Genomic DNA, 72,045 nt, shown 5'->3' on the forward strand with positions numbered 1-72,045 from the left:
ACAAAAGTTATATTTTACTAATAGGGTTTGTGTTTAAACAACACATCACTGAAATATTATATTAGTATTTGTCAGTGCATTGAGCTGCACTGCGTATCAGCTTAAGGAGGTAGGTTACCTTCATATTTGTATGTGCGCATGTCCAACCGGAAGCTAACATGACGATTTACGACGATGTTTACGACAAACTAAATGTGTTTGTATATTCATTCTTCTGAAAACAAATAATGAACCTGTCTTCGATCTGATGCTTTATGGTTTAATAATGCAGAAATAATGAATAAATTGCCGCAGAAACGCTTCAAAACAATGTTGCCTTAAAATGACGTCATTGACGTCATGACGTTACGTGTCAGTTACCGCGCAAAATTAATAGCTTTTATCTTGAAAGTATGTAATTCTGTGCATTTTCTTTATTTTAACTATTTCCGAATAACCATTATTTGCTGAAATATTTTTTATGAGTCTTTTGCTCTGAATAATAATCAATATTTTGCTTCTTTTATGTAGTTATATTGAAATGTTATGCGGAATATAAGAAAATGGATGATGATAAACAATGTTATTTGGAATATACTTAGGTGAAAGGTTACTTGTTACGGCCATTTTCAAATAAAAAATCTAGCAGTTTGATTTGTAATACCTATTTTTCAGGTTCCGTTGATAATTTGCTACTTATGTACTAAAACTAAGATCTAAAATTGTTCAAATTTCAGTAGAAAATTGTGGTTTCTTGAATTGAATTGATGTTACCATGGAAACGAAGCCCGTGACCTATGTATCTAAATGTAAAATTTAAAAGCGTTGACACTGGTCTATTTAAGAAACACAGCTTCGGCTTTTTATTTTCATTTGAACAATATCCATGAGAATAATAGCAGCATGCTGAACGATTTTTCCATGAAAAATTCCAAACGAGGGGTACTGCTGTAAGTATTCTAAGCTGTGAAATTTGTTTGAATAAATGCAAATAACACGAAAATATGACTTACGTTAGAAATAATATGTTTTAATGCTACATCAACTAGAAAGATAATCTTATTCAATACTTTTTATAAGAAATTACGACAAAAAGCAAGATATAAGCTATTTTAAACATCTCTGTTGCCATGGTTACTTTAAACATTAAGAAAAATAGGGTACCATGTAAAGTGCTTGGTATTTTGCTAATAATATTACCCAAATATTCCATGTTGGTCATTAACAGAATGGCACTGAAGCCGTCGAAAAACCCTATTTTTATACATAGTTGTTTAAAAATGAGACAAAATGCGTTACCATGGAAACACGAGCCCCGCGACATATACATTTTAAGCTTATATTAGAAAGCTTACGTGCATATTAGTAACATTATCAATTATGCAGACTTCTACGGATATCAATGAAACTAAAATACACTGAAAAGTGTTACATATCCGTATTTTCCTTCTTCTTTCAATATGAAATACCTTTGGAGGATCATGTTCTTTAAACCTGGATAAAAATTGAACTTTAAGGGACAGAGACAAACGAAATTGAGATTGTAACAGTTAAAACTTCATATTACACGAAATACAAAAGAATGCTGCGGTTCAACTAATTTGAATTTACCCTTGTAACAAGGTAACCTACCTCCTTAATGTATTGCAGTCATAATAATGCTATAAAATAAAGTTATAACTTATGCCTGGTTACGGGTTTGCGTTCTGAAAATCTACAATTATTAATAGCGTTTTATATCTATCAATACCAACCATCTTACTTTAAACATAATTTTATAGTTAAATTAGTCGGAAACTTGAAGAAAAAGAACACATGTATTATACTTAAGAAATCATCAAGGACTTCGAGTGGTTTGTCGTCTCACGGCTCAGAGTTCAGATGCGCAGGGATTGAACCACGAGGGCGTTAGCCGGAGTGGTTTAATATCTAAGCTTCTAAACGATGACCCGTGGTAAATTAGACGACAAACCACAAGAAGGCCTTGATTGTTTTCATTCTTACATGGTCATTGAAATGATTTTTTAAAACACTATGCTGAATTCATTTATTCGAGTAGCAATGTATCGGACGTCATGCGGCAGTTTGACGTCATAATTGACGTCATATTACTCTCTTACCGGTTCGTGCGTCAACCGATGTTTATCGCAGATTCTAACACGATCCGCAGCAATTGCTATATAAACATATAGCGAAATCGCCTATACATGAATCTAATATGGTTGGCTGTTACATTTCACCCCCCTATGATTGTAACATAAGAGATTCTACTTCAGTTCCATTACATACGAATTATTTCAGGGCCAAACGGTTGAAAACAGCATTTCAAAAACATAGATATAATAAAAAGTCATACTGACTTATGTGTAGGTCCGTAAAACACGTTCTGATCTCTACAAGCGAATTCAATTAGCTTAATTATGATTCAGCGGTGACGTCATAAATGTATGACATAAAGTATGACGTCATAATGATGTGACGTCATATAAAAGTTAAGTTCGTCACCCGTAACACAGGGTCAACTCGCCTTATTTGATGATTCTGTTCATAATTAGTTTGCGAGCTGTTAGATTACTAATTTATGACTGATGATACTTCTCAAAATTCTGATAAAAAAGAAACAAATATCTATACGTTCCATTGGCTATGCAACACTTTCTAACCATAGGGGGTAAATTGTAACAGCATATGACCCGAATGACGTATTACGCTGAAAATGTAGTACTGTAAAATGCGAATTATTTGCATTGTTAGAATCGAAATAATAAATATGTTTCAATAATTTTATCAGTTAATAAAACATGGGCAGTCGTTTGGATGCGAATAATTAAATCACTCGTGCTACGCACTCGTGATTTAACTATTACGCATCCAAACTCCTGCCCATATTTTATTAACTGATAAAATATAGGAACAGATTTATTATTTCTTAAATATAGAGAGCTTGACCTTCTTCTTTGTTTAACTGGCAATCAAATCGAGTCATGTTAGAATGTATCATATAAAGTGGTAAGGGCAACAATAAATTAAGGACATACTGTACATTTAAATCTGAATTTATTGTTGAAAATTATTGTAAAATTATTCTGCTAAGAAAACATATGTCTGCCTTATGTAAATTTCGATGCGGTGTCGCACCAATACGTATAGAGAGCGGTAGATATGAAAATCTACAAGTTGAAAATAGAGTTTGCCCGTTCTGTCCAAATATTGTGGAAGATGAAAAACATGATATTTTGAAATGTTCCTTGTATAATGATTTAAGAGTCTCTTTTCAGTTATGTAGTTAAAAACAATGAAAATTTCAAGAATTTGTCAGAACAAGAACAACTGAAATACCTATTTACAAACCCATTGTTAGTAAGATCTGTTGCCAAAACCTGTTGCAAAATTTTAGACCGTCGTAAATTGTATTTATGTAAATAATTTTACATAGAATTTTAGACTTTATTTCTACTAAATTTGATTAGTTTTAATCACTTTCTGAAATGCTATGACGGTAAATTGTTTTTTAGGAAGTTGGTATTGCTCTAGATCTAATCTGAAGTATTATCCACTGTCTTAAATACTTTTTTAGTACCAACTATGTCTATTAGTATGGTTTTTAGTACCAACTGTTATAATAAATACGTATCATTGGTAAAGTACGGTTTATATAAATGGTGTTTTAATATTTTATGGAATGTGACTGTCACGTGTTCATTAAATATGGATTTGACTTCCACACTTAGTATATTAGTACACTTTGAGGTAACTTTATCTCACCAGATTCAATTACACACATACACACGCGCACACGCACGCACGCACACACACACACACACACGCGCACACAACTGCAAGTACACATGCACACACACACACACACACACACTTACACTTGTCTGTATACTTTTTTAAACAATGGACAGACACTCACCAACACACGCAAGCACACACAAACAATCACACACAAAAAAGCACACACAAGCACACATGCATTTACACACACGAGCACACACATGCTTATACGTATAAATACATTTTATGTACTGTTTTAAGTCATCTGGTGGATTTTGATGTTTGTAATATTATTTTTTACCGTTTTATATGTCTGTTATAATTCTAAAATTGAATGGCCATTTACATAATGTTTTAATGCTATGTTGTATATTTGTATATACTTGTAGTTTGTAAATGGAAGAGACTGGAATAAATAAATAAATATATATATACATATAAAACAGAAGTAATTTCATGTACCAACAGGTAAAGAAAGTTATTTAGGGTATGGTCTTAATCTTTCAGTGGTGGGGTGGGGGGAGGGTATTTGCACATGACATATTGTCTTGTAAATAGAGGATATTACATAAGTGTCTTTTCATATCGAATTTATTAAACGAGTTGAATAAAATTATAAAATGTGAGGCTCTTCCGAGCATTTTATCAATTTCAAGTATTCGACGGGTATAAAATATCCAATATGGAAAGTCACAAATACAATATTCTTTTTATCACATGTTAGCCTTTCATGTCGAATCATCAAAATTTCTACTTTCTTTTACTACTAGTATATAAACAAGTCAATTTGACCAAGGTCTCCTATACTATAAACGACGTCGACGTCAAAGCTTTATTACACTAGTGTATTATCATTTTTATTTAATGGCTTTATTACACTCCCGCGACGTCAAACATGTGATAATGGTGAATATTTATGGCTTGGGAAGAGTTTTGAATACACACAAATACATAAAACTGTTGCAGACTAGACATAAAAATACCAAAAAAATTATTTTAACTCCATGTATGACATTGACGAGGCCGGGTCTTATACGCGACAAATCAATTTGTAATGTTGTCTGTTTGTGCCAAGTAGCTTGGGTATCCATCAATGCAAAGTAACAACATTTACCAGACAAAACCATTGACATAGAACTGATGATGTTATAAAAAAGGATTTGACAAAAATCCATGTTGTTTGGGCGTAGTGTACGCCATTTAGAGTGTCGTGATTTTGACCAACTAACGGAGGACTATTTTGTAAATGTTCAAATTTGTAAATGAATGTGGAAATTGTGACATGGTTTATTCCATGCATAGGCAAAGAAACGAATAAAGCAAGCTATCATTTCCATTTTTTTTCTAAGTTCCTCTGTACAACATAATATAAACATGGATTAATCCATCTGCAAATACAGCATTCATTACTGATAATACATGGATAAATATATTCAATATAATTTAGAATATGTGTAACCTTGAACTTTGAGACAGGGGCTTTGATTGCACGCGACATGTCGTCTCTTTATGGGGAAGTTGTGCCAAGTGATTTTGAAATCTCTTGATGAATTGTTTTGACCATGAAACAGACACTCTTGACCTTTGACCTCCAGGTGTAACCTTGATTTCTGAGCTAGGAGTCTTGGTTTGTGCACGACACAAATTGTTTCATTATGGGAATTATTTATGCCAAGCAGTTTCAAATTCCCTTGATGAATGGCAGACCTGTGGACCGGACATATAACAGACTATATTAACATTTGACCTCCAAGTGTGGCCTTGACCTTAGAGCTAGGGATCTGGATCTTACACGCAAACACTCGCCTTCTTTTGGGAAATATGTGTGCCATGTTATTTCAAAATCCTTATATGGATGACAAAGTTATTGACCGGACACGAAATGTGGCGGACAGACAGACGGACGGACGGAAGGACGGAGCCCATTTCTATGTTCCTATGTGGGGCACAATTAAAGTAAACTGCAGATAGAAAACATTTGAAAATACATTTTATGTCCTTTCAGTAAACTGAATCCTTCGAAAATCTCCAGACAGCAACGGAAACAGTAACGATGGACAATGCCACTTCAGGCGACATGGATTCAAATACGACGTCGGATAACTTCGGACCTTTGCTCTTTGTATTGAATTACTCTACTTTGTTTGTAAGCATTGTTATTATTTTCTGTGAAATTGCTGCCGTGTTCATACTTCAAAGATGCAAACGGATGCTACCCTCTAGTCGTATTTTATCTACGAGTTTTATTCTCAGTGATGCAGCAGGTGCTTTTTTATTTGCGATTCACCAGATCTTAATATTAGTTTGCGGGATAAACAATGACGTCACTCACAACTCTAGAATCCTAGCGGTAGGCACAATGTTGACAGTTTCATGGGCGTCTGTGGCTTCTATGTCACTAGAGAGAGTCATTGCACTAAAAGTAAATATAAAATATAATATAAATGCTTCAAAACTGAAAATCTACTTACTAGTATCGTTCATATGGATGGCTAATGTTCTTATCGTGACAGTAGCTTTTCTGTTGGGTTTTCAGCATCATTGCAGTTCGGCACTTGGCATTTGCGACCTGTGGAAAGCAAGCAAAGCTGGCCGCTTTGCTATGATGAGTCTCCTGATTTTCTATGAGATCATCCTTGTCGTTTCGTATGTGATTATACACAATATTGCATCGCGACATGAGAAGAACATTCTTGCCCCAAAAAGAACGTTTGGACAAAGTAAGAGCAACCCAGAAACACTGACTCAACGTCAATATGCGGCTACAGTAACTATCCTAAAAATTGTTTTGGCTTTCATGCTCCTACATGCACCAATTGTCATTCACCTATTTGTATTTGAAAGTCAAGTTAGCTTGCGAAACGAAACACTACGACGTATATTTCATGCCCTCAGTTATTTATGTATCCAGATTAACTCTTTTGTAAGTGTTCATTTATATGTAGCAAAATTTGATGAATGTAAACTGTATTTTTATCTCACGTTGTCACGCATTTTTAAGAACTATGGAGATCAAGCTGAAGAATTGCGCGTTAAGGTTTATGACATTGTTTTGTCAACAAAGACCGAACAGGTGAGAATGCAATCACAATTACCTGAAGTATCTGTGTGCACTTCTGTAAATGATGTGTCTACTACCGTTTCCTAGAACTATCACAATCATGTAATTGGGAGGACGGATAGTTCAGTGGTTTGCACACTGGCTTTCCAATCCTGAGGTCGGGGGTTCGATCCCCGGCAGCTACTCGGGAATTTTCAGAAACGCTCAGTGTTTCCCACCCAACTAGAGGTGTACTGGTCAGGAACCCAGGCAATCCTTGCGTGTATCAGTGCTATGCACTGGGTACGTTAAAGAACCAGGCTGTCTATTCGAAATGAGCTAGGCTAAGTTAGCCGGACAAGCCTGTATCTGATTTCTGATCTCTCTGTCGTGGGGGCTTTGTCTCACTCTGTCCCTCTGGTCAGATCGCTCTGTGTCTGTACTAGTAGAGGATGAATTATGCGCCCTGTATGGCTGCATTTGAACTATATAAAGCGCCTTTGAACGTGAAATTGATCATGAAAAGGGCGCTATATAAATCTGGTATAAGAAAAAGAAGAAGATGTAATACCTACAGCGATGCTTGATCACTCAGTTTTAACTAGAATATTAATAGTAGCATATGATGTCACGGAAAGTGACTGTGATGTCTACAGTCAAAATGAAAATGTTCCACCTCAATATGATACAGGAAATACACCAGAGGATCTTTTGCAAGGTGCAGATATTGTTAATACTCTAGTATACAACTGTTTTTAATTTGGAGTCTAGTTTACAAGATCAAGCCAATATTGATGAAGCATATATAAATCGTTCTAATATAATCAGAGAATGGTTTCAGAATTACTTTTAAAACAGAATTCGTATATAAATTGTACACAGTCCTCATTATTCAATAAGAAAAGAAAAATTGTTAAACCTTGGCGGAACGAAAGACAGTCCATAAAATGGGAAAATGTTTGTAATTGTTAAGTAAAGTACATGGCATATACAAATGTTGTAACGAAGAAAAAAAATTTTTTTTCTTGTCGGAAAGATTTTAATGGGTTTGTCCAGAAGTCAAAATACTATACTGGTCTAATGTGCATAAAAGATCTATTACATAATGATAAAACAGACCCAGATGAATTATGGAAATCTGTTGGTGAGGTTGGTGTTGGAAGAAAGATAAAAAATAATATACCTATGGAAATCCTGTCTGACAATTGAAATATTGTTACAGATACTAGTGCAGTTTTAGATAAGTGGAAATCAAGTTGTGGAGCTTTGTATAATAGGCAGTCTTTTGCTGATACATCTATTGATATGAACCATGAAATCGCATACATATTTATATTTCAAAGTTTGATATGCACTCTTGAAATTATTTATGACTTGTAATAAGTACTTCTCTAAATAGGAGGAAAGAAGGTATCATTCATGTTTAAATAAAACAGATGTAATACTATAATACTATTGCGGCAAAACATAGGACAGTTAGTGTGCTACCATATTAATTTTGTGTTTACAATATCAACATGTTTCATGTATACTGAATATAAATTTGAGATATCATTATTTCTAAACGCTGTGCGCGAGATGGCAAATTATCGTTAGGCCTAGGTTTAACCTACTGTCTTAAACCTGAAAAATTTACTTATTTAAACGATTCTTTTAATGAATTTAAAAGTACACCGACACATTTAAGCCATATTGTGATTTTACGACTTTTAGGCGGTGGATGAAGGCAAAAGGTGCCCCTTTGGACATTATTTCAGACACTGTAAGGCACCTAGGTAGAACAGATGACCTTCCTCAAGCTAGCCAGACAGCTTCCTCGGATAAAAGGGTTGGGATTTCGAATACCAAACAGTGAGGGGCAAATGATTCGATGTCAGCAACCTTAACCACTCGAAAACAGCAATCCCTAGATTTCAAAATTAATTTTATTGAATATTCTGGACCTGTGTTTAAGCTGAATTTAACAGCGGCTGTAGTATTTTGCATAATCATTTGCAACCAAGTGAAATCCGCAATTGCTAGGAAGAGAATTTGTGTACCAGAATTGTGATTACTACGTTACCAGTAACCTCGATAGTTGGATATTCCGACCTGCACCTACAAACAACATTGATAGAATATTCTTCAACAAATATAAGTTAAAATAAAAGTAAACAAATGACTTTCTTCCGGCACTTTTTTCTTACAGTAAGGTATAAAACAAAGGATGACTGTACGATATATATATCAAAATGTATGGTATTAAACACTAGAGTCAAAATAAAACGTACTAATACCCTCTAGTTTATTTTAGATGGTTCGGTCATAGAAAATGTTAAGTGTCAGAAAGTTCTAGGTGTATACATCGATGGAACTCTGTCTTGGCAAGTCCATGTTAGTACCGTGGCCAAAAAACTAAACTCAAACATTGCTCTACTTAGAAGAATTGCTTTTTTCTTAACAGACGAGATGAAACTGTTGTATTACAATATATATATTTTGTCAACCATGGAATATTGTTGCAATGTCTGGGGACTTTGTCATAAATCGGACACTGATAAAAATAAATTACATTTTTGCAAAGACGCGCTATAAAGATATTTACAAAACCAAAGTCTATCGACAATGATGATGTATTAAGACATTCAAAACTTCTATCTCTTGAGAACAGATGCAAATATCATATTTCATTACTAGTGCACAAATGTAAAAAAGGAGATTGTCCTATATACATTTCAGATTTACTACATTTTGCTCATAATGATCATTATAGTCTGAACATCCGAACACAAGGATCTTTCTGTTGTTAAACCTAAAACGAACTACTTGAATTAAACGTCTGCGTTCAAGCGTGCATTAAAGAATTTTCTCTTGCTTAATAGTTTTTTGCAGTTTATTACTTGTAATAACAAGAATTTTGTTGCATTAACGTTTTTTTATGTTTTCAAATGAGCGTGAATGTGAATAATTCGGTTAAGAATAATAATAATAATAATTGTATTATCTTATAATCCAAATCTGAAACGTGTATATTATTTCATGGGAGAGACTTTCCTTTTTGCACGTCTTAATTGTTGTGAATTAATCTTTGTGACGCGTGGTAAATTTTTACGCCAGGTTTGCAATACGTAGATTTTCATGAAATATATCGCAAGGGTTTGAATTTTTAAAGCCCGAATGTTTGTTATCGTCTGATGTTACACTGTGATGAAACAAGAAGGATAAGGCAACATTTCTGTTATATACATGCAGATATTGTTACATATGTGTTTTTAATGTAAAATCTGGTGAGCATCAAATACTCGTATGCGGGGATTGTGACAATCGGATTCTAGACTTCTTTTAAAACATGGTTACTACTGTTATACTTAAACTTTTTGTATATGATGCTTTTAAGACCTCTATAATTTGAGACGTGCTTGTCCAAGAAACATTTAAGTTTTTCTGGTCTGTGTATTTTGTATGGATATTATAAATTGACTGTATGATTGTGTAAATGTATGAATGTATATGAAATTTAATTGAAGGCCATACTGGAAATAAGATGTATGATATTTGTATTTGTACGCTTAGTATGTAACCTTCAGAAAATAAATTGTTATCTAAAGCGTAGGAGCTTTACGTCCGTAAAAAGGAAATACGTCAAGACGTTACAAAGACCAAATCACGTAATAATTCCGATTTTGTATCATCATCTGATGTTAATTTTTTTTTCATACAATAACATTCCATGAAGCGAAAAATATATTATAAGTGACAAAGAGGAACAATAAAGGAATTTGATTTTATCTGTTTTTACGTTAAAATAAATGATTATTAATACACGAATCTACTATATAGATGCAGTTCGTTACACGGGATTATAACAGCACGAGAATAATCTTACACTTCATAGTGTAAGATGGAGTTTTCCGGCTTCGGTTACAATCCCAGTCCGGTATGCGAGAACGAAGTACCTTTCAACGAGTCAGATGTAATATTTTCACTAGTGACGAATGCGAATCATGATGCTCGCGAGTGTATGATTTGACCTTACGAGAAAACTATTTTGGCAACTATTGGTTTCCGCTCGATAACTTATTTAGGAGTGATCGAATGCAATAAAATTTGGTATGTATGTATCTTATATGGAGATGGAGTTTGGGATCGCATACATGGTCAAAGTCACTTTTACTAAAAATAGAGAGAACGGCTTTCCTCTCAGTAACTCTAGGTTGCATCGATTAACTACTATAACATTAAAATCGGTCTATAGGTACCTTATAGTACCTTATAGAAAGGACCGAGGTTGGTATTGTACATGGTGTCACTAGGGTCAAGTTCGAGGTCATCATATCTTAATTAAACTACACTTAACATAGATTATTTTCATTACATTTATCACAAAAGATGGTTTCCGCTTTATAAGATACTCTGTGTATAGCAGGCTTACACGAAGAATTGGCTTTGAGTTGTATTTTGGGTCTCTGTTACTAAAAATAGAAAAATGGGTTCCTGTCAATATCTTTATTTAGGATACACCTATTGTCAGCAAATTTGGTGTGTAGATAGTTTTTATCAAAGACAAAGGTTTAGAATGTATTTAGGGGCAACTCAGGTCAAGATCAAGGTCACTGTAACTAAAATAGAAATATGGCTTCTAAATTTAGCTAGGGATGAGATAACTTAATTAATCTGTATTCTTTGAACGTTCAACTGTGGCGTAGAGGGTAGGGGTTGGTCTATTGTATCGGTTCAAATTCTTGTCCTGGTCTAAGTTTTTTCTTCTTTTTGTACTAAAACAAGAATCATCATGCCACAGGGTCGTGGTTAGGGTCCCCGTTACTAAAAATAGAAGAAATAGTTACTGAGTTAATAAAAGCGACCGGTTGCAATGAAACTTGGTTTGTAGGTAGCTTGCACGGAAACAAAGCTTTTGTTGCATATGGCGTTAGTAGGGTCAAGGTCAAAGTCACGATTACTTAAAATAGAAAACACAATTAATAGCATATGACTCATGTCAGGAATGATGAATAGCAATGAAACATGTATGCTTGTATCTTTACTTCTGAATAGCATTGTTGAATGCAGTAAATATATATAATAAAACATGACCATTTTTTCCAAACGGAACATGATCACGTCATGCAAAGTTTGAAAACCTAGTTTTCGTTTAATTTCTTGTTGTTTTTAATTTGATAGAACATGTTATCATTATGTTCGTGTAGGTATGTATATGCATATATGACTTTTATTGACGTATATTTTACAAATTTGTCAGAATATATGATAAAATTAATGGAAGTTAATTAATGTTTTTCTGATAATAATTATGTCTGATTAAGGAGCCGACCCTTTGAACTTCCAGGTTGTATGTGATATGAGAGAGGGAGGGGAGCGAGTGCTGGGATTTTTCTTGGAGCCAGAACATTGTTTTTGCTGTATGTGAAAGTAAGCTTTTTTTAGAACTTGAAGACCAGAAATTTTTCAGAGTAAACCAAAGACATTTTTTTCATTCAAAATATTTAAGCAATTTAGTTCGCTTACTTGACGAACGCAACCATTTCAAATAAGAAGCTCCAATTTTTTACCACTGCTATATATTATAAGCAAAATGGTTCATATCTGCAATCAATATAAATTCAGATTATAACGATGGAAGTTGCCCATAAAATTCTAAAAAAAGTTCCTTTTTCATCCTTTGTAGACCTGTAGACTGATAAAATACGCGTATTAACTTTTCTTCTTTTTGACAACTTCTATTTCTAAAATTGTGTCAGTATTTAGGTCTACCGCAATATTGAAACATCTCAAAGTTGCCCCCCCCCCCCCCCCCACCCCCCGGATGTTTTCGTGACGTGAATTACACACTCGAACTCCTGCATATACATACACAAAGAATTTAACATATTTGCATTTACGAAACGCATGAGAAAGGTATAGACATACTAGACGTGTAAAAAATAAATGAAAGAAAGCATTTGCAAATATGAACTTCGGCATTTGCAAATTGCACGCTTAAAAACATCACGTGACCTGCGAGTATGTTTCATTTACGTGATTATTTAGCAGGAGTCTATTTTGAGATAATGCATATCTATTGTATTATTCAAATATTCAATGCAAGGGTTAATATTCTATACGAATTACTGTTCATTGCCGGTCTGCTGTTAATAACTTGCATTTGACGAGACGCATAAACACACATTGACATAGAATATGCATGAGTCCAAGATAGCGGCACCCTACTGTTAATCGGATATCTTTGGAAGCACCTTTGTATCCATTACCTGCTCAGTCAAGTGTAAAATGTCAACCATAAGTGTTACTAAACGTGCCGCTGACTAACTTTTACACAAAACTAACCCTGTATTTTAAATATGTTAATTTCCACTAAAGGCATACAGACACTAAAAAGAAAAATGGCGCAAAAAAAATGGTATCGCATAATGGCGGATACAAATAGTCCTCAGTTTTTTGCTCTGTAGAGCTATTTTTCTTATTTTCTTTGCAATTTTTTTGCTAAAATCACATGACAGATCTATGCTTGACATGTAGGTAGCATTTTCATAATGAAATAACAACATTACAAAAAATTTCATGGAAACGTAGATCATACACCACCAGTATAATTTGGGGTCTCATTTTTTAGCTGATTTTGCAGTTTGTGTGTTTGACTGAAATTATTTTTCTTGCATCAAACATGACCCCCACTTTTCTTTTGATTTTTAGTTAGTACTGACAATATTCTTCAAGAAAATGTAGCTTACAGAAATTTAAAATGGGTCCTGATGTGTGCTGCGGTCATTGGAAATAGGTCAGTTTTATGTAGAATAAAGAACAACAACTATTTAGTGTGTTATAACCTTTATAAAGCCGTCTATTTAAACGTCGCTGCAATACCTTAAGACAACTGTTTTTGCAGTTCACATATGACCTGACATTAAATGACATCATCTACATTTATCCAATGCTCAATATGTTGTATGATATTTATCAGTGTAACATGTGTTCCTTGCCTATGACCTTTGGTATGACCCACCTAATGGTGAATATTTCAAATGTTCAAAACAATGTTACAGCAATATACTGTATCCAGTGAGAGACTTGTATGCACTATTTTAACAACTTTTAAAGTGCCTGGGGATTTTTTTTTATAAATTTTGTATAATTATAGGTTATTAGATTTGTATCGAGACATATGCATGAGTTCTGCAGCGGAAATATTGCGCGACTTCAGAAGCGCAATATCATTCCGCGAAAGAACGAGTGCATATTTCCTGATACAAATCTAATAATCTTTTTCTTACATAAGCATCTATACTTATAATTATTAAATAAATTATTCAAATTTGTGTTTAAGCCTGTGTGCAATTGAAAATATAGTGGTTATAGAAGGCAAACATGAAACTGACGTCACAAATGACGTCACACACCTGAACACATATGAAATTTGAACGTCAATATGGAAAAAATATTAACGTTTCATGTTCCAATGAAACTAATAATTATAGGTTATTAGATTTGTATCGAGAAATATGCATGAGTTCTGCAGCGGAAATATTGCGCGACTTTCAGAGCGCAGTACTACTCCGCGAAAGAACGAGTGCATATTTCTTGATGCAAATCTAATAATCTTTTTATTTCACTTGAAATTATTATATAAATGATACAGATTTGCTTTTAAGCCTGAGGGAAATTGAAAATATCGTCGTAAAAGAATATTAATACGCGACGACATACACGACACTGACGTCACAAATGACGTCACACACCCGATATGAAATTTGAACGTCAATATGAAAAAATATTGACGTTTCAGGTTCCATTGAAACTGAACGGTGTTATCAAATGAGTATGTAATAATTCATGATATTTCCTCAAGCTCAAGCAGAGACAATTTCAAAGTGACGGCCACTGTCCAAATCGTTTGCAGAGAATTTATTTTACCATTAATTTTGATAAAAGAAACGTCAAACTATTTGTAAACAATTATAAAACACAAAATAAAACTGTGAATATCATTTTTTCTAGGGTGCCTCAAGTAAAGGGAATTTGTGAGACAGATTGAAAAATTAAGGTCGAGTCCTATGGGACTGTTTTAGATTTTGCCCACTTCATTCAAAAATAACTTTGGGGTAGAAGTAAAACCTACCTACATTCTTCCACAATAAGTAATCTAAAGAGTAAAGGCAATATAGAGAACTTTTACTGCATGTAATTCAGTATTTTTAAAGATGTCTAACTCTGCCCCCTTCTGTTTCAGAGGTAATTTTACTTTGAACAGCAAGAAATCACTTATCAAATGGAAAATATTCACTTTTATACAATAAATCAATAGTAAAAACTTACTAGAAAAATGGAATATAAGGGAAAACAATTTGGTCCTAGTGGGGCTTGAACCTATGCCCGCTGAAAAATTTAAGCCAAAGTAGGTTTATTGTAGGAATTGAATACTCTTCAAAAGGAGGTACACTATTACATGGGTCATATTACCTTAAAGCAAAATCAGAGATTATTGTTGTTTTTTAAGTTACACAAATATAACATAGGTCATATGACGACTTGATATCGGACATAAAAGGCTATTTGAAATTTGTTTACATTTACGCAAGTAAATAGAGGATATTTGTTTGTTTTGAGTGAATATACAATACAATACAATACAATACAATATCATTTTATTGCATTAAACATATTACAATGCTTATAGCACAATACATTTTAAACATATATGGAATATATCTCATTGAGAAGTGAGAAAATTTCAAATATTTTCACGAGCGCGCAGCGCGAGTGAAAATGTGAAAATTTTCTCACTTTGAGGTGAGATATATTCCATATTCACGAAAAACAAACAAATTTTCTTTTTATTTTATGCTGAATTACGTTGAGATGTGCATTTTGCAACAATTTTCATCTCAGCGCAGGGAACAGACGCGCGTAAACAGACATGACGTCAGACCTGTTGTGACCTTAGAAAGACGCACATCACATAAAGTTCCATTTTATTTTATTTTTTGCTGCATAACGTAATAAAATTCTCATTAAGTAAAATAATTTGAATCGAGAAATATACTATAAAGAACAAAGTGCGACTACAATTTTCATCCTGTTTTAAGCAAATAATTTAAAATTCATACACCAATGTATGAGGGGGCGGAGCTATATCTCTCACAGTGTGAAAATATATAGATTTCATATTTTCACAGTGTGAGTGATGAGATATAAAAATATTTAACTGATAGAATACAGTATTTCATTAGTTAGCATAAAATAAATTCATATCTTATATTTACATTATATTTCCTTTCCATTTGTAAGTAAGCTTCTATTATAAAATGCACATACCTTTTTGTATTTTATAATCCGCTTTCTGTTCACTATACAGAACAACTATGACGTCATCAAATGAACGTTATCCCTGACTACACATGGACGTCGCCAAAACATCGACACATTATCACTAAGTAGCGTTGTCGTAACTCTGGCGCCCTCCTTTTGCGGTTCATAAAATATAAACGTCATAATTTTCAATAGAAAAAAAAAAACATCTTTAAAAAAGACACACGGCCGCATTAGCCAATGCCCACTTAACACATTGGCCATAGCTTTATCAGATCAAGTGGTTCCAACGTTGTTTGAGCTGTGATCAGATGGCGAAATATGGCCGATACTATAAATTTCCGGTCTTGTAAGTATGATTTAAAGGAATTTCTACCCGTTAAATAACGAATCAAATGAAAACGATGGATGCACCTGAAGCGCAAATGTATCCATTTTTAGCACATGTGTCCATTTAGCTGAGATTTGTACCGTTTATTCAAACACTTCGCGATCTGTACAGTCCGGCGGGGGAAGGAAATTTTTTACTGTTTTTGACAATATCGAATCAAAATAGTTTTTGTAGGGAACAAGTAGTTCTTAAAAAACTTTTTATGTAAAGGGTTACCTCTTAAAACAAAGCGTGTGTATTTTCACAGAATTATTCGGGTTTGTTTCTGAAAAATCGGCCGAAACCCTTATGCAACGCAGTTTCGAGTGGGTCGCTACGCAACGCAATCAAATGGATACCGTTCTGTGTCTTACTTACGAAGTCTTATCCGTCTTTAAAAGTCATTAGAGCCTGAACATAAAATGCTAATGCCTGTATTACGTTATTTGCATATAAAACGCACCAGGTATTTATCCGTAACGTTGCTTTAACTCTGTACTCAAACTACTGATGTAAAGCACGTTAAATAACAGTAAAGTTATAGATTGTCATGTGCACTGTAGCTTATCTTCGTAACAATGATTATAGAATTAGTATCTAGTTTTAATATCATTCAGAATGAACAGGATTGGAAACGTAGAAACCTTCCTAATGGGGATGACTGGCTCAAGAACAGTTTTTCTTGTGATAATGAAGTGATGCTCTGTGGTTATATTTATTTCCACATTTTTTGCACTCCTAATGTTCAAGTTGTGCACGCACCGCATGTATTCATTTGAATATCGTTTCTGTTTGAATTTTTCCCACAAACTTCACATTCACAATGCATTCAGTCCGCATGGTGATGTGTTCGTTTCTAAAAATGTATACAGTGAATACCCTTTGTACATGTATATTCATCCTTGTTCTACTTTGCCCCCCCCCCCCCCACCCCCACTCCACCCCCTGTGTTAACATGTGTTCAATACATACATCGTTTCAGTAAATATTAATCGAACAATCTTCATCATGGCCTAGGCTAAAATTTCTCACTTTAGGGAAAGACAGTGGATTAATATCAGAAATAAGGAACACCCAGACACATGGAAATGTTCCAGATAATGCGATACTCAATGCTAGTTGAATGGAAAACTTGGCTTTAGAAGGAAAAAACAATTATTATTACATTTACAGGAAATCAAGCGTGCATTAATGGTAAAGATGGTTATAACGTACATCATGGACGACTTTTTGTATGAGAAATAGAGTCCGAAAAGTAAGACACAGAACTGCATCCTCGCTTTATGTTTTCATGTTGTTGTCCGCAAATATATGTTAAGTGTTAGCGACCAGTGTAAAAGTACAATATATTAGAAATGGTGGGATCACTATAATGATATGGAACGCTCTAAATTTATTATTATGAGGCTCTATTGACATTTTAAAGACGGATAAGACTTCGCAAGTAAGACACAGAACGGTATCCACTTGATTGCGTTGCATGGCGACCCGCTCGAAACTGCGTTTCATTAGGTTTTCGGTCGATTTTTCAGAAACAAACCCAAATAATTCTGTGAAAATACACACGCTTTGTTTTAAGAGGTAACCCTTTACATAAAAAGTGTTTTGATAACTATTTGTTCCCAATAAACACTATATTTGATGCGATATTGTCAAAAACTGTAAAAAATTTCCTTCCCCTCTGGACTGTACATAAGTGTTTGAATATACGGTACAAATCTCAGCTAAATGGACACATGTGCTAAAAAATGGACACATTTGCGCTTCAGGTGGACGCATCGTTTTCATTTGATTCGTTATTTAACGGTAGAATTTCCTTTAAATCATACTTACAAGACCGGAAATTTATAGTATCGGCCATATTTCGCCATCTGATCTGCGTAAAATTAACCGCTCAAACAACGTTGGAACCACTTGATCTGATAAAGCTATGGCCAGTGTGACTTAAGCTACGAAACGTTTGTGCACACTGCACTTTTACATACGATTGGGTATTTATAAAGCAAAACAAAATGTAGTTTTCAAAGTAAAATGTTCATGTTTTTTTTTATGTAGAACATATTTTATCACATGTTTGACCACAGGCGCTTGAAGCTCTATCTATAGATATATGCATTACCATATCCCAACCACCTTATATACTATGAAATAGTATAGGATCTCTTCCAAGAGACCTAACCTACACATATATTTCATTGACACAGCTTAAACACCTGTGGTTTGACCTCGCGGGAGTGAAATAAAGCCATTACATAAATTTGATAATACACTAGTGTATATAATAAAGCTTTGACATCGACATCGTTTAAAGTATCGGAGACGTTGGTCAAATTAACTTGTTATCCCCCGACGAAAGTCGGAGGGATATAGTTTGGCGTCGTCCGTCCGTCCTTCCGTCCGTCTTTCCGTCCGTCCGTCCGTCCTTCCGTCTTTCCGTCCGTCCGTCCGTCCGTCCGGAGCCATATCTAGGAAATGGTTGGGAATATTTATTTAAAACTTCATATACATTTTCACCACAATGAGTTCTTGCGGCCCGTCAAGTTTCAGTCAGATTGTCCAAGTAACACCAGAGTTATGGCCCTTAGAAGTTTCTAGTGTTAACTATATAGGGTACTATAAATATGGCAATTTCTGCATCATAACTTTTGATATATTTGACCTAGAACTATGAAACTTAAACAGAATTTAGATCACCATAATGTGGTTGTGTACACACAATTTCATTTGGTTTTATTTGTAAATTAAGAGTTATTGCCCTTTAATTGTATAAAAATCCACACATTTGTACATAACAAACTTACCATTTGGTACAGTTTCATTAAATTTCTTTCATTCTTTTCCATGAACATTTATTGTAAACATGTGAAGTTGTGTACCCACACCTGGTCATCCCCTTACCTTGATCACACACCTCCCCCCTTATCCCCCCCCCCCCCCCCCCCACACACACACACCCAAAAAAAAAAAAAAAAATTCATTCCTTATTTTAGATTTTTTTCAAACAAACTTCATATACATGTTCACCACTATGAGGTTATGGGGCCCATCAAGTTTCAGACAGATTGCCCAAGTAACACCAGAGTTATGGCCCTTAGAAGTTTCTAGTGTTAACTATATAGGGTACTATAGATCTATAGATATGCCAATTTCTGCTTCATAACTTTTGACATATTTGACCTAGAACTATGAAACTTTAACAGAATTTAGAGCACTATAATGTGGTTGTGCACAGACAATTTTGTAAGGATTTCTTTTTGTAACTTCAGAGTTATTGCCCTTTAATTGTCTAAAAGTCCACATATTTGTACATTACAAACTTACCATTTGGCAGAATTTTATTAAATTTCTTTCATTCTTTTCTGTGAACATTTATTATAAACATGTGAAGTTGCGCACCCTCACCTGGTCACCCACTTGCCTTGGTCACACCCCCCTCACCCCCCCCCCCCCCCCCCCCCCCCCCAAAAAAAAAAAATGTTTTTTTTTTCATTTCTTATTTTAGATTTTTTTCAAACCTTCCAAGTTGTACCATTCCCCCACCTCACTTCCCCATCCAGTCATGCCCACCACTGATCATGCATCCTCTGCCTCCCCCCCCCCCCCCCCCCCCCCCACTCCAACTTCACCCTTTTACCTTTTTTTTTATAATTTTTAATTTTCAATCAATATTTATAATCAACATGTGAAATTTTGTTTCCTCTCCCATTCCCCTGCACCCCCACCCCCTAAAAAAATAAATATATACATATATCTATATATAGATATATATATTTCCATTCCTTGTTTTTTTTTTTCAAATGTTCAAACCTTTAACATGTTAAGTTGTGACTGCACAAACCTTGCCCTCAGCCGTTTCAAGATGTCTTACCTGTGTTCTCTTAAGGACATCTGATCTTTTAAGTTCAAATGTACATGTAAAACAGCAACACCTGGTGCCAAACCACTCAAAGACAATATTTCATTCCAGTTAAACTTCAAGCTCACATTTCAATTAACTGCATTTAATTTTAAAAGCTAAGCTTATTACAGTAAGCAATGAGCATATCCCATTCAAAATAAATTCTTAAGTCAGGATCAAAGTATCATACATTTATTATGTACTCTTTAATTAAACATTTGTTTTCTGTTAAATTGATTTTGACTAATGAAATTATTTGCTTCTTATTAACATCCTTAACTTTTTGCCGGATATATCTTTTTGCCATTCTTCACCACAAACCCTTCCGGCGGGGGATACCAATTCATCGAATTCGCTTGTTTATATTTACATTCGCCCTATTCTTTTCCATTGAAAGTTATGACGTTCATTTTGTATGAACAGCAAAAAACAATGCGCGAAAATTACATCAACGTTGCTTAGTAATAACGAGCGGCTGTTTTGACGACATCCGCGTATAGTCATGGAGAACGTTCCTTAGATGACATCGCGGTTGTTCCGTCTGGTGAACAGGATGGCCGGGAAGCTGATTTTAATGTTAAATGTAACAAGATGTGTGCAATTTATATTATAATCTTGTTTGCAAATAGAAAGTAAATATAATGTAAATATAATAAATGAAACTTTTTTTCGGTGTTCATGTGAATGAACGACAGAATAGGATCGGCAAATTAAACATGAATCGCTTTCCACAGTCTTGCAATGGATAATATTGTCTAACAATACATCTCAGAGCACCTGCACACCCCTTATGAAAATATCATCAATTCCATTCGAAAACCTGTGGAATTTTTCATCCGCCAATCAAAATGAACAGTTTTAATCAGCTGTTAAATGACCTTCACTCCAGATATTTACAGGAAGTAAAAGTGAATTCAATACTGGCCTGCGACCGGAAAAAAATGTGAGAATATCAATATTGAACTTTACTTCATCCTTTTTGATAATTGCACAGAAACACGTAGCAGAAATATTGAGGAACACATGTCAATATATAAACATGAAGCAAGTAAAACAATTAATGATTATCCCTTGAGTACCAAGGTAACACCAACACATTCGCAAAATCGCAAAAATGAAACGGGATTTTCTCTGCATTAATCATTATGTTCTGTTCATGACGCAAAATTTTCATATGCGGAAATACATAAAAATAAAAGTATCAGGTGCCTGGCTCATGAAATGCATTAGTTATACTTAACCATTACTTAAATAATAGCCAAGATAACCAGCAGTTACATGTGAAACTAGACTTCAAAACCTGTTATCTTTTTTTCAATAAATAAATCCAAAACAGTTTTGTTATAGAATTTTCAATTTGCACGTTTTCCATTTACTTACTTCTTTCTTGCGCGTCTGATTTTTTTTTAATCTACGAGTTATTGTCGGCGTCGGTGTTGTTTAAGATTTGTTTATGTTTATAAGACCTATGGCTTTGAGACTTTTTAAACTTTTGTAAGAAGGCCAAGAACCATAACTCTTTTCTTGCTTATTGTCTTACGACGAGCGTTGGCACCCGCAAGCGGTGTAGTGCTTTTGTTTATTTAATCGCATGCATTAAGAAAACAGTCCCGGTTTCGTTTTTGAAGAATTAACACAGCAAAAACTAAACAGAATGATAATCAGGTAGATTGGGAAAGCAACATAATTAACATTTAGTTTGCTACATTTCTAAAATGGATTGGTCCATCGTTCAATTTGGGCAGTACCATTTATTATTCAAAGGGGTGTTCACTGAAAATTTACTGACTGAATAGTGATATGCAGGCTAATCTTGGTCTGCACTGGTCGCAAAGGCAGAATCACTTGCCGCCAGCTAAAGGTTAAATACCCGAAGAAGACTGGATCAAGATTTCATAATTGAAATTATCCTTATTTACGAGACATAGGCCTAGTGCATATCTTTGCCGTTGTGTGAAGACCTTGATGACGAAATTTATACCATTTAGTACCTTTATCTTATTGTAAATCATAACCTTTTAGTGATTTGTCGCTGAATAAATCATTGTTTGGAGTTCAGATGCGAAGGATATAGTAATAGACCTACGCATGAACGACAAACAATGATTTTATTCTTGAAAGAGCAAATTTATTGGATATATTATTTCGATTCTTACACGTTACCAAGGACTTTTAAGTAGATCTACATCTTTGACGGCATTCATTAAATATTTGCCCGTTTTCAATCGGTTTCTTTTCCAGCGCGCCGCTATCCCGTTTGACGCTATGACGTAATAATTGTGACGTCAGAACAGTGAATTGTTGTATAATAATTCACTGTTTTAGGCCGTCTTTGTTTAATAGGAAATTTACAGTATACACTTATTGTGTATTCTAACACGATCCGATTCATTTTCCTATTAAACAAAGAAGACTGAAAACAGTGAATTATTATACAACAAATCACTGTTCTGGCGTCACAGTTATTACGTCATGGCGTCAAACGGCATAGCGGCGCGCTTAAAAAGAAACCAATTGAAAACGGGCAAATATTTAATGAATGTCGTCAAGGATGTACTTAAAAGTCTTTGGTAACGTGTTAGAATCGAAATAATATATCTCATTTAGTGATTTGCTCTTGAATGAAATCATTGTTGTTCAGATGCATATTATTATATCACTCGAGCTGCGCCCTCGTGATATAATTCCTTCGCATCTGAACTCCAAACAATGATTTATTCAACGACAAATCACTGGATGAGATATATTATTTCTTAAATTGTATATCTGTTATGGAAACACTGATGCTCTTCAATCGTGATTCTTTGCTTATCATCGACTATTTGTAGGATTTCCCCTTCCTTCCATCAGTCAAAACTTACTTGCGATATAAATCAATGTAACGACAGAGGTTTCTAAGGCAACTCAAAGATACCATAGGAAAGTGTCGATTTATATTGTCTTTATAAATTCACTTCATTGTCAGGAATCTATTAACACAGCTGGTGAAATTTGCCCCTGAAAAGCATTATGAACGGTATTTTGCATTGAAATGTAATTTGCTTGTACGTGTCAGTACGCTAATAATGACAAAATAATTATAACATAACATTAAAATCATGAACTGAATATAATTGCGACTGAAAAAAGATCCGTCAGAATATTGAAACCCAGCCGGCTGTGTATCAGGCCATCACTCAACCACTACGCCTTCTGAGTAGTTATATATAAAATGTAACTTGGTTCCAATCTAAGTATAATAAGGCTAACCATGCTCGTTAACCCTTACCATGCTAAATTTCTATAATGAACTTGTCCATCTTTCAATTTGGACAGTACCATTAACTGTTAAAAAGGGTGCTTACCAAAAAGATACCGACTGAATGGCGAACAGACGATGATCTTGGTCTGCACTGGTCTCAAAGGCAGAATCACTTGCCGCCAGCAGGCTAAGGGTTAATCGACAAACAAGTCTAAAAATTGAACATCAAACTATATACGTCTTGTTACATAAATCAGTGTACAGTGTTGAGTATAAGGTATTTTTCTGGTGTTCATGTTAGTGTAAACCCTGCCTTTTTAACGTTAATACTTAAAAGCTCATAATACCTCTGTTGATAATGCGGATGCCGCATTGTTTGTTATGGACATGAAATATATTAATTTCTTGTTAAACTTATTTTTGATAATTGTTTTCTACGACATGTGTCAAAGGTTTGAATATTGACTAACATAGCAGAGCTTTTTATTTTATTCATTACTTTTAATAACTCTCTTAATGGTTATGACAGTGTAAATTCATGTGCAACAAGGATAATGGGGTTTGGCATTTGGATGCATTCTCGTCCGTCGGAAGTTCATCCAATTTCCGAGACAGTTCAACCAGGGTATAACTTGTACATTTTCTTTCTGAGAGTTTTCTTCATCATATTTTCGATGTTTTGAAGTAATGTTAATTTTTATATCGTTTTGTAATTACCACATTATCATAAAAATATTTTAAAAGCTGTGCATTTTTGCTGATTTAAATGAAATTTCTAGTTTTACTGTTATGTTTGATAGATAATGGGGTATTCCAACAACTTGAACCAAAAGGCAAGTTTTTAAACTGCTTGTCAGAGCTGTTCTCAATTCATTGCAGCATGATATTTTTCACTGTACTTTAGTAGATGAACATACGATCTTCGCAAGATTTCAGTATCATCGACCACCTTGTCAGTTTTATATTAGATAAAGAAATGTATCCCCCTTTGCACCCCTCCCCCCCTCCCTTGCATCAGAAATGGTGGCGGTATATGTTTTGGCGCTCCATTTATGACTGTAAATGGTGTCAAATTTACAGCACATTCAGGCCTGCAATCGCGATCATTTGTTCAAAGAAATGTTTCCTGCTAGTTAATTATGAAGAATCGTGCACACACTGAATAACTAAGAAATGTGTAGGCTATACGTAGATGCCCTAATTTTGCGTGATTTTTTTTCTTGATACTTTTTTAGCCAGTTTGTTTTTGTTCTGAAACTTTTCAAAATCTGAGTGAAACAGATGTGAAGTCTTATTTCCAAAGCAGAAAAAAAGGAATTTATGGATCATACGTAGAGTCTAGATTAATTCTACTCATGATTAATTTTTTATCAGGAAACAAATATTTTTGAAGTTTCAACTGATTTATGCACTCAAGACCCTCAAGTAGATCTAGTAAGTGATATAAAATACTAAAATTGCATTCAGGCAATCTCTTCTTTTGTTGCTAAGATAAATTTCCATGAGCCTTTAAAACATTCTGCTGTGATTTATAATTCTATAGTGACATCTTCGGTGATTCACACCAAAGAGCTATAAAATATGTATTTTATACTTCTTTGTTCACACACACATAACTTCACGCTGAGATCTACAATTACAAAAGTTACATTACTTCCTTTGAAATAACTAGGAAAGTTGCTCTATATTTCGCTGTATTTAGGTTTAATTTATGGTGCGCCATTTCATATACTCCTAGGTCTACATATGTATACAGTATAGCCCATGTTATACTCCAAACAGGGGCAAGAAGAAGTTTCCACAAAATTAAGTTCTCCTTTTTTACATGAAACAGAAGCACATGACTCAATTGTTTGTTTGGAGTAGACGTTTTCAAAATCTTGATTGATAATCATTTATCAGTTTACATCCAATGTGCGCCAAAACTCATACTACGAGGGTGCCAGCTTCTCCCGCCAAATTCTTGACCGGAAGTACTTATCACGTGATAATAACAGACTTTGCTTTAGGAAGGAACGACGATGTCAGCTCAACAAATAGCAATGCTGCAAGAACGGGCCAAGACGAAGCAATTTTCATCAACACCACCGAAAACACCTATCTCACATGTAAACTTTTTATAAGATATTTCTCTCTATTTAAAAACTAGGGCTGTACTGTTATTTGTTTGTTTGAATGTTTTCATTTTGGCGAGTTGTCCCCCTTGATTGTGAGGGCCACATTTCCAACTAGTTTGGAAGTAACGTAGAGCGTAGACGACAAAGGGATGGGTGCAGGAGGGGTATTCCCTCCTGCTGGGGGGGTATGGGGGGTCACACCCAGAAAATTTTGTATTACAGTGCTTTAGGGTATAGCGGATTTTAGGGTATAGAGGATAGATTGATAAATTTTATACATTCTATTCGCCAATAGAGAATCACTGCCAATAGCGGGTCACTTGAAAATAAAATGTGAATCTCTCTTAAAAATATTAGAGTATACAATGTTTAAGTATCCAGTAATATAAACTTATCACTTAGCAGTAATTACTCAAAAGAAGATGTATCTAATCTAATGAGTTTGAGTTCCATGAGTAGATAACTCTTGCAACCATGTTTCCTGACTTGGATTTTAGCGCTCTTGAATTCTTCGAAGTAGAATATTTTTGAGCATACCTCACAGTTTCTTCGATAAAACCACACAAATTTGGTACCATTTTGAAGAGTGAAACACACACTTTCATAGGAATAATATGATTATGAATTTTAGATTGACTGCGACAAAAAAAAGTGCCATCAAGCAGAGGCGGCCATTCAGCCAATAGAGAATCACCCATATCGGGGATAATCAAAAGATTTTTTATACTGCTTAAAGATACAAATCAGTGGTTGATTTGATGTAATAATGATTTGAACTGGCAAATTTAGATAAATGAATAAGGTTCTGTGCATCAAAATTTTGATTTTAGTTTTAGATATAGCTGGTGCTAATTATGCTTAGAAATACAACTGTGAAAACTAGCGCTATATTCCTTTTACCTAGTACCTCCCGTTTGAAATGTAAACGTACCAATTCTCATTATATTCTGCCTTGAAATGTTTATTTCCAGTACCACAGTCAGGTTTTGACAGAAAAAAGACTATTCTAAATGGATAGAAAATATGATAAACTAGGTGACCCTCTATTGGCAAAAGTGACCCTCTATTGGTGAATTGAACAGGTTTAAATATTTCATCATAACTTTAGACATTAAAGATCAATTCAATTAAATCAAACATTTAAATGAATGTGAGTAACAGTTTTAAGTGTTAGTAAGTTTTGGTATCATGAAAGTCTAAACATTCTTCACCACATGCTAAAAGTGTTGATAGTGACCCGCTATTGGCGAGTTATCTGTATTTAGACTTGAATTATTGTATAAATTTCCATATCATTCTTTTACTAGCATGCAAATAGACATTATGACATACATTTAAGATATTTGCTTGTGTTATTTTTCATATGTCATCAGATGTAAAATAAAGCTATCCCCTATAGACTAAATCGGTGTATACTCCTTTCTCATGGTACCGGGGCTTCCATGGTACCGGTGTAAACAGTTTTCTCGCGAGATTTTTATGTTAGCCCCGCCTACTGGATGTTGACATAATTAGCAGAGTAAACCGGAAGCCGCTCTTCCGTATCGCACATTTTTGTGTGAAAATGTCAGGATTACTGGTGATTTATTTACCTTTTAATAAAAAACATCTAAAACATGATTTTTTCACCTTTGGTCCCCACCCCATGTGTCAAAAAAACATCTATATCTCCTGTAAACAATGTTTATCATCTGGAATTTTTAGAGAAATTATCGTCTGACAGAATGCTGATGAGGTCACCAAACCAGAAGCCATGTTGTTTATATATTTAGAACATTTCTTAGAAATGAAAGTATGGCAAGCTGTTAAGGCAAAATTAATGGAATTACAGCAATATGCAAAATAGTATGATACCCAATTAAGCCCCAGTTGATATATATATGGGTCTGTCATTTAAAAAAGATTTGAATGTATATTCTCACAAGATAACTTTGCTACTCTTTAATATGGTAGCTGGTGAAATTCTTGCCAAAATTTTTGACCTAGATAGATCTAGGTCTAAACAAAGAAGTATAAAATACACAGAATGGCAACTGGCTGTAATCTCGCGTGAGCTCGTGTCAGAGCTTGATTCGGCGTTATCTTACTAAAAACAAACATCGGCGAGCATGGAGTTACAATTTTTACCTTTAAAACTACATTTAAAATACATGTTAGCTTCTAAAACAAAATTAGTTTAATTTGAAATGGTCTTAAGACACGAAGTACACGTTTTTTTTTGCCATCGAAAGAAGCGTGGTCATACGGTGATAATTATTTTACCGATGAATAATTGCTTTCGCATACAAAGTGGCGCATGGAGAAAGCGCCACTTCCAGTAAACGAGATCTCGTTTTTTTGTCACGGGAGGTTGGCGAGATTTGCTCTATATGCCTTTCAAGTTGACAATCTATTTATTTTTATAGCTCTTTGGTCTAAAAGAAAAGATCTAGATATCACTTGGAAAAAGTATATCTTTGGTAATATGCACTCTAAATGTAGGATTGTTCAGTGTTCTTTTTGTGTTGAAAAAAAAACTTGAAATTTGTCTGAAATCATATACTGTAAACTTACCTCAAGTATTGAGAAATAGTAATGGCTTTCCATAGTTGACACATTTTTAGCTTGACTATTCAAAGAATAGTCTAGCTATTCTACTCACCCTGACGTCGCCGTCACACCTTTGTTAAGTTTTTGCATGCAAGTACATACAGCCATCAATTAAAGGCATATAGCTTTGAAACTTATTTTTTCTTTTTCTAGGTCAATAACCAACTTCTCTGGGACAAGTCCCATAACTGACATGTATTTTGAGCAAATTATGCCCCCTTTTGGACTTAGAAAATTTTGGTTAAAGTTTTACATGCAAGTTGCTATCTCCAAAACTAATGCAGATATTGATTTGAAACTTCACATGTGTCTTCAGGGTTATTAAACAAGTTGATAGGAGCAAGTCCCATAACTCTGACTTTCATTTTGGCCAAATTATGCCCCCTTTTGGTCTTAGAAAATTCTGGTTCAAGTTTTGCATGCAAGTACATACAGCTATTTCTAAAAGGCATATAGCTTTGAAACTTATTTTTTCTTTTTCTAGATCAATTACCAACCTCACTGGGTCAAGACCCATAACTCTGACATGTATTTTTAGCAAATTATGCCCCCTTTTAGACTTAGAAAATTTTGGTTAAAGTTTTACATTCAAGTTATTATCTCCAAAACTAATGCAGATATTGATTTGAAACTTCGCATGTGTCTTCGGGGTTATAAAACTAGTTGATAGCAGCAAGTCCCATAACTCTGACCTTCATTTTGGCCAAATTATGCTCTCTTTGGGACTTAGAAAATTCTGGTTAAAGTTTTGCGTGCAAGTACATACAGCTATTTCTAAAAGGCATATAGATTTGAAACTTATTTTTTCTTTTTCTAGATCAATTACCAATCTCAATGGGTCAAGTTCCATAACTCTGACATGTTTTTTTGAGCAAATTATGCCCCCTTTTAGACTTAGAAAATTTTGGTTTAAGTTTTACATGCAAGTTATTATCTCCAAAACTAATGCAGATATTGATTTGAAACTTCACATGTGTCTTCGGGGTTATAAAACTAGTTGATAGCAGCAAGTCCCATAACTCTAACCTTCATTTTGGCCAAATTATGCTCCCTTTTCAGGGGTGTAAAATTCTTTTTCACACCACTCGCCCTGCAGGACTAGTAGCTAGTAAAATCTACTCGCCCTTAGTGGACAGCCACTCGCCCTAATAATTGACATTTTTAATACTGTCACGTTTTATGGAAGGAGTATTATGTACAACAAGCAAATTTCAAACATAACACATAGCTCGTACACTACGTTTCCTTTTTGATTATTCATTTTTGTTACTCTTAAATTTCCTTTTCACACCAGACATTTTTCTTTCACTAATTTTGTCATCTCCACCATCAAGTTGCTCTCCATAATAACTGCATCGATAGTAAAAGTAATCACAGTCTAACCCCTACCGTAGTTTCCCAAAGTGTCAGGAAAGTATTAAACATCAGTTATTTTCATTTTCTCAAGACTTATTTCCCGAAAAATAATTATTTTGAAAAGTGTCCTAAAAATATGGACACAATAATCATCATCCACCTACCCGTCTTGAAAACGAAAAAAAAAGTTGACGATCATCGGTAATTATTCTGTTGATAAACTAAGTAATTGGCCTGTATTCATCATCAATTAACATCCTCTTAAAAAGCTAAAAGAAGTGTGTCGGTATCATGACATCTTCAGTGGAGATCAAAGCGGTATTGTTGCACGAGATTGTCATGGCATTACGTCATATTACAGTTTTCGCGCCATGTGACCTATTTGTCCTCATCGTTTGAGAAGAATATTTTATATAAAAAAAATACATGTACAAAAATTCATTTAAACCACATTTCTATTTACGTCCACGAGGTCACGTACCCTATTCCGCCGCACTAACAGAAACCTTTCTACCAAAAAAAATCGTTTTACTCAATGTATTTAAATTACTGCCGCTTTTTCATTATTTAAGATTTTTTAATTCTGTTTTTTGTTCTTTCTGGTCAAAAGTCCGAATTTTATGCCCATAGTATGTATCACTTATTTACTCTTAGAAAGAAATCAATAATTAAGATCGCGCTGTTTGAAATTTAACAGATGATTATATGAAAATTCGACCGTTTTCATATAAATTTGCTTACATTTCCGTCGATATTTTATTGAAATCTTAGTAGAATTCAAATTGTATTACTTCTCAAGCGATGTTGAAAAATTGAAGCGATAATGTTAAAAAATGAATGCACTACGCGCGATTTTTGTGTACATGTCGATAAACAAAAATAACGGAGATGTAAATTTGATATTACGATAGGTCGCATGTGCTCTCAGAATGGAAAATTACCGGCATGACGTTTTGATATCTTTACGATTCGCGGGTAAATTCCAGTCAATCAAAGTAGCAACTGAACTTTCTCAAAGTTTGTTGACGTTTTTCAAGATGTAATTTCTGAATTTCATTAAAGCTACGACGGAAAAACCACTCGCCCAACCGGTCGAGTATACAGCGAGATCCACTCGTCCTATCCAGACTTAAACTCGCCAATGCGAGCGGGCGAGTGGAATTTTACACCCCTGCTTTTGGACTTTGCAAATTTTGGTTAAAGTTTTGCGTCCAAGTACATACAGCTACAGTAAACCTCACTTATAAGGAACTCGGATATAAGGAACACTCGGTTATAAGGAACAGTTTTCAATTCCCCGATCTAATTCCTTCTTTATTCAATGTAAAAAACCTTGGTTATAGGGAACTCGGTTATAAGGAACACTCAGTTATAAGGAACACTTTTTCTAGTCCCAAAGTACGAAATTCAATGGACAACTCCTCGGTTATAGCGAACAGACATAAAGAATAAAATTTATTGAAAACTGGAAATAAACAGGAGAATCGCTGATGACGTCAGAGTAACGTCGGTACTTTCACGCGCTTTTATGCACATCAGTAAACAGATATTATTTCATTTCTATGATATTTAGTTTGTTATTTCACGGATATGATAAAAAGAAAATAAATAATATCATCATTAACTTATATTTACTTGAGATTATGTTTGAGAGCTACATGTATTAGGAATTTCATGTTAACAATAGTGAACGAAAATCAGTCGTGGACACAGTCATGTCATACTATCCAAAATAAATGTGTCAATTACGCGTGATTAACAATGGCAAACAGTCCAGATTACCAAATTTTCAATTGTAAAAATTATAGCAGGTGCTAAAATGGACAATAGCAAAACTATAGGTATAATTTACACTTTAGTCCGTATGTATGGCGCCGTTGTCTAATCGTAATGCACTGTATGTCATAAGCACCCTACTTTTAAATTTCAATTGGTAGTCTTATTTAACATTTTTCTGTTAATTATTTGAACATTTATTTTATATTAGTATTGATGCCTGTTCACATAACATGCTGCCAAGCAAGGTAAGGTCTGCAACATATCTTATAATAATAATGTAGTGCTGTCCTAAAAAAGAAGATAGAAATAGCCGGCAAAAATAAACACAAATCACGTCATTCTTACTGACGTACATTTTGGCTTAGTTTAGGTTTAAATGCAGTGTTTTGACACTATCTCAGTCATATACACGCAGTCAGTTTACCTTACCATCTCTCTAGGAAAGGACCGGTACTAGACTCACAACTTTCTCACAGCCCTTTTCAAACGTCAGTCAAATAGTGTTCGCTATACAAATTGTGTTCGTTATACAAACCTCGGTTACAAGGAATTAGTTCGCTATACGGTTATAAGGAACCTCGGTTATAAGGAACAATTTTCAGAGGTCCTAAGCTGTTCCTTATAAGCGAGGTTTACTGTATTACTAAAAGGCATATAGATTTGAAACTTATTTTTTCTTTTTCTAGATCAAATACTAACCTCACTGGATCAAGTTCCATAACTCTGGCATGTATTTTGGGCAAATTATGCCCCCTTTTGGACTTAGAAAATTCTGGTTAAAGTTTTACATGCGAGTTTCTATCTCCAAAACTAATGCAGATATTGAATTGAAACTTTACATGTGCTTTAGAGGTTATAAAACTAGTTGATAGCAGCAAGTCCCATAACTGATATGCATTGTGGTCAAATTATTCCCCCTTTTGAACTTAAAACTCTTTTGATATTTAACCTTTTTAGGTAATATTTTCCTGCCTCTGGGACAATATTTCGAATAGTCGAGCTTGGCTGTCTTATGGACAGCTCTTGTTTATGATTACACCAGTATCATGGGAAACAACTTTGACTTGTCAGATTTCAACATGGCATCATACTCGTCGGGAATTAATAAACAATAACCAAATAATTAAAGTTTTCACTTCATTATAATAATGAGGAAGGATGTAGGAAGCAGCAAAGAAATAAAAAACTGAGTAAACAATGGCTTGGAGAGAAACACACATGAATTTCTATGAAAAGCTGATTGTTTTAAGAAGAAAAGATGTTTTCTGTCTGATATACTGAAAAAAGAACCCTACTATTTTCATTTCTTTGAATTGGAATGCATGAAAAATTAGTTAGCTATCCGCTATACCCTAAAGCACTGTACTACAACTCATTTTGGTGCATTTCAGAGTGAAAAACACAGTGTTATTTTCAATGTTTAAGGGGGCATATTGCTACATTCATAGTTCATACAGAAATGCGGAAGGGGTGCATATTCAAGAAATCGATGGTGGGAAAGTAAAAAACATATTCCTAAAGTGATATAATACTGATGGACACCTGTAATATTCAGTACTTTGTGGATAAGGATGCAGTACTATGAATGCAATAGGAAAACAGAGGTCTTTTTGAAAGTACATTCAACACAAAATATTAAACTTTTGTATAAGGAAAAAACAGGTTTTTTACAATAACAATGTTCCAAATAATGTTGAAGGGATGAAATTTTCTTTCTAACACACCGGGTTTGCTTAAACATGTAAAAATTTAACGCCACATCATTTCAGTTCGGGATGGGCGCCATATTTCTCATTGATAAAAAATGTAAACAAAAAAATCAGAGTGGGATTAGCATTGCAAGGGCATAACATGACATTCTACACAATGAATACCTTAGAACAGATATCTAAGATGCAACACAGGTCAGGCGGGTAAATGCGTAATGTCGATCACTTGAAATTCATCTTGAAAAGGTGGCTAATTTTAGTTTATTTACATGGTTTTTAATTTTCCCACAACTTCTCGGCGATTCACTGCAAATGTATTACTGCGCCGGACGAAAGGTAACTCTAATAAACAACGGGAGACAACTTAGGTGTCAGCACATGTACGATTTTTTAAAAAAAACATGTCGCTGATTATAATTTCTTATCAAATAATGAATCCTATTCAGATATTCGTCTTTAATATTAGAACATTATTAATTTGTGTGGACATTTATTAAAAAATATTACTTACAGTGGACTACTTTGCGCATCAAACTGGTTTCCGCTTCAGTTGTGAGGCACTTCCGTTATACTTTTTGACAACAATAACAAAACACAAAATGAATCAATAAAGTCACTTATAAATCGATTGCTAATTAAATCAGTGTAAGTATAGTTGTTGTTACAACATTATACATGTTCGTTACGTTATGAGATATAGTTTATCTTGAACTGCATAATCCATTAATTACGTTTACATGGTATTGCATTTACAACTTATTTGACCCCGTTTTTTTACGTGAATGACAGCATTCTCGTGCAACTCGTGCAAACAGAGTTATGAAAAGTATGGTGGAGAATTCAAGGACAAATTATAAATGACATTAAAGTGAGGATAACTGTATATTCGTCAAGTTTTGATCATTGACATTCCTGCTGTGTATTAGTAAGTTTTGTGAACAAGATTAGAATGTTACTTTTGCACATATACACATTGATTGGACCTCTCAACCAAATTCCATACCTTAGACCACGATAATCCGTAAATAGCCAATCGCAAAGCAGACTTGTACCCATCTATATTTCATATACAACAGTAGCGTTGTATATATATTGGGGGAAACTTGGCAAAAAACGCGTGAATTTCGTGCCAATTTACCATCTAACAATACAGGCTAACGCCGGAGTTAAATGACCTTGCAATATTCTCACCAGTTATCAGTGGGATAAAAAATAGACTGACTTGGAGGTAAATTCAGTTGACAACGTCTAAATATTAATATTGTAAAAATGACCCCATGTTATTAGATATCAATAAAAATGAATTATAATAAACTACATATTTGTAGTGTAGAACCAACTGGGTAAAAATGTAATTTACACATTCACTGAAACATTTCCAACAGTTGTAACTTTTTATGTTCACTTGTTATAAAAAAGACATGTCAGCACGATCCTTACATTTGCAATCAACTGGATCCAGTTGTTCGAAACTTCAACAGGCGACTGAGTTAACGGTCGATTGACTTTATCAGTAGATTTCGACAGTTTAGAAAACTTAGAAAATCAAATGCACTTGTTAAGGATTATAAACACTAAACCATCTTTACAGTAAAATTAAAACATCATACTAGTGTTTCCCACCCACCAAGACTAGTATCATAAATAGCAATTTAACAGGCGGTTAGTTTAACAGCTTAATGCAGTGGTCGTGGGTTCGAGCATCATTGGGGTCACGACCATGACTTTTCATATGACCCCAGTACTAGTTTTCATAGGAAACGGACTCGAGAGTGGTTACAGTAAGCTTAAACAGTTAAAGCTTTCATCAAAATCGAGCTAAAACAAATTAGTATAAACTAAACTAAACTAAATTACAGTCTGTTAAAGTTTCGAACAACTTGGCCCAGTTAGAAAGTAAAACAACTACATCATTCTTACAAGAAGGGCGCGATATAGTAAAAGGTATTCGTAGTCCTACGAGCATCTACGCACTAACTATATCCTGATCAACAAAGTAAATAAATAAAAAAAGAACTAGCTAAATAAATAAATAAATAACCTGGCTATCTTCTTGAATCAACGTATCTGTCATCGTGTTTCGCCAACAAGCAAACTCCTCACAAAAACTAATTGTTCAGCATGCAGTCCAATTTTGAGTATTTTTGAGAAATCCATATTTAACTGTTTAGCATTAATTTTGTGATTGCAAATGACTCAAAGTGTTAATGAACGTTAAATCTTAGTAAATCCAGTATTTGAGTAAAACTGAATTTATACAAATAACCTGCATTCTTTCATATGCCCTACTGACAATTAAGCGCTAACGGTACAAAGATGATATTACTCTTATAAAAACACGTTAATCCTAATTTCTATAGAACGCGTGGGAGAGTTTTCAATAATTGCAGTTTTTATGTCACGTGGTCTAAGTCGGATAGATAACTCGTGCCGTTGTCTACGGGATAAATACAACTCGCTTTGCTCGTTGTATATATCCCGTAGACAACGGCACGAGTTGTCTATCCTATACTTATTTTAGGCATTTTTAAGCCAATACATTTTCAACAGTTTAAGTGCATTGTAGTTCATGAATACAAAGTTAAAAATTAATAATGGCAACATTTCTAGGCCCTTATTGAAAGCCACTAGACTTCTGTAACGATAAATGTTCAATGTATTAAGGGGAATATACTCTTTTAAGTTTTGGAATGTGGCATTCCTTGACCACCGTATCTTTTCTTATGCACTACTTTGTAAACAAACTAAATAATGTGTTTTAGCTTACATATGCGAAATGAAAAGCAAGACAGTGAACTTATTTCACATTCTTTCTTTACATTAGAATCTGTAGGAGATTGATAAATGTTTGGACAAGGTGAAGCACTATTATTTTCGCACAAAAAAGTATTAATTGTTGACTTTGAATGTACACAATAAGTCTTATGTAATTCAACAATAACTTTCTTGTTTCAGTTTTTCTCATTTTTAGCTCACATGTCACAAAGTGACAATTTGAGCTTTTGTGATCACGCAGCATCCGTCGTGCGTGCGTAAACTTTTGCTTGTGACCACTCTAGAGGTCACATTTTTCATGAGATCTTTATGATAGTTGGTCAGAATGTTTATCTTGATGATATCTAGGTCAAGTTCGAAACTTGGTCAACTGCGATCAAAAACTAGGTCAGTAGGTCTAAAAATAGAAAACCTTGTGACCTCTCTAGAGGCCACACTTTTCAATGGATATTCATGAAAGTTATTCAGAATGTTCACCTTGATTATATCTAGGTCAAGTTCGAAACTGGGTCACGTGCCTTCAAAAACTTGGTCAGTAGGTCAAATAATAAAAAAAAACTTGTGACCTCTCTAGAAGCCATATTTTTCATGGGATCTGTATGAAAGTTGGTCAGAATGTTCATCTTGATGATATCAAGGTCAAGTTCGAAACTGGGTCAACTGCAGTCAAAAACTAGGTCAGTAGGTCTAAAAATAGAAAAACCTTGTGACCTCTCTAGAGGCCATACCCTTGAATGGATCTTCATGAAAATTGGTCAGAATGTTTACCTTGATGATATCTAGGTGAAGTTCGAAACTGGGTCACATGCTGTCAATAACTAGGTCAGTAGGTCAAATAACAAAAAAACCTTGTGACCTCTCTAGAGGCCATATTTTTCATGGGATCTGTATGAAAATTGGTCAGAATTTTTATCTTGATGATATCTAGGTCAAATTCGAAACTGGTTCAACTGCGGTTAAAAACTAGGTCAGTAGGTCAAAAAATAGAAAAACCTTGTGACCTCTCTAGAGGTCATACTTTTCAATGGATCTTCATGAAAGTAAGTCAGAATGTCCACCTTGATGATATCTAGGTCTTTTTCGAAACTTGGTCACATGTTTTTAATAACTAGGTCAGTAGGTCAAATAACAAAAAAGCCTTGTGACCTCTCTAGAGGCCATATTTATATCTCCCCCAGGAGACATATTGTTTTTGCCCCGTCTGTCCGTCCGTCCGTCCGTACGTCACACTTCATTTCCGAGCAATAACTGGAGAACCATTTGACCTAGAACCTTCAAACTTCATAGGGTTGTAGGGCTGCTGGAGTAGACGATCCCTATTGTTTTTGGGGTCACTCCGTCAAAGGTCAAGGTCACAGGGGCCTGAACGTTGAAAACCATTTCCGATCAATAACTAGAGACCACTTGACCCAGAATGTTGAAACTTCATAGGATGATTGATCATGAAGAGTAGATGACCCCTATTGATCTTGGGGTAACTCCGTCAAAGGTCAAGGTCATAGGGGCCTGAACATGGAAAACCATTTCTGATCAATAACTAGAGAACCACTTGACCCAGAATGTTGAAACTTTATAGGATGATTGTACATGCAAAGTAGATGACCCTTATCAATTTTGGGGTCACTCCATTAAAGGTCAAGATCACAGGGGCCTGAACATTGAAAACCATTTCTGGTCAGTAACTTGAGAACCACTTGACCCAGAATGTTGAAACTTAATAGGATGATTGGTCATGCAGAGCAGATGACCCCTAACGATTTTGGGGTCACTCTGTGAAAGGTCAAGGTCACAGGGGCCTGAACAATGAAAACCATTTCCGGTCAGTAACTTGAGAACCACTTGACCCAGAATGATGAAACTTCATAGGATGATTGGTCATGCAGAGTAGATGACCCCTAACGATTTTAGGGTCACTCTGTTAAAGGTCAAGGCCACAGGGGCCTGAACATGGAAAACCATTTCCAATCAATAACTTGAGAACCTCTCGACCCAGAATGTTGAAACTTCATAGGATGATTGTTCATGCAGTGTAAATGACCCCTATTGTTTTTGGGGTCACTCCGTTAAAGGTCAAGGTCACAGAGGCCTGAACATTGATAACCAGTTCCGATCAATAACTTGAGAACCACTTGACCCAGAATGTTGAAACTTCATAGGATGATTGAACGTGCAGAGTAGATGACCCCTATTGATTTTGGGTTCAGTCTATTAAAGGTCAAGGTCACAGTGGCCTGTTCATGTAAAATCATTTTTTGGAATTAACTTGAGAACCACTTTACCTACAATGTTGAAACTTAATAGGATGATTGGACATGCAGAGTAGATGACCCCTATTTATTTTGAGATCACTTGATCAAAGGTCAAGGTCACAGGAGCCTGAACAGTGACTTGAGAACCACTAGACCAAGAGTGTTGATATTTAGCGGGATGACTGGACATGCCAAGTAGATGATCCCTATTGCAGCCAACCATCAGTGTCTCTTTGACTTTCGCTCCTGACCCCTACTGACTTCTTGCCTATAGGACTTTGCATTGGGGAGACATGCGCTTTTTTACAAAAGCATTTTCTAGTTTTCATGGGATCTATATGAAAGGTGGTTTGAATGTTCATCTTGATGATATCTAGTACAGGTTTGAAACTGGGTCAACTGCAGTCAAAAACTAGGTCAGTAGGTCTAAAAATAGAAAAACATTCTGACCTCTCTAGAGGCCATACTTTTCAATGGATCTTCATGAAAGTAAGTCAGAATGTCCACCTTGATGATATCTAGGTCTTTTTCGAAACTTGGTCACATGTTTTTAATAACTAGGTCAGTAGGTCAAATAACGAAAAAGCCTTGTGACCTCTCTAGAGGCCATATTTTTCATGGGATCTATATGAAAATTGGTCTGAATGTTCATCTTGATGATATCTAGTACAGGTTTGAAACTAGGTCAACTGCAGTCAAAAACTATGTCAGTAGGTCTAAAAATAGAAAAACTTTGTGACCTCTCTAGAGGCCATACTTTTGAATGGATCTTCATGAAAATTGGTCAGAATGTTCACCTTGGTGATATCTAGGTCAGTTTTGAAACTGGGTCACGTGCCATCAATAACTAGGTCAGTAGGTCAAATGATAAAAAATCTTGTGACCTCTCTAGAGGCCATATTTTTCAGTGGATCTTCATGAAAATTGGTTAGAATTTTTATCTTGATGATATCTAGGTCAGATTCAACACTGGGTCACCTGAGCTCAAAAACTAGGTCACAATGTCAAATAATAGAAAGAAACGACATCATACTCAGTTTAAAACTGGGTCATGTGGGGACAGGTGAGCGATTCAGGACCATCATGGTCCTCTTGTTGTTTTAGTGAGCAATCCTTTGTGTACTTGTAACAATTGAAACTGTATCCATTTCATGTACCAAAATCTTGTACTTCTTTGCAGGTAAATTTTATCAGACCCCACCCACTTTTTTCTAATTTCAAAGTATGCGTCCTCTTAATAAGCATCATTTACATGCTCAACAAGAACAAATAGAGATAATGTGTCATAAAAAATTCCTCTGGAGTTTATATGCTGAATGACAATGAAAACTTATCCATTTTAAGTTTCTGAAAATGTTCACTATTTATTTTACTTTAAATACAACAACACAATTTTAGCACTGCACATTAAAGTTTCAGTCTTCTATTCCTGTGGAATTTATCTGCTGAATGACAACGTAAACTTATCAATTTTGTGTTCTTGGCATTATCCCCCTTATCCAAACTATTTAGAACATCCACTCCTAATGTCTTAGCTACATAGCTAAAGGTTTGTGTTTGGTGGTGTGGAGAATTTCCTCCTTACACGTAAGTAAAGCAGTGTCATAGATACTGTCATTGCCTCACGGTTCACATGTTTTCTTCCCTCACAAAAGAAGCCTCGATCCCACCACCTGTTTTTGCTTCTGCAACTTCAAATACCACTGCTTTCTTGTGCGAGTCCGAGTCCTTATGATTTACTAAAGATGATCGCCTTATTGAAGTACATGGAATGTCCACCCACACGGCTCTATCAGGAACACACTTCTTTGGTCTTTTCTGGTGCATTCAGGGTTTTTTTCCGGCCGTTTTTATAGCCGTTATTGGGCTATATTCCCAATGCCAAAAAGTATGTTTTTTCCCAAAATGAGTGCAAACATTCCCAATCTACATTCTGAAACAAAGGCGTGGGCCACGACTATAATGGCTGTTTTTGGCCCCATCTCGGAGCTTCAAGAAATTAACCTGAATAATAGATCGAGACATTTTTAGCCATAAAACGAAACATTTAATCAAATACCTGAAAGATGGTTTCCATAGCAACCAGTCTACATTAACATCTGAAAATTGCAGTTCTGCACAAATTCATTTGTGTTTATAGCATATACGCTAATTAATCGGGAAAGAGTTTATTACTAAATGATTCATTTAATGTTGATTTGTTTCCAAAGGTTAAAACTGCCAACAGCAGCATTATAACGATATTAATACATTCCCAAGTAAACTGTTCTTCATTGTAATATTACTATAATCTAACAATTTTGACATTTAATCATAATTATTACGGAATTAATCAATTGAATACTCCCATTCTTCCATATAATGCATTTTAATCTATTCTTTTTCTGTTATATCTGGATTTGATACAGTGTCATCATCACTTGAACCAAAGTCATTAAGTTGTCTGTCAGCCTCTTGCACAAAGTCAAGCCAATTTTTATTTGCTTGCCACTGTTTTTCCTAATATCGAGCATACCCCAGGTACCAGACTAGTACAATGTGAGCACGTTCCAACAACCCTAGTTCTAGGTCTGCATGTACGATGCCAAGTGCAAACGCTTGCTTCATTGTATTTGATATAAACTTTGTAAAAAATTGATGATGTATGCCTGCTTTGTAATTTTGCTCTCAATAAGTGTTCACACCAACCGTTAAACTCCTTATTTCATAGTGACTAAATGCAATAAGAATCATCTTCTCGGCATGTCCAGTAATCCCATGAAGTTTCAATGTTCCGGGTCAAGTGGTTCTCAAGTTATGGATCGGAAACGGTTTTCCATGTTCTGGCCACTTTGATCAAGTGAACCCGAAATCAATAGCGGGATAGGGGTCATCTACTCTGCATGTCCAATTATCCTATGAAGTTTCAACATTCTGGGTCAAGTGATTCTCCGGTTATTGATCGGAAACGGGGTTTCTTGCTCAGGCCTCTGTGACTTTGACGTTCAACGGAGTGACCCCAAAATCAATAGGGGTCATCTTCTCCAAAAGCCTTAAAACTCTATGAAGTTTGAAGGTTCTGTGACAAATGGTTGTCCAGTTATTGATCGGAAATTAAGTGTGACGGGCGGATGGACAGACAGGCAAAAAAAACAATATGTCTACCCCAGTGAGGGGAGTGGGTGGGGAGATATAACTAAACATGTGTCAACAGGACACTGGTGCCCCTACTTCCTGTCACTTTACATTGTTTCAAGATTCTAGGTGATTTTTAGCTCGACTATTCGAAGAATAGTCTAGCTATTCTACTCACCCTGGCGTCGGCGTCGGCGTCGGCGTCACACCTTGGTTAAGTTTTTGCATGCAAGTACATACAGTCATCAATGAAAGGCATATAGCTTTGAAACTTATTTCTTCTTTTTCTAGGTCAATTACCAACCTCTCTGGGTCAAGTCCCATAACTCTGACATGTATTTTGAGCAAATTATGCCCCCTTTTGGACTTAGAAAATTTTGGTTTAAGTTTTACATGCAAGTTACTATCTCCAAAACTAATGCAGATATTGATTTGAAACTTCACATGTGTCTTCGGGGTTATAAAACTAGTTGATAGCAGCAAGTCCCATAACTCTGACTTTCATTTTGGCCAAATTATGCCCCCTTTTGGACTTAGAAAATTCTGGTTAAAGTTTTGCGTGCAAGTACATACAACTATTTCTAAAAGGCATATAGATTTGAAACTTATTTTTTCTTTTTCTACATCAATTACCAACCTCACTGGGTCAAGTCCCATAACTCTGACATGTTTTTTGAGCAAATTATGCCCTCTTTTAGACTTAGAAAATTTTGGTTAAAGTTTTACATGCAAGTTATTATCTCCAAAACTAATACAGATATTGATTTGAAACTTCACATGTGTCTTCGGGGTTATAAAACTAGTTGATAGGATCAAGTCCCATAACTCTGACCTTCATTTTGGCCAAATTATGCCCCCTTTTGGACTTAGCAAATTCTGGTTAAAGTTTTGCGTGCAAGTACATACAGCTATTACTAAAATGCATATAGATTTGAAACTTATTTTTTCTTTTTCTAGATCAATTACTAACCTCACTGGATCAAGTCCCATAACTCTGGCATGTATTTTGGGCAAATTATGCCCCCTTTTGGACTTTGAAAATTCTGGTTAAAGTTTTACATGCAAGTTTCTATCTCCAAAACTAATGCAGATATTGAATTGAAACTTCTCATGTGCCTTCGGGGTTATAAAACTAGTTGATAGCAGCAAGTCCCATAACTGATATGCATTTTGGTCAAATTATTCCCACTTTTGAACTTAAAACTCTTTTGATATTTAACTTTTTTGGGTAATATTTTCCTGCTTCTGGGTCAATATTTCGAATAGTCGAGCTTGGCTGTCTTACGGACAGCTCTTGTTTATGATATAAGCAACACAATTGTTAAGCACTTGATGTTTTTTTTCAATAAGCCAAGGACTGGTCTGGTCTGGCTTAGTACATGTCTAAACAGAACACATGGAGTAAAACTTCACATGCTATATAATAATCCTTTAAGTTTTATGACTCTAGATAAAGTACATTTTGAGATAATTTATTATATGGAAAACAAAATTATGCACTTAATGCGTACTCTGGACCAAATCAAGCGCCATAACTCTTCTTGTGCAGCGTGAAAACTTAAAACAAGTCAGGCGCATGAATTTACACCTACATAGTTTCATGATAATAAATTATAATAAAATAAATAAAATAAAATAAAATATATAAAAAAAAATCATATTTTATTGTATATAGATATATATACAATAAAATATGATTAAATTTTATTGATTAAACTAAACACTAATTTATTAGCTCATCTGATTTTTTGAAAAAAAATGATGAGTTATTGTCATCACTTGAGCGGTTGTCGGCGTCGGCGTCTGCGTCGGCGTTGCCTGGTTAAGTTTCATGTTTAGGTCACCTTTTCTCCTAAACTATCAAAGCTATTGCTTTGAAACTTGGAATACTTGTTCACCATCATAAGCTGACCCTGTATAGCAAGAAACATAACTCCATCTTGCTTTTTGCAAGATTTATGGCCCCTTTTGTACTTAGAAAATATCAGATTTCTTGGTTAAGTTTTATGTTTAGGTCAACTTTTCTCCTAAACTATCAAAGCTATTGCTTTGAAACTTGGAATACTTGTTCACCATCATAAGCAGACCCTGTACATCAAGAAACATAACTCCATCTTGCTTTTTGCAAGATTTATTGCCCCTTTTGGACTTAGAAAATCAGTTTTCTTGGTTAAGTTTTATGTTTAGGTCAGCTTTTATCCTAAACTATCAAAGCTATTGCTTTAAAACTTGCAACACTTGTTCACCATCATAAGTTGACCCTGTACAGCAAGAAACATAACTCCATCCTGCTTTTTGCAAGATTTATGGCCCCTTTTGGACTTAGAAAATATCAGATTTCTTGGTTAAGTTTTATGTTTAGGTCAACTTTTTCTCTTAAACTATCAAAGCTATTGCTTTGAAACTTGCAACACTTGTTGACCATCATAAGCTGACCCTGTACAGCAAGCAACATAACTCCATCCTGCTTTTTGCAATAATTATTGCCCTTTTTGGACTTAGAAAATAATTTTCTTGGTTAAGTATTATGTTTAAGTCAACTTTTCTCATAAACTATCAAAGCTATTGCTTTAAAACTTGCAACAGTTTTCACCATCATAAGTGGACACTGAACATCAAGAAACATAACTCTAACCTGCTTTTTGCAAGAATGATGGCCCTTTTTAGACTTAGAAAATCATGGGTAGGACAATATTGCTATTACACAAAAAAAATCAGATGAGCGTCAGCACCCGCAAGGCGGTGCTCTTGTTATAATTTATTATCAGTAGACAGAAATACAGATAGAGGAAACCCATTGGATGTTTTTCTTTTTATGCCCCCGAAGGGAGGCATATAGTTTTTGAACCGTCTGTCAGTCTGTCCGCAATTTTCGTGTCCGGTCCATATCTTTGTCATCGATGGATGGATTTTCAAATAACTTGGCATGAATGTGTACCACAGTAAGACGACGTGTCGCGCGCAAGACCCAGGTCCGTAGCTCAAAGGTTAAGGTCACACTTAGACATTAAAGGATAGTGCATTGATGGGCGTGTCCGGTCCATATCTTTGTCATCGATGGATAGATTTTTTTCAAATAACTTGGCATGAATGTGTACCACAGTAAGACGACGTGTCGCGCGCAAGACCCAGGTCCGTAGCTCAAAGGTCAAGGTCACACTTAGACTTTAAAGGATAGTGCATTGATGGGCGTGTCCGGTCCATATCTTTGTTAACCATGGATGGATTTTCAAATAACTTGGCATGATTGTGTACCACAGTAAGATGACGTGTCGCGCGCAAAACCCAGGTCCGTAGCTCAAAGGTCAAGGTCACACTTAGACTTTAAAGGATAGTGCATTAATGTGCATGTCCGGTCCATATTTTTGTCAACCATGGATGGATTTTCAAATAACTTGGCATGAATGTGTACCACAGTAAGACGACGTGTCGCGCCCAAGACCCAGGTCCGTAGCTCAAAGGTTAAGGTCACACTTTGACGTTAAAGGTTATTTTTCATGATAGTGCATTGATGGGCGTGTCCGGTCCATATCTTTGTCATTCATGCATGGATTTTAAAATAACAATGCATGAATGTGTGACACAGTAAGACGACGTGTCGCACGCAAGACCCAGCTCCGTAGGTCAAAGGTCCTAAACTCTAACATCGGCCATAACTACTCATTCAAAGTGCCATCGGGGGCATATGTCATCCTATGGAGACAGCTCTTGTTTATTATATATATATATATATATATATATATATATATATATATATATATTTAATACACACACATACAACAAGCATATATAAATACATCAATGTAAATATACAAAAGGGTTGGGCCAGAAGTTATAACAACATTATTGGGGGCCCTCCCCTGGGCCCTAAATTAGTGAAGGGGTCTGTGCAAAAAGGTACATATCTACATATCTCCATTTAGTAAAAATGTTGGAAAAACGCATTTTTGTAAAATTTTGGTGAAGTGTGATTTCCCAAAATAATTGCAGCTATAGATTGTATACTATTTAAACAGTCATATTACCAAGTTTCGTGTATTTTGCACTATTTATATCATTTTTATAACAAAAAAAGTTGTTTTGTCAATTATGTTTATGCAACAAGGGTTCTAACTCCATGGAGTTATGCAACAAGGGTTCTAAGTCCATGGAGTTATGCAACAAGGGTTCTAAGTCCATGGAGTTAAGACCATTGTTGCATTTAAACCATGATTTGGGCATCATTTTGCCTAAATATATCAATGAAATATATTGATTTCACATACCTGATGCCTTTAAAATTATTGATATAGCCCATTTACTATAGGCTTGTGTTCTTTTTATTATCCGAAACAGCCATCAAAGCCCTGAACTCTCTGATGTCAACTCATTGCGGAGTTAGACCCAATGTTGCATACCTTAAATACCATTTTTTACTCTTAAACAGAAGAATACAATGATGTGGGGAGTTAATCAGGTGGGGAATGTTCTTTTTTTATGCCACAACTGTCCTAACTCCATTTTGACCAAAAATGAAGATGGGTACCTTTTTGCACGGACCCCTTCGATTGTAGGTAAAATATTTTACAGATAAATGCAACGCAAACTTTTAAGTACTTTATATGTATATTTCATTAGGCCAACGACCATAACTCCGGTCTGGCTGAGTGAAACATCAAGCAGAACAACAGACATGCAACTTCACATGCTATACAATAATCCTCTAAAGTGTAATGACTCTAAGTCAAATACTTTTTGAAATACATGCGACACAACGTTGTATGCCATTTATGCATTATTTTTGACGACCAAGAATCAATAACTCTGGTCTTACCGATAAAAATCCCAAACAAAACCAAAGGTGCAAAAGTTCACATGCTAAATAATATTCCTGTAATGTTTCATAATCCTAGGTCAAATACTTTTGAGATACAGGCGACACAAGCTTTTAGGCCTTTTTATGCATTTTTTTTATCAAGGGCCATAATTTGTGTCTGACTATGTGAAATCCCAATTGAAACACCAAGTACCAGGGGTCTAGCTAGGTCCAAATTTTTGGGAGAAGTCACTTCTCCCTCAAGCTGTTTTAGGGAGAAGTGGGGAGACTTTAGGGAGAAGTGGGAAGACTTTCTACCGCAATGATGTTGAGTGATTCGAAAGGTGGATGTAATTTTCTTGTTTCTTGATAAAAAACATTGATGTGACCGTTCATTTTCTTAGTTAGATCATTTCCCATACAGTGGTTATCGTTTTCTTACAAAATTCTGAAAAAAGTCGTTTTCAAAATTCAAGCCGATGCTATAAATGTAACACGCCGAATTTTGGTTATATGTTGTACATGTATGAAGTGTTTATTATTAACACCGAGCAAAGAAGTAGAAGTGTATTTATTTTTTATAGCTCTTTGCACCGAGTCATTCAACGAAGAATGTCAGTATCTCACTCGAAATATAAAACTGAAAGTAAAATGTGTACAGTAATCTAGAAATACATATTCAAATAAATTCATCGATGGGAGTCAATTTAACGTAGTTAATACATTACATGTCGTTCTTTTATCAAAGATAACAAATAATTGTGAACCATATTCCAATTAATCGCATAGTTAATCAGCAGTTTCTTTAATAAAACATTGTTTTTTTTTTGCACTCGGACATGTTGACAATTAACGCGAAGTGTCAAAGACGTAAACGCGGCGCTGATTGGCTTAACACAATAGACTCTGGCGTATCGGATAATTTGATTCGCTTTCACACTTCTCGGCATAATCTCGCAAGTACCTGAGGTAGGCGGAGCTTAAATTATGCTGCCGGCGTGTGTTTGTGTATTCGACACTCATTATGACACGGTGCAAATTGTCAACAGTCTGGGTAGCAGTAATTAGCGAGTGCGGAAATCAGTACTTAGCGAGTGCGGAAATCAAAGAAAATCGGGCGACTTGCATTTCGCTTTGAGGTTAGATTTGAGCGAAGTTTGAAGTTCTAGAGCGCCTATTTCGCTCAAGTCGCCCAGTCGCGAGAGCCCTGAGTACTAAAGTAATAACTTTAGGTCAATGACTTTTTGAGATATACACAACACAAAATCGGACGGACGTACAGGCGGACTGATAGATAGAAAAAAAAACAACAATTCTATAGGAGTGAATACCCCAAAAGGGGTGAGGAGGGTGGGGTTGGGAGGACAAAAGCATTTGCTTTTAAAAGTAACTTACTCAGACGGGAAAGCCGTCATATCCAGCTGCATAGAAAAATAAGGCAAAACACATTTAAACATTTAGTAACAATACTGCACGCGTACAGTATTTAATTTAGTTTAATGCCTTGGTAACTATGTGCTTAGTTCCACAAAACGTTCGCGAACATAAAAACCATTTCTTATTCAATGTAATAAAGAGAAACTGAAGGTAATCAATCGACAAATAAAACCGCTATTGCATTTTAAACACCAACGCATCGACTTATAACCAGCGCCATATTGTAAGCCAGAGAGCGAAAACCCAGCATACTCGCAGCGCGTCACAATAACTTCTTGTTATGAATTTACGTATCATTAACATGTTCGGGATCTATAAATTAACTGAAATAAAAAATGAAATCGATGTATAAATATATTATGTTTATGTTCGTTTATTTCTGGCATAAGAACAAACAAAATCTATCTCTCTGATATTGAAAATGACACCAAATCTAGACTAGATCTGTTGTACGGCATTTTATATATTTTGATACTGTACTGGCAATTATACGTTCGCCGGATTGTTTACATAGTTTATAAATAATTGTGTTTGAAATTAGATTACAAGTTTTATATTAATTTCCATTATCACCTATATAATTATAATGGCTCATCGACTAAAGAAACTTCCGTGGCGACACAGTAAAAATAAAAGTGTATACTGATTAACGATCGCTGATATGTAAAATGATATGAAGAGACATAGCTGCTTTCCTGACTTATTTACTAAGTTGTAAGCCTACATCTGATATACTCGTACTGTCTGCACTTCTGTCCCTGTACGGTATACGAACCGGGTGACCCGTGGCTATGAACTAGACAGTTGGAACCATGCAAACCTTCTGAACAAACTGGTTAAATTTCTCTTTTGTTAGTTGTTGAAAACGACAAGCGTTTTGATTTAAAGAAGCAGATTCATTGACACTGTCGCCTAGAGCCCCAGGTGCGTATACACCTGGATATCGTGGATTAAAATTTAAACTCTCTCCGCATGCAAGAACCAACACCAAAATTACTCAAAATATGTATTAAAGATCATAAAATATGTACTTTGAAAATTTCATTGGTTCTAATTTGCGGAGGTATGTAAATTTCACCAGATACGCCAAAATTACGCCTAAAAATAGCTTGAAATACCATTTCTTGCTACTTTTAGACTGTTGGCATAGAAACGGAATATTTATTTCTAAACATTTCTGCCTAAAAAATATTAGTTTAGGTGGTGACCACTAAAACTAGATGCTTTGTTGTAGTTTTCAACTGATTTTTAGCCCACCATCATCAGATGGTGGGCTATTAAAATCACTCTGCGTCCGTGGTCCGTCCGTCCGTCATTCCGTCCGTCATTCCGTCCGTCCGTCCGTCCGTCCGTTAACAATTTCTCGTTATCGCATCTCCTCAGAAACTACTGGGGGGATTTTGACCAAACTTTGTCAAAATGATGTATTGGTACCCTAGTTGTGTCCCCCTGAAAATCAGACTGGTTTAACAATTTATGAGTGAGTTATGGCCCTTTGTTTATTTCTATAATTTATATAGATTTATATAGGGAAAAACTTTGAAAACCTTCTTGTCAAAAACCACAGAGCCTAGGGCTTTGATATTTGGTATGAAGCATCATCTAGTGGTCCTCTACCAAGATGATTCAAATTATTTCTCTGGGGTCAAATATGGCTGCGCCCTGGGGGTCACATGGTTTATATAGACTTATATAGGGAAAAACTTTGAATAACCTCTTGTCCAATACCACAGGGCCTAGGGCTTTGATATTTTGTATGTGACATCATCTAGTGGTCTTCAACTAAGATTTTTCAAATTATACCCCTAGGGTCAAATATGGCCCCGCCCTGGGGGTCATATGGTTTACATAGACTTATATAGGGAAAAACTTTGAAAATCTTTTTGTCTAAACCACAAAGCCTAGGGCTTTGATACTTGTAATGTAGCATCATCTAGTGGTTCTCTACCAAGTTTGTTCAAATTATCCTCCTAGGGTTAAATATGGCCCCGCCCCGGGGGTCACATGGTTCATATAGACTTATATAGGGAAAAGCTTTTAAAATGTTCTTGTCAGTAACTACAACATTCAAACTTGGACCACATGTATATTTTTGAGTGGCAAGATGAACCTTGACAGTAGTTGACCTTGATTTTGACCTAGTGACCTACTTTCACATTTCTGTAGCTACAGCCTTCAAATTTGGACCACATGCATAATTTTGTGCACTGGAAAAAACTTTGACCTTTATTTTGACCTAGTGACCTACTTTCACATTTTTGAAGGTACAGGCATCAAATTTGGACCATATGCCTAGTTTCATGTTTCAAAATGAAATTTGACATTGATTTTGACCTAGTGACCTACTTTCACATTTCTCAAGCTACAGCCTTCAAATTTGGACTACATGCACAGTTTTGTGTACCGAAAAAAACTTTGACCTTGACATTGACCTAGTGACCTACTTTCACATTTTTGAAGGTACAGGCTTCAAATTCGGACCACATGCATAGTTTTGTATTCTGAAATAAAATTTGACCTTGATTTTGATCTAGTGACCTACTTTTACATTTCTCAAGCTACAGCCTTCAAATTTGGACCACATGCATAGTTTTGTGTACCGAAACAAACTTTGACCTTTACATTGACCTAGTGACCTACTTTCACATTTCTGTAGCTACAGGCTTCAAATTTAGGACCACATGCATAGTTTTGTGTACCGAAACAAACTTTGACCTTGGCATTGACCTAGTGACCTATTTTCACATTTTTGAAGGTACAGGCTTCAAATTTGGACCACATGCATAGATTTGTGTTGTGTACAGAAATGAAATTTGACCTTGAGCTAGTCAATAACTCTTGAAATTTGGAACACTCAAAAATTGCACATTGGTGGGCGCCAAGATCACTCTGTGATCTCTTGTTAATTTTTCAAATTTTTGGGCCAGAAACAGCCATAACAGTCCCCATGCCTTTCATAGAAATTGCACAAACATTGACCAAATTATGGACAATTTTGTAATGGCAGTATGTTAAAGAGGTTGTACAATGTGAAACAAGTGTATGAGAAAATGCTTAAACCCATTCTTACTATATACTATGGGACTAAATATTTCCCAATTTGGAACATTTACGCGTCAAAATTCCCAATATTGGGTGTATAGGCTATGTTCCCAAATCAGAAAAAAAAACCCTGGCTTTACACATACTGAACACAACATACCTTTGCCTGATGTAAAGAATTTAAAACAATTTTGTTTTTGCATAGCTAAAGGGATCCGTCACTGCTTGATGATATCTAGGTTAAGTTCGAAACTGGGTCAACTGTGGTCAAAAACTAGGTCAGTAGGTCTAAAAATAAAAAAACCTTGTGACCTCTCTAGAGGCCATACTTACGAATGGATCTTCATGAAAATTGGTCAGAATGTTCACCTTGATGATATCTAGGTCAAGTTCAAAAACTGGGTCACGTGCTGTCAATAACTAGGTCAGTAGATCAAATTATTAAAAAAAAACATTGTGACCTCTCTAGAGGCCATATTTTTCATCGGATCTGTATGAAAGTTGGTCTGAATGTTCATCTTGATGATTTCTAGGTCAAGTTTGAAACTGGGTCAACTGTGGTCAAAAACTAGGTCAGTAGGTCTAAAAATAGAAAAACCTTGTGACCTCTCTAGAGGCCATACTTTTGAATGGATCTTCATGAAAATTAGTGAGAATGTTCACCTTGATGATATCTAGGTCAGATTCGAAATTGGGTCATGTGCCATCAATAACTAGGTTAGTAGGTCACATAATAAAAAACCTTGTGACCTCTTTAAAGGCCATATTTTTCAATGGATCTTCATGAAAATTGGTCAGAAATTTTATCTTGATGATATCTAGGTCAGTTTCAAAACTGGGTCACATGAGCTCAAAAACTAGGTCACTATGTCAAAGAATACAAAAAACGTCATCTCAGTTCAAAACTGGGTCATGTGAGGACATGTGAGCAATTCAGGACCATCATGGTCCTCTTGTTTTAAAATGTTCACAGATCGCTTGATACATATGATATGATACATTCAGTAGACCGTTCAGTATTTTTGGGATTACTAAAAATGATTTAAACTAACCTTCCCTGAGACTGTCATCCAGGGAAACGCTTGTTTCCATTTTGGATCAATGCCTGATTTCCTTTGGCCATCCGGCGTGGGTGGGATTCTGAATTTGTGACCGTTTTCTCAGGTGTACCTGGTCCAGGAAGAATGTCATTCACAGATTCATCTCGCTTTTCACATCTCAGTCACTGCTCCTCTATTACTCTTAGTACTGAGTCACTAACACTGTTCTCCTTCTTGAAACAGTTCAGATCACTCTCTGATTTACGTTTATTTCCAGGCATCATCAATAAGTAATAAATTCGCAATATTTCAAACTTTTTTTTTTTATGAATCTTCATGAAATTTGGTTAGAATGTTCATCTTGATGATATGTAGGTCAAGTTTGAAACTGGGTCATGTGCGGTCAAAAACTAGGTCAGTAGGTCTTAAAAAAAGAAAAACCTTGTGACCTCTCCACAGGCCATATTTTTCATGAGTTCTTCATGAAAATTGGTGAGAATGTTCACCTTGATGATATCTAGGTCAGGTTCAAAACTGGGTCACGTGCCTTAAAAAACTAGGTCATTAGGTCAAATAATAGAAAAACCTTGTGACCTCTCTAGAGGCCATATTTTTCAATGGATCTTCATGAAAATTGGTCAGAATTTTTATCTTGATGATATCTAGGTCAAGTTCAAAACTGGGTCACATGAGCTCAAAAACTAGGTCACTATGTCAAATAATAGAAAAAACGACGTCATACTTGGTTCCAAACTGGGTCATGTGGGGACAGGTGAGCAATTCAGGAGCATCATGGTTCTTTCGTTTTTACTATGCCACCTTTGTTTATCGTTAGATTAGTAAGTAGGTCAAGAGCCATGAATCTCCCTGGCATTTTGTCAGAATTATGGGCCTTTTTTAACAAAAAAAAAGCTGACAGAATTTTTTGGTTGTTTTTTGTTTTTCACTTTTCTTGAATATGTATTATAGCTTTGAAACTTCAGCAGGGTTTCAGAAATCCCATGTTCAGAGTCCGGAGGGCTACCAGAAAATTCTGTCTGGCAACTAAGATTTTTAAGAGTGTGCCCGGCTGCCCGCCAACCTCAAAACTGTATTGAGTAGCCCGGAAATCAATACTTTAGTCTTTACGGAGGCAGTGTGAAGCATAGTTTTGACAGTTGTCAGTAATCCCTTTGATTATCGAGAAGCATTAATTATCTTACCACCTATTGACAATCTGCAAACCATTATCCGTTAAATTATACTCTGAGGCATCTGTTTACAAAAATATATGCCTAAGAGATTTTAGACTGATCCAATAGCATTATAGTCACTGATCCAAAGTGTTCAGAACAATATGCAAACCAGTCTTAAAATTACGTCATTTTACCACCCTGCCAAAGAGAACTTCCATTTTCGCTGACATTACATTAATCAGAGACAGTTAGTGTTGCTATGTATACACACCAAGTTTGCTCCCAAATTTGTTCAAATCAGGGAGCTTGGTCCTTTGTAGGGGCTGCTAGAGCTAAAAATAGAAAAAAGCTTTAAAATGACTTCTTCTCATGAATGACTTGATGGATCTTCATCAAATTTGGTCTGTAGCATAAATATTTGGTCCTTTCCCAATACTGTTCAAATTGCGGCCCTTAACCATTTTTAGAAGGTGAGCTATTGTGACCGGTCATTGTCCGGCGGCGTTGGTTGTCCGTCAGATTTGCTTTGTTAACACTCTAGAGGCCACATTTGTGATCCAATGTTTATGAAACTTGGTCAGTATGTTTGTGTTGATGATCTCTAGGTCAGGTTTGAAACTGGGTTATGTGGGGTCAAAAACTAGGTCACTAAGCCAGATCAAAGGAAAACCTTGTTAACACTCTAGAGTCTACAGTTTGAGTTTTGAAACTCATGAGAATTGGTGGGAATGTTTGTCTTGGTGACCTCTAGGTCAGGTTCGAATCGGTGTCATGTGCGGTCAAAAACTAGGTCACCATGTCAAATCAAAGGAAAAGCTTGTTAACATCCTAGAGACCACATTTATGAAACTTGGTCAGAATGTTTTTCTTGATGATCCCTAGATCAAATTGAATCTGGGTCATGTGGGATGAAAAACTAGGTCACCTGCTCAAGTCACATGTAAAGCCTGTTAAAACTCTAGAGGCCACATTTATGACCATATCTTAAAGAAACTTTTGCAGAATGTTCTTGATGAATTCAAATCTGTGTCAGGTGGGGTCAAAAACTAGGTCACCAGGTCAGATCAAAGAAAAAGCTAGTTAACACTCTTAGAGACCACATTTATGACTATATCTTCGTGAGTCTTGGTCAAAAAGTTAACCTTGATGAACTTTAAGTCAAGTTCAGATCTTTGTCATGTAAGATCAAAAACTAGGTCACCAGGTCAAATGAAAGGAAAAGCTAATTAACACTCCTGAGGCCACATTTATGACCGTATCTTAATGAAACTTAGTCAGATTGTTAATCTTTAGGTCAAGTTCCAGTCTGGGTCAGGTAGGGTCAAAAACTATGTCACAAGGTCAAATCAAAAGAAACGCTTGTTAACACTCTAGAGGTCACAATTTTTGCACAACCTTAATGAAACTTGGTCAGAATGTTACCCTCAATAAAATATTGGACTAGTTTGATAACGTGTCATCTGAGGTCAAAAACTAGGTCACCAGGTCAAATCAAAGGAAAAGCTTGTTAACACTCCAGAGGCCACATATATGGCAATATCTCTATGAAACTTTATAAGAATGTTTGTCTTGATGACCTCTAGGTCAAGTTCGAATCTGGATCATGGGGGATCAGAAACTAGGTCACCAGGTCAAAAAATCAAAAGAAAAACTTGTTAACACTCTAGAGGTCAAAAACTAGGTCACCAGGTCAAATCAAAGGAAAAGCTAGTTTACACTCTACAGACCACATTTATGACTGTATCTTCATGAATCTTTGTCAAAAAGTTAACCATGATGAGCTTTAGTTCAAGTTCAAATTTGGGTCATGTAGGGTCAAAAACTAGGTCACCAGGTCAGATCAAAGGAAAAGCTAGTGAACACTCTAGAGGCCACATTTATGACCGTATCATAATGAATCTTGGTCAGGATGTTAATCTTAATGATCTAAAGGTCAGATTCCAGTCTGGGTCAGGTGAGATCAAAAACTAGGTCACCAGGTCAAATCAAAGGAAAAGCTTGTTAATAATCTAGAGGCCACATTTATCATTGTATCTTCATGAAACTTGATCAGAATGTTAATCTTTATGATCTTTAGGTCAAGTTCGAATCTGGGTCCTGTATGGTCAAAAACTAGGTCACTAGGTCAAATCAAAGGAAAAGCTAGTTAACACTCTAGAGGCCACATTTATGACCATATCTTAATGAAACTTGGTCAGAATGTTAATCTTGATGATCTGATCTTTAGGTCAATAGGTCAGGTGAGCGATACAGGGCCTTCAGGGCCCTCTTGTCTTTCTTCAGACTTAAAATTGTTATTCCTCATCATCCCCACATCATATGACACAAGGGCCACATTTTGATCCTCAGACTTAGCAGGCAAATGTCCATGGGTACTGGATGACTCCTGTAAATTTTGAGATCAATGGGTCAAAGGTAAAGGTTACAATGACTGTAACAATTTTTTCGAGAATGTTTTGACATAAAATGCCTTGACCAACAATCCCCATACCATTACTTTTAAAAATCTGCCCGAGTGTTTTTTCAGGTCTGGTTACGGCACTAAGTATATAAACCATTCCTTCTCAATATTTTAAGAACAATTTGATCTGCGACTCTCAAATTTTGCATTGCTTCTGATTTTGTGGTTGAAGGTCAAGGTGGTTCTGGGACGATCTATGTACGAAAAGAATTGGAACCACTGCCTTACCCTTGCATGATCGTAAGAGGCGACTAATAGGGTCTTAACACTTGGTTTTGCTGTAACTCTGTGATTCCAGCAGGTATGCAAATTTTGATTCCATACCTCATGTTTTTATTTTGATGTAAATGAGATGTGGAACCAAAATTTGTAGTCCTGTTTAGGGTTGGATACCGGTTCCCGGTATCGGTACAATACCGAATAATCACTTCGAAAAGTACCAGTATATACCGTTTCGTAAAAGAACCGGTTCCGATTTCGGTATTCCCATAAAAGTAAAAACAAAATTCTTACAAAATCTGCAGCAAAATAAAGCAGAAATTTAAGCAAATAGCATAATAACTTGATCGACATTGTTTACTGTGATACCGCTTAGAGTGACTTCCCTTGACATGGAGAGCTAACGTGCGAATAGTTTCGTATGCTAAATATTACCTGAAATACTTCTTTTCCCGTCGTTTTAAACAAAGTAAACCAATACTTAATTTCAAAATATACGACACTATTTTTAGCTCACCTGTCACAAAGTGACAAGGTGAGCTTTTGTGATCGCGCGGTGTCCGTCCGTCCGTGCGTCCGTCTGTAAACTTTTGCTTGTGACCACTCTAGAGGTCACATTTTTCATGGGATCTTTATGAAAGTTGGTCAGAATGTTCATCTTGATGATATCTAGGTCAAGTTCGAAACTGGGTCACGTGCCGTCAAAAACTAGGTCAGTAGGTCTAAAAATAGAAAAACCTTGTGACCTCTCTAGAGGCCATATATTTCACAAGATCTTCATGAAACTTGGTCAGAATGTTCACCTTGATGATATCTAGGTCAAGTTCGAAATTGGGTCACGTGCCGTCAAAAACTAGGTCAGTAGGTCTAAAAATAGAAAAACCTTGTGACCTCTCTAGAGGCCATATATTTCACAAGATCTTCATGAAAATTGGTCAGAATGTTTGCCTTGATGATATCTAGGTCAAGTTCGAAACTGGGTCACGTGCCGTCAAAAACTAGGTCAGTAGGTCAAATAATAGAAAAACCTTGTGACCTCTCTAGAGGCCATATTTTTCATGGGATCTGTATGAAAGTTGGTCTGAATGTTCATCTTGATGATATCTAGGTCAAGTTCGAAACTGGGTCACGTGCGGTCAAAAACTTGGTCAGTAGGTCTAAAAATAGGAAAACCTTGTGACCTCTCTAGAGGCCATATATTTCATGAGATCTTCATGAAAATTGGTCAGAATGTTCACCTTGATGATATCAAGGTCAAGTTCGAAAGTGGGTCACGTGCGGTCAAAAACTAGGTCAGTAGGTCAAATAATAGAAAAAACTTGTGACGTCTCTATAGGCCATATTTTTCATGGGATCTGTATGAAAATTGGTCTGAATGTTCATCTTGATGATATCTAGGTCAAATTTGAAAGTGGGTCACGTGCCATCAAAAACTAGGTCAGTAGGTCAAATAATAGAAAACCCTTGTGACCTCTCTAAAGGCCATATTTTTCATGGGATCTGTATGAAAATTGGTCTGAATGTTCATCTTAATGATATCTAGGTCATGTTTGAAACAGGGTGATGTGCGGTCAAAAACTAGGTCATTAGGTCTAAAAATAGAAAAACCTTGTGACCTCTCTAGAGACCATACTTGTGAATGGATCTCCATAAAAATTGGTCAGAATGTTCACCTTGATGATATCTAGGTCAAGTTTGAAACTGGGTCACGTGCGGTCAAAAACTAGGTCAGTAGGTCAAATAATAGAAAAACCTTGTGACCTCTCTAGAGACCATACTTTTCATGGGATCTGTATGAAAGTTGGTCTGAATGTTCATCTTGATGATATCTAGGTCAAATTTGAAACTGGGTCAACTGCGGTCAATAACTAGGTCAGTAGGTCTAAAATTATTAAAATCTTTTGACATCTCTAGAGACCATATTTTTCAATGGATCTCCATGAAAATTGGTCAGAATTTTTATCTTGATAATATATAGGTCAGGTTCAAAACTGGGTCACATGAGCTCAAAAACTAGGTCACTTTGTCAAATAATAGAAAAAACAACGTCATACTCAAAACTGGGTCATGTGGAAAGAGGTGAGCGATTCAGGACCATCATGTTCCTCTTGTTCTTTGTAGTTTTCTTTTAAAACCAATGAAAAAAAAAATGATGTAAATAAAAAATTACGAGACTAAGCTGTAACCTACGTAAACAAATAATCGGTTTTCGCGAACCATTAGAAATAATAATGTTATTGTTGGATTGTTGGTTGTTTCAAGTGTTTTGAAGGTTATTGTTCAATTAAAAATGTGTTGCAAAGTGTTTCACTATAAAAACATTACTAGTCAACCTAGTCGAAGATTATCATGAGTGAGAATGAGTCTGATTTGTTAGAGGGGTAATTTGAAAGCTAATAAGTGTTTTTTACTCTTTCATAATCTAATACATACAACATTCCATTAACAAACTTAAAATGTTCATTTAACACGGCAAATTTTCATGTATATCTACTTACATAGGTGTTTATAATACTAAGCAAAACATTGCTTATGTAATGTACTACAAAGCATGGTATCGGTATCGTTAAAAATACCGTATCGTTTCGTTGGTATCGGTATCGGACCGCTTCGTCCTTAACGATATCCAACCCTAGTCCTGTTTGGCGCCATATAACCTATACTGTGTTGGTGCGCCGTAAAACCCAAATAAATGAATAAATAACAAGGTCATAGTGATGATCAAAAACCTTTTCCATTAAGTGTTTGAAAAGAACTTGAACTATCACGATCAGACTTGGCAGGCACTTTTGTCATGAGCAAATGAATAACCACTACTGACGATCAAACTTGGCAGGCACATTAAATTTTGTCATGAGCAAATGAATGACCACTACTGATTTTGAGGCGAGTGGTTCTAAGGTTAAGTTTACAGTGACCGTTATTTAAAAACTCTCACCATTGACTACACTCCTGATTTAGAGGTTTATTTTTCAGCTGTCATGGTCACTGTCATGCAAAGTGACTAGGTGGACAAATAACGTGATGATGCTGGTTGGGCACATTATCCTCTGCACAGCTGTGCTCTTCTTAACCTATTCAATAATTTTCTGGAAACCGTAATTAAATGAATTTTTATTTCTATTTGCAGGGAGATTCACAAATGTTCAACTTGTGTATCTGCAATCGTCAGTTACAAGATATCTTATGTCGCTCATGTGGATACATCTTTGTTGGTCGGCAGAGGCGACAGTGCACGTTGCATCCAAACGAGATCCATCTCATGGATGCTTCAGTATGTCCCAAATGTAGGACTAACTCGCTGATTGAGATAAAAACATCTGGAACACCATTGAAGAAGAAGCCGGATGAGATAATCACCGAGTTAACACACCTCCGTGAGAGAAGATTAAGTAGAGGAGAGAAGTATGGTCCTGGTGCTAAAACAGTCAACACAAGCTGTTCTACAGAGGATGAAGACTGGGGAATGGAATCTGACACTTCTTTCTCACCTACGTCATATGCTGGTCATGGTCAAGGCCCAGCTCAGGGATCATCTAATGTGCAATCGTTGCAAATGCCATTTGGTTCTGGCTTGAAATATGATAGCTCGAAAAGTCCCGATTCACAAATTGGGTCTAGATTGACATATGGTAATGTGAATCGTCGGGAGTCTGAAATGTTTGGTTCTTCTTTGATGTATAACAATTTGAGTGGTCCAGAGTCTATAATTGACAACTGTAAGGTGCCTTCTGTGGCTCAAGCTGAAGCTCAAAATGCAAAGCTGGGCACCAAAATTCATCACAAGGAACCAAAAGAGGTAACAAAGACTGAAAAGAAGTTAGTGAACACAGAAGTGCAGACCGAGTTCATCATTCAGGTCCTGGAGGAGCCAAAATTCTGCCAACAAACTACGCATCAACCTCAATTGAAAGGATCTAACCTGGGTGGAGGGTACAACTATGATCCCAAAAGAGCAGTTGGTGGAGAAAAAGATAACAGTGTTCTGAGGGCAGCTATAAGGAGAAGCATTGCTGGGGGCTGGAACAAAGGAATTGACAACGACCTTTGTATGGATAATCGAAGATTCTGAAAATTTGTGTATAGGAAGGTCTTCCGTTAGGTCATTAATGTTGTCAAAATCAAGTTAATGTTTGAAAAAAAAAGGGTTGAAACATATCAGAGTATGAAACTAGATACTTAAAAATTGAATTTTTGTATTGTCTTTTTCATTAACAAATATTGTTTTTTTCATTACTTTGTTAATATTGTTGTTGAATTTATAAATTAGATTGTGATATTACATGTACTTTTTCATTGCCATATTTGGGAACAATTTGTTTTTATGCCCCCTGCATCTACTGATGCGGGAGGCATATAGTGATTGTCCTGTCCGTCCGTTCGTCCATCCATACGAGGTTAACCAAATGGGACCGTTTCGTCTAGCATCAATACCCCTAACTAGAATGACTTATACTAATGCAGATGTAACCTGTGACCATTCCTCATCTTCAGACATCACCTGACCTCAGTTTGACCTTGACCTTGAACTTGACCTCATTTTGGACTTTGGTTGCTTTGTATCTACAAGGATGCCACCGGGGGCATCAAGCGTTTATTGAACGCAGCTCCTTGTTTCCATATGAAATATTGTTAGGTTGACTATTTGAAGAATAGTGAGAGCTATTCTGCTCACCAGAGCGCCGGCATCACACCTTGGTTAAATTTTGCATGCAAGATCATATAACAGTTACCATTGCATTTATGGGCTGAAACTTCACACAAGAATTCCTAGTCTTCAAAGCTTCTGAAATGACCAGTTTACATAACTCTTGGTTGAATTTGATTCAAATGACATCCCTATTTTGATTTGAAAAATATGGTTAAAGTTGAACATTCAGCTAACTATAGAGCTGTATCTTGGGAACAACTATGTATTGAATCAAACACTTCAAATGATACTTCCTAGTTATCAAACCTACTGAAATAACCAAGTTAGATAACTTTGATAAATCTAATACAAATTATGGCTTTTATTGAAAAAGAGAATTTGGTTAACAAAGTTATTAGATTAGCGAGTGTCATTGCATGTGCTGCCGGTGTCAAACTTTGATTGCAATGAAAGAAGGTATATAGGTAGCTTGCATAGAGATAGAGTTTCGGATTGCATATGAAGTCATTAGGATCAAGGTCAAGGTCACTGCTACTCAAAGTAGAAAGAAACTGTTCCTGCACAATAACTTTAGTTTTCATTGATATATTAAAATTTGAATTTGCCGATAGGTAGCTGATAGAAAAACGAGTGCAGCTTGTCGAATGAATGCATTTCAAGTAATTGAAATTTTACTGTACACAGAATAAGTCTCTACAGACAAAATGTTTCAGTTATCCCCAGCAATTTTAACTTATCAAAGGAAGTGATATAACCAGGAACATGTCCGCTAATCAGAATAGATAACAAACACATCTGTAGAGACTTATTCTGTGATTTTCAAAGTGATTTATGGGGTTAATCTACATGTAGTATTTATGGAAGCTTTTTAATGTTTGGAAAGTGTGATCATGCATACAGAGTCTGCAAGTGTATAAACTCTGATTCTGGCATGTTCTACAAGTATGCCGTGTAACTTCTCATTGTGTTACGCATAGTTCACCTTGTCAGTGTATATTTTTGATCATCATTTTTTTTTTTTTTTAATTTGACTAATGTAAACAGTACATTTGTGTGAAAAAAGGGATTTTTGAAAAAAAAAAATAACTAGACCAGTGCCTGTGTTTGAAACTGGGTCCACTTGTTCATTAAGTGAGTAAATAGGTGAATAAGACAGTAACCATAACTTTTGTCTTGCATATTGTCTAATGTCAGACTCGTGTCAGGCAGACATTGGCATCCACAGGAGTGCTGTTTTTGTACAGACCTGGGGACAGGATTTAGGTGTTTGCAGTAATTAAAAATTCTAGTCATGTAATGAGGTTAAGTGTATTATTTATTAAGCTCCATACGGATTCTTTTGCTGGAAAGGAAGGGAACAATGTTGTTCCTCCATAAAAAAACACCGAAGAATATAGTAATCTACCACTTGTTGTAGTTTGGTCTCTTTTAGGGGCAACCAGAGCTAAAAATAGATAAAAAAAATCTACCATCTTATGAATGGCATTATGGATCTTCTCCAAACTTGGTACATATATATAATATATATATATATGTACCAAGTTTGGAGAAGATCCATAATCCATAATATAATATTATATATAATTATGTCATCCTTGGTACATGTATATAGCATCCTTGTATGGACCTCCCTTAAGTTTATTCAAATGTTTTAGCCTGGCACCATCTAGGGGCTGCCAGAGCTAAACAAAGAAAAACCTTTTAACGCCTTACTGCCAGCCGCTTGATCTCACCAAGTTTAGTCTGTAGCAAGCCTTGGATTTCCATTGTCTGCAATTAGGGGCTGTTAGAGCTTCAAAAGAAAACCTAATAAAACAACTTGTTCTCCAGACTTGGTCAGAGGCGTCCCCTCAAGTTTGTGCATATGGTTCCACTTGACTGCCTCTTATTTGCCAAGGTCATATACATATCATACTTCAAAATGAATGTTGTTCCTACTAAACAGAATTGTTACATTTCATGATTGTGCGTCATGAAATATATGTAAGGTCAAAACGTCAGTGGCAGATAAACTTCTTTATTATGACCCTATTGTTTCTGATTATTTTGGGGCCAATTTTGGCTAAAGTTACTTGTACTTTTTTACGCAGATTTTCCGATGAAAAAAATTCTTATGCCATAAATTTGAAATTCAGGATATATGTTATCTTCAAAATCAGTAAGTTTATACCCCCATTTTCTGTGAATTTGTCGATGTGCAATGTATATGTCTGTACATGTATGTGCTATGAATGTGTATGCAATACAGTAACAAATGTAGCTACATGTATTTTTGATATTGTGGCAATTATGTTCATTAGGGCAATTTCACATTTAAACTGAAGAGGAAGAAATAGAATGTTCTAGAGGTAGAGAGGATTTTCTCATAAACACCACAGAAGAAACAAAGAAATGCTGGAATAAAATTTTTGTTTGGTGACTGAATTTGCTCCTAACAAAAAAAAAATGTTTTGTTCCACATGTTGGTCAGATTTTCCTTGTTCATTCCAAGTTAAGGGCTGTTCCAGGAAAAAAGGCCTAGTGGGGTAGGAACGAGTACCTATTTTTAGCTCACCTGTCACATAGTGACAGGGTGAGCTTTTGTGATCGCCCTCCGTCCGTCGTCGTCCACAATTTCTTGTCTGCACGATAGTGGTTTCATTTATGATTTTATTTTAACCAAACTTGCACACAACTTGTATCACCATAAGATCTCGGTTCCTTTCTTGAACTGGCCAGATCCCATTATGGGTTCCAGAGTTATGGCCCCTGAAAGGGCCAAAATCAGCTATTTTGACCTTGTCTGCACAATAGCAGCTTCATTTATGATTTGATTTTTACCAAACTGGCACACAACTTGTATCACCATAAGATCTTGGTTCCTTTCTTGAACTGGCCAGATTCCATTATGGGTTCCAGAGTTATGGCCCCTGAAAGGGCCAGAATTAGCTATTTTGACATTTTCTGCACAATAGCGGCTTCATTTATGATTTTATTTTAACCAAACTTGCACACAACTTGTATCACTATAAGATCTTGTTTCCTTTCTTGAACTGGCTAGATTCCATTATGGGTTCCAGAGTTATGGCCCCTGAAAGGGCCAGAATTAGCTATTTTGACCTTGTCTGCACAATAGCAGCTTCATTTATGATTTGAATTTAATCAAACTTGCACAAAAGTTGTGTTGCCATAACAGAGGTCGCGAAAGCCGTCGGACCGTCGGACATATCCGGTAAATTTTGATCCGGTCCGGCATGATATATCAAGTTCACAAGACCGAGTGTCCGATAAAAATTGCAGGTCAATATGATAAAATAAGAAGAAAGTCCTCCACGATTTCGCGAAAGTTCGACTTTCATCATTAAATTGTAAAATGGAATCCCGAGAAATTGATGTAAAACTATATTTTAGTAAGCGCCTGTTTCATTGGTACTTAAAATAGAAACAGTGGAAACCCCTCACAACGTCACGACAATTCTAAGAACGCGCGTTATAATTGGATGCGTACTAATCGTGGATGGTACTCGATTTATGTACGCGGGAACCAGACGGGAATTTCCAGAAATTCTCTTTATGTCAACATCAACGTGACTCGGTGCAAACAATAGACTTGTGGGGTAAAAAACAGCGATGATATAGCAAATGAATATGAATAAAATCTGTAAAATTACTAAAAGATCCTTTGGAAGCAAAGAATGCAACCAAGAAGAATAACAACAGACTCGTTGACTGAGTCTTCGCGAGAGGTAATGAAATGTGCAACATCTCTCACGCCCCCTAGCAACGGCTTAAGCGGGACTCTAGATTTATTACACATATGTTGAATGGACTCCATGGTCCCAAAGGACCAGAAAATATAACTGAATCCAAGTACAGAGAGATTTTTTACAGCCTGAAAACTTAATGTCTGAAGATCTGTTTCAATTAAAATGACGTGGAAATAAACTTAAAGGATGTAATTTGTGTAATGCTGTCTATATAGACTATGTGTAATACCAGTTTTAAAGATCAGATATCAAATTCATTAAAAAGAAATCGGTCTGGTAAAATATTATCCGGTCCTGTAAAAAAATCATGTTTACCAGACCGACTGTCCTGTGAATGTTCAGGGTCTTTCGTGAACACTGCATAAGATCTCAGTTCCTTTGTTGAACTGGCCAGATCCAGAGTTATGGTCCCTGAAAGGGTCAAAATTAGCTATTTTGGCCTTGTCTGCACAATAGCAACTTCATTTTTGATTTGATTTTAACCAAACTTGCACACAACTTGTATCACCACAAGATCTTGGTTCCTGTCTTGAACTGGCCAGATTCCTTCATGGGTTCCAGAGTTATGGCCCCTTAAAGGTCCAAAATTATTGGCTATTTTGGCTTTTGCAGCCATACAGAGACTTCATTTATGGTTTTATTTGATACAAATTTCCAAAATATCTTCAACAACAATAAATCTTGGATTCCATGACAAATCAGATCCAATCGTAGGTTCCAGTTATTTTATATCTGATTACCTCCCCTGATTGTAATCAAAATGGATTTATATCAGTAAGAACTTACAGGACTATTTGAAATTTCATTATTGTCATTAGTTGGACTGAGCCAATCAGGGTAGATAACCATGGACTGATTTTATGTCAAATTACCTCCCTTTATTTCAAATTCAAATGGGTATATCTTCGTAACTAATGAAGATACTGATCTGAAATTTCATTTATGTCAACAGATTTATATGGCAGATCCTTCTTTTGTTCACTTACAATAACTTTCTTTTTAATTACTTCCCTTTTACGTTACTATAAATAGCTTATTTTTAGTAACTTTTTAGCTCATCTGATTTTTTGAAAAAAAATGATGAGTTATTGTCATCACTTGAGCGGTTGTCGGCGTCGGCGTTGCCTGGTTAAGTTTTATGTTTAGGTCAGCTTTTCTCCTAAACTATCAAAGCTATTGCTTTGAAACTTGGAAGACTTGTTCACCATCATAAGCTGACCCTGTATAGCAAGAAACATAACTCCATCTTGCTTTTTGCAAGATTTATGGCCCCTTTTGTACTTAGAAAATATCAGATTTCTTGGTTAAGTTTTATGTTTAGGTCAACTTTTCTCCTAAACTATCAAAGCTATTGCTTTGAAACTTGGAATACTTGTTCACCATCATAAGCAGACCCTGTACATCAAGAAACATAACTCCATCTTGCTTTTTGCAAGAATTATTGCCCCTTTTGGACTTAGATAATCAGTTTTCTTGGTTTAGTTTTATGTTTAGGTCAGCTTTTATCCTAAACTATCAAAGCTATTGCTTTAAAACTTGCAACACTTGTTCACCATCATAAGCTGACCCTGTACAGCAAGAAACATAACTCCATCCTGCTTTTTGCAAGATTTATGGCCCCTTTTGGACTTAGAAAATATCAGATTTCTTGGTTAAGTTTTATGTTTAGGTCAACTTTTTCTCTTAAACTATCAAAGCTATTGCTTTGAAACTTGCAACACTTGTTCATCATCATAAGCTGACCCTGTACAGCAAGCAACATAACTCCATCCTGCTTTTTGCAATAATTATTGCCCCTTTTGGACTTAGAAAATCATTTTCTTGGTTGAGTATTATGTTTAAGGCAACTTTTCTCATAAACTATCAAAGCTATTGCTTTAAAACTTGCAACAGTTTTTCACAATCATAAGTGGACACTGTACATCAAGAAACATAACTCTATCCTGCTTTTTGCAAGAATGATGGCCCTTTTTAGACTTAGAAAATCATGGGTAGGACAATATTTCTATTATACAAAAAAAATCAGATGAGCGTCAGCACCCGCAAGGCGGTGCTCTTGTTTATTATTGGCCGTAGGGAAAAACCGAGACCACTTTTCTGTGGTACAACATGGATGGTACCTCCAATTTTTAGGTGTATTTTGACATATCTGTACCTTTTAAGATTTTTTTTTTTTTCTTTTTGGTTAAATTTCTTCCCTTTGTTGTTCCTGTCCTTTGGAATTAGATATTTTTTCTGAGGACAAGAAGTGCAATGATAACAGGTGAGCGATATAGGGCCATTATGGCCCTCTTGTTTTTCTCTAGGTGGGGGGTATTTTTGGTATTTAAATTTCCTTGGTTGGGGGTGTAATTGGTATTTTAATTCTGTTGGTTGGGGGTATTTTGCACACTAAAACATATAAAAATGTTTCTTGAGATTTTCTATGCGAGTATATTTTTATCACGGACAATAATGCGAATTCGATATTTATTAATTTGATCGACGTTTTCTTACGCTCAGGGAAAAATGCCGGTATACTGTACACGAAACGTACAGAATAGTGCAATAATCACGACGTATTTTTTTCACATGCACGCTGGTTAAAATGCAAATGGCGGAACAAACCTTGTTCAGAAATCTGAACGTAGAAGGCATCGTCTCCTGGCTCGCAGACAAAGTCCTTAGCGAGCTGGGTAACGTAATAAGAGGTAACACAGGATTTCCTTTCTTTTGGCATATCTTTCTTGACTGCATGTACTTAAAACTTCCTGTTTAAATCGCAACATAATTTTTATCTGTTCAAGAGCTAAACACAGTCCTTCCTATTAGTAATTTTAAAAAATCAAACTTATTTGTTAGTATACCGCGATCTTTCATCTGCCAATGACACATTTACTAAAATTATTTTCTGAAACGACTTGGTCCTTGTTGAAAAATTTCCAAAACAATTTTACTTTTGACTACCAAGATTCAGTGCCCCTATGGAACTTCAGTTTTCCGGTTAACTTAAATGCTAATAGAAAAATTAAAGACAAACACAAGTGCATAAGAACTTTATATAGATATACTAACATAGATAAGTTTTAGCACTCAGTGTAGTAAAAAATCACGATGCTGCAGCAGTCGGCAAATATTTTTTCTGTAGGACGAGTTGCCTTTGAACAATTTCTGTGTCCTGCTGCATTTTGTACTCGTACAGTAATTTTCGGAGGATGAATCCTATTTTTAGATTTATTAATTTCCTTTATCAAGTAGGGACCTAGTTAGCGGACGACTTTTACAGAAAGAAAATATTGAAGTTTAAATTTGCTGATATAAGCAATAAAAATGATGCACCATACTTACATGACAGACATGGTATATCGTATTGAGGTATGGTAGTACTGTTTGCTCGTTGCATACCGTATGTTCTATACTTTATTGTCAATGTAAATATCTGGTTTACTTTAGATTCAACAGGTAAAAAAATTAATCGTCCAGTAGGAAACATCTTGACTGCAAAATTCACACAGATCCAATAATTAAAATTCTGTGGGTAGGGGGTATCAAAGCAATAAAAATTCTGTTGGCGGTCCCCCAAAAACAATTAAAATTCTATAGTTGGTCCCCTAAAAATTGGAGCTCATTCCTACCCCCCAGGCCTTTTTTCCTGGAACAGCCCTAAGTAAAAAATCTCTGGATGGTCCTGAAGTCAGCAGTATTCTCTGTTCATTAATCATATGTGCCCGTTTATTTCTTTGATGGTGGCTTTGGTGCCTTTGTTATAATTAATACCCAAGAAATAACACATCATCATCATCATCATATTTCTTAAAAATTCTATGAATATTTTCCGCAAGGGATTGATATTGAAATTCAGTGTATATGTGAATAGCCAGAGTTAGACTTATTTCCAAACTTTAGTTTTATAACGTTGGATCCTTTATCACCATAAATTGTGTAGTGTGCAGTGATTATATATGATATCATAAATATTTGAGAGCAGAATGAATTTTCCTATATGTTAAGGCTTATTGGAACAAAGATTGTATTATAGTGTGAAGTATTTTTTTTTTGTCACCAGCATTTTTAAGCTGGTGTAGTAATTTTTGTTGTAATTTGGTATAAAAAAAACATTACCTAAGGATAACTCCCTTTCTGTCATGCAGTGGACTGGAATTTTTGCAACATCACAACTCGCAGTATCAGAAATTTTCTAAATAAATCGAGGGCTAAGTGCGAAATTATTGTGTCTTGTTCTTCATTTATATACAGTTACAATAGGCCTGTGCACAGCCCATGAAATGTCAGGATATCGATCTTTTCAACATGTAAATAAAAAAATCCAGAAAGATCGGCTGGCGTTATACTTGTAATTCACCTTCCAATAAAAATACAGTTTTTTATTTTTACTCAAAATTATTGTTAAAGCCTGTGAAAAATCATACGGTCATATCTGTTCAGTTTAGTTCTTTACAGTCAGAAAATTTAGTTTAACCCTTAATTTAGTGTTTTTAGCTCACCTGTCACAAAGTGACAAGGTGAGCTTTTGTGATCGCGCGGTGTCCGTCGTCCGTCCGTGCGTCCGTAAACTTTTGCTTGTGACCACTCTAGAGGTCACATTTTTCATGGGATCTTTATGAAAGTTGGTCAGAATGTTCATCTTGATGATATCTAGGTCAAGTTCGAAACTGGGTCACGTGCCATCAAAAGCTAGGTCAGTAGGTCTAAAAATAGAAAAACCTTGTGACCTCTCTAGAGGCCATATATTTCACAAGATCTTCGTGAAAATTGGTCAGAATGTTCACCTTGATGATATCTAGGTAAGATACAAAATTGGGTAACGTGCCGTCAAAAATTAGGTCAGTAGGTCAAATAATAGAAAAACCTTGTGACCTCTCTACAGACCATATTTTTCATGGGATCTGTATGAAAATTGGTCAGAATGTTCATCTTGATGATATCTAGATCAAGTTCGAAACTGGGTCACGTGCCATCAAAAACTAGGTCAGTAGGTCAAATAATAGAAAAACCTTGTGACCTCTCTAAAGGCCATATTTTTCATGGGATCTGTATGAATATTGGTCTGAATGTTCATCTGGGTGATATCTAGGTCAAGTTCGAAACAGGGTCATGTGCGGTCAAAAACTAGGTCAGTAGGTCTAAAAATAGAAAAACCTTGTGACCTCTCTAGAGGCCATACTTGTGAATGGATCTCCATAAAAATTGGTCAGAATGTTCATCTTGATGATATCTAGGTCAAGTTCAAAACTGGGTCATGTGCCTTTAAAAACTAGGTCAGTAGGTCAAATAATAGAAAAACCTTGTGACCTCTCGAAAGGCCATATTTTTCGTGGGATCTGTATGAAAGTTGGTCTGAATGTTCATCTTGATGATATCTAGGTCAAGATTGAAACTGGGTCATGTGCGGTCAAACACTAGGTCAGTAGGTCTAAAAATAGAAAAACCTTGTGACCTCTCTAGAGGCCATACTTGTGAATGGATCTCCATAAAAATTAGAATGTTCACCTTGATGATATCTAGGTCAAGTTTGAAACTGGGTCACGTGCCTTAAAAAACTAGGTCAGTAGGTCAAATAATAAGAAAACCTTGTGACCTCTCTAGAGGCCATACTTTTCATGGGATCTGTATGACAGTTGGTCTGAATGTTCATCTTGATGATATCTAGGTCAAGTTTGAAACTGGGTCAACTGCGGTCAAAAACTAGGTCAGTAGGTCTAAAATTATTAAAATCTTTTGACATCTCTAGAGGTCATATTTTTCAATGGATCTTCATGAAAATTGATCTGAATGTTCACCTTGATGATATCTAGGTCAGTTTCGAAACTGGGTCATGTGCGGTCAAAAACTAGGCCGGTAGGTATAAAAATAGAAAAACCTTGTGACCTCTCTTGAGGCCGTATTTTTCATGAGATCTTCATGAAAATTAGTGAGAATGTTCACCTTGATGATATCTAGGTAAAGTTCAAAACAGTTTCACACACCTTCGAAAACTAGGTCAATAGGTCAAATAATAGAAAAACCTTGTGACCTCTCTAGAGACCATATTTTTCAATGGATCTTCATGAAAATTGGTCAGAATTTTTATCTTGATAATATCTAGGTCAAGTTCAAAACTGGGTCACATGAGCTCAAAACTAGGTCACTATGTCAAATAATAGAAAAACGACGTCATACTCAAAACTGAGTCATGTGGGAAGAGGTGAGCGATTCAGGACCATCATGGTCCTCTTGTTTTGAAATTCTGGCATCCAATATTGAAAGAATTTTTCAAACGATGCCATTTTGTGCTTGCAGTCTCACAGAAAGGGTTGTCCTTGGATATTATTACACCAATGTTGCTTATACGTAAATAAATGCTTTTTTCTTTCCATACAAAATGAATAGTGTTGTGAATATACTTTGTCTCGGCTATAACTTTAAAACATCATTTTTTCTTTCCATACAAAATGAATAGTGTTGTGAATATACTTTGTCTCGGCTATAACTTTAAAACATCATGACGTTTTATTGAAACTTCACTCCGAATTTTATGTTAAACATTTAATTATTTATTCTGGGCAGGAAAGATGTAACCAACTCCAGGGTGACAGGCAAGAACACTATAACATACACTAAAGGGAGCATTTTTAGCTCGACTATTCAAAGAATAGTCTAGCTATTCTACTCACCCTGGCGTCGGCGTCGGCATCACACCTTGGTTAAGTTTTTGCATGCAAGTACATACAGCTATCATTTAAAGGCCTATAGCTTTGAAACTTATTTATTCTTTTTCTAGGTCAATTACCAACCTCACTGGGTCAAGTTCCATAACTCTAACATGTATTTTGAGCAAATTATGCCCCCTTTTGGACTTAGAAAATTCTGGTTAAAGTTTTACATGCAAGTTACTATCTCCAAAACTAATGCAGATATTGAATTGAAACTTCGCATGTGTCTTTGGGGTTATAAAACTAATTGATAGCACCAAATCCCATAACTCTGACCTTCATTTTGGCCAAATTATGCCCCCTTTTGGACTTAGAAAATTCTGGTTATAGTTTTGTGTGCAAGTACATACAGCTATTACTAAAAGGCATATAGATTTGAAACTTATTTTTTCTTTTTCTATATCAATTACCTACCTCACTGGGTCAAGTCCAATAACTCTGACATGTATTTTGGCCAAATTATGCCCCCTTTTGGACTCAGAAAATCCTGGTTAAAGTTTTACATGCAAGTAACTATCTCCAAACCTACTACAGATATTAAATTGAAACTTCACATGTGTCTTCCGGGTTATAAAACTAGTTGATAGCATCAAGTCCCATAACTCTGACATGTATTTTGGGCAAATTATGCCCCCTTTTGGACTTAGAAAATCCTGGTTAAAGTTTTGCGTGCAAGTACATACAGCTATTACCAAAAGGCATATAGCTTTGAAACTTATTTATTCTTTTTCTAGGTCAATTACCAACCTCACTAGGTCAAGTTCCATAACTCTTAACATGTATTTTGAACAAATAATGCCCCCTTTTGGACTTAGAAAATTCTGGTTAAAGTTTTACATGCAAGTTACTATCCCCAAAACTAATGCAGATATTGAATTGAAACTTAACATGTTTCTTCGGGGTTATAAAACTAGTTGATAGCATCAAGTCCCATAACTCTGATATGTATTTTGGTCAAATTATGTCCCCTTTCGAACTCTTTTGATATTTAACATTTTGGGTAATAATTTCCTGCTTCTGTGACAATATTTCGAATAGTCGAGCTTGGCTGTCTAACGGACAGCTCTTGTTCACTGACTACTGACATCTCTAGTTTTCTGCTTATTCTTACATAGTCCTTAGGGAACAGTCATCGTTTTTAAGAATAGAAGGGAATAAACCCCTATTTGAAGGTTCTTGATGCTTTTAAAAATGTGAAAGGAAAATACTCTGATTTTATCATACTTGAACATAAAATAGACATATATTATTACCTTCTTCTTGGACTATCATATCTAATGGTGCATGAGTGTATATAATTTCACGGTCAAGATCTCACATTGCTATACAATGACATTTATTTGGAGAACAGTGGGCAATATTCAGGCTGTTTGAGATATTTTTCTACCATTTTGCTTGTTAGGTTTCAGTAGTTTTATACATGTACTACCGTAGTTTGCTGATGATTAATTGCTTTTTCAGGTTGTACAGTATTATCCCCATGCACAC

The 72,045-nt window shown here is 35.6% G+C and overlaps 2 protein-coding genes across 3 annotated transcripts in view; both read left to right on the forward strand.

Annotated features, from left to right (window-relative positions):
• LOC123558921 (uncharacterized) overlaps positions 1–8,983 on the forward strand; it is a 10,042-nt gene extending 1,059 nt beyond the window's left edge. Inside the window, exon 2 of the mRNA XM_045350757.2 lies at positions 5,765–8,983. Coding sequence (XP_045206692.2) covers positions 5,813–6,907 — 1,095 coding nt within the window. The 5' untranslated portion in view covers positions 5,765–5,812 and the 3' untranslated portion in view covers positions 6,908–8,983. The remainder of the gene's footprint in view (positions 1–5,764) is intronic.
• Positions 8,984–20,871: 11,888 nt separating this feature from the next.
• LOC123556972 (uncharacterized) lies at positions 20,872–60,730 on the forward strand. Of its 2 annotated transcripts, none has more exons than XM_045348105.2 (2): positions 20,872–21,002; positions 58,599–60,730. In XM_045348105.2, exon 2 carries the CDS (start codon positions 58,611–58,613, stop codon positions 59,538–59,540), a length of 930 nt encoding a protein of 309 aa, XP_045204040.2. In that variant the 5' UTR covers positions 20,872–21,002; positions 58,599–58,610; the 3' UTR covers positions 59,541–60,730. The 2 variants fall into 2 exon arrangements, with proteins under 2 accessions (XP_045204040.2, XP_045204039.2); XM_045348104.2 differs by lacking the exon at positions 20,872–21,002 and adding an exon at positions 25,606–25,719.
• Positions 60,731–72,045: the final 11,315 nt, after the last annotated feature.

Source organism: Mercenaria mercenaria, chromosome 5, assembly GCF_021730395.1.
Source record: "Mercenaria mercenaria strain notata chromosome 5, MADL_Memer_1, whole genome shotgun sequence".
NCBI lineage: Eukaryota > Metazoa > Mollusca > Bivalvia > Venerida > Veneridae > Mercenaria > Mercenaria mercenaria.

What these genes read in the sequence shown, in the direction of transcription:
- LOC123556972 (XM_045348104.2), top strand. Translation starts at nt 25,633, where the DNA reads ATGTCAGCTCAACAAATAGCAATGCTGCAAGAACGGGCCAAGACGAAG. An exon ending in CGAAAACACCTATCTCACAT is followed by an intron (nt 25,720 to 58,598) that starts GTAAACTTTTTA and finishes TTCTATTTGCAG; the next exon opens with GGAGATTCACAAATGTTCAA.